Source organism: Pinus tabuliformis, chromosome 8, assembly GCF_031772625.1.
Source record: "Pinus tabuliformis cultivar Carrire ecotype Pingquan chromosome 8, CPIR1, whole genome shotgun sequence".
In the NCBI taxonomy this organism is placed as follows: domain Eukaryota; kingdom Viridiplantae; phylum Streptophyta; class Pinopsida; order Pinales; family Pinaceae; genus Pinus; species Pinus tabuliformis.
The window spans coordinates 1,308,010,890-1,308,082,978 of NC_142294.1; the positions used below are offsets into that span (position 1 = coordinate 1,308,010,890).

The window sequence follows — 72,089 nt, forward strand, 5'->3', positions numbered from 1 at the left end:
TAAATATGCATAACATATTATTATTATTATTATAGCAAACATTGCTTTTCTATTTAGAGAATATTTTATTTTTATTTTAATAGGGACACATGTCAACTCCAAGTTGAGCATGGACATACTTACACATTGTCTTCACACTGGGTTGTAGAATGAGCCTCTCAGCGCAATAATTTATGAGCAATTGCACCAAGAGGGGCAAAGGAAAACCAATGTAGAAGGAAATAATTCATACATTATTTTGTGTCATATTCTATGGTGAACGAAGTGCTATAGGTTGAATAATCACTAGCATGCCACAAGCATAAGATTTAACTACCAGGCCGCAGAGGAGAGAGAGGACATTTTTTTCTTCAGATAATAATCTAAAAAAAAATAAGGCGAGAGTGATCAAAGACCTTATTTAATGATCTAAAGTACCCCACATCAAACTCCATCTTAAGTGTACATATGCCCCTTACCTCTAACAATACCCATTTATGGATAGCATGAACATGCAATATGAAATCATGTTGTGGTTGACATGGTCATCCTAAATTAAGAAATACAATTCATTTTTTTTATGGTTCTCGTTAAATGACCAAACCAATTCATAAATAGTTCTTCTATTATATATACATTTAAGTTCCCCTTTGAGGTATGCATTTATTATATTGAGTGCTTGCAGGCAATATTTTCTGTCACTACCATGATGAAATGGAGTCTAGGTATATGCAACTCTATGAGACCTTCAGAAAATTGTTGAATTTGTATAGATTTAGACACATTCATAAATTCAACACTCTTCCCTTATTTACCACATACTTTTGTCAACACTTTCCATGTTACTTCTAGCTCAATTTGAAAGGTATGAATCTAAATTGGAGTAGCAGTCAACAATTCCTTGTTGGCGACCTTATTTGAAAATTTTCAACTTTAGAGGATACTTGAGTACAGATGGAAGAACATATTAATTATTGAACATACACATGTTGATCAAGGTTACAATTATAGGCTATGGTATTAGATCTCATCTTTTCACTTGTATTTCCACTTGACACATTCTTTCTTATGAGATCTCTATCAAAATTGGTTAAAAAGAATTTGTTTACAATTGAGGTCATAAAATCTATTGTATTATGCATAATGATCCACTATTTTATTTATAACCCTTTCATTTCCAACCAATACGCACAAATTGTCCAGTTATTGGATCTAATTCATAGTTCAAATAAGGCAAATTTGTTTTTCGAGCAACCTTAACTTCTTTATGAAGAAGAATTAGTTGAAAAATCCATCTTGATGTTGTTTGTAGAATTCCTCTCTCATTCTCTACTTATGGGACCTAAAAAAATTTCATAGTAACACATGGCTCCATGCAATTTGCATAAGTTTTGGCCTTTGAAAACATTTGTGGCCCTTCATTGTGGGCATTCGAATATATGACATTTGAAAAAAATTTGGGGCATATTCCACGCAATTTGCATAAGTTTTGGGCTTTGGAAAATTTGTGGCCCTTCATTGTGGGAATTCAAATACATGACATCTAAAGAAGATTTGGGGTGTATTATAGTGAGAAATTTTGGCCTCTCTTTTTTCCTCTTTTTTGTTATAATAAGTGTTAGAGGGAGAAAGAGAGAATAAATGTGTTGTAAAATAATTGGATTGAAATCATAAATTATGGAACCCAAAACTCATATAGAAAATCATCACAATATTTAGAAGTTTTTCATTCTTTTCTTTTAAATTTAAATTAGCTTCTCTGAACATAATACCAGTTCAAACTCCTACAATTTTGGTTAGGTAAAGAACAAATTCCTAGACTTATTTTTGAAAAATTTCAACAACAGCTTTATAAGAGGTTGTTAAAGTATTTCCTACCCATAAGGAGGTGATTGGTGCTTCTAGAGATTTAAGTAGCACCATGTAGGATTTCTTCTGCTAATATGAAATGATCCACTGGTAGCATCTCAAATGATCTTGACAACAATCTCCTTGTGGATTCATGCTACATAAGATGATAATAGGAACTTAGGTCACAACTTGACTATTATATCTACACAATGATAAGAATCACTGACTGGAAACATGGTAAGGAAAAAAATAAGAGACAAGGCACATGATCTAATTTGCAACTCTGTATCCATTTAGACTCCTTGCACTTTGTTCATCAATGCCACATAGTATTGACTCTTAACAGATATCAAAATCCTATATACACGACAATACAAAAATTGTAAATCAGAAATGAATTCCCCAATGAGGATCAAATGATACACAACTATAATTCTATCTGTGAGACCCTGAAAATAGGAGAAGGAATCTAAAAGATTGAACACAAATTACATTTCATTCATCTCTAGATATTCACTGTATGAAATGATGAAAAAAAATCAAGGGATAAATAAGAACCTGTGTCAATATCCTTTAACTCTTGCACTTGGCATTTTGACTCTAGACATGGGGTTTACTCAAAATTTAAACAATTAATTTATTGGCCACTTTAATTGTTTCTAGAAAGTCAATTTATGCCATGAATTTCCTAATTGAATTAAAGCATATGTTAGTAATAGGTTTCACAGAGATCATACAAACAATGTCATGAAAGATGTTCAGTAAACCAACAATGATATGGAACAATAATGTTTTGGCATCCACTTAACTAACAAGGAATTAAGGGAAATATCATCTTCATTGAGACAAATGAATGGTAGTGTTACAAGAACATAAAAATGGAGGAACAAAGCACAAAAAAATTAGCATTGTTATTTTCTAGGTAGAGATATTTATAAAATAAAGATATTTGCTTCCAAACAAGTTAAAATGAAATAAACATTAAGTAACGTATATTTAGTAAATAAAAATAGTAGATATGTTACTATGGGTGAATAAAAATAGGATAAGAATTTACTATGACAACCCCTTCTATGGTTGGAAAACAAGTGCATAATGTTGGGCAACAAAAGATATTAGAAGTGAAACTATTCATCAACAATTTTATCTATTGCCAAGAAATAAGGGAATCTACATACATAAAATTCAAATGAGATAAGCCATCAATAAACATGAAATCATTAAAGGATTTGAAAACCCCATGGAAAGTGAAACACAGGGATCCTCATAACATATTAAACATATAAAATTGTGCTTTGTGAGAACTACATGAGAGAAAAATTTACAATATAATCTAGAGAGAAATAATGGTTGTATCCTTCATAATTGCAAGCCACATTGGTCCACAAAAGGTCATGTCAAATCCATTTTCAATCAACAATGAAACAATTCCACTCGCAAAAAGATATAAGTTCAATTTTGGTTGAGGCGTTGCTTGCCCTAAGTGGGGAATCCTGCCAAAGTAAATGGGAATTCAATGTTGATTCAGTTTCCAGAAACACTTATATTCAACTCTTGTTGAGATTCTCTTTAATTCAGTGAGGAAAATTCCAAAATCAATGGGAAGAAAATGCCTCACTGAATATTCTGATTTGGTATTTTGGTTCATCTTGACAAGTACACTCACCTATGTTAACTACACATACAATTTGCATACAACTTCCATCTCATTCCAGAGTATAGAATAGGATAAGACATAATTTCCATTGGAAATCAAAGGTTCCAGAATTAGGTCTAAATGAAAGATAATTTAGTCCCGCAAAGGGTGGGATCACATATATATTCTTATTACACGAGAGTAAATTCTTTTTGAGTATGAGATTTAAATAAAAAACAAAGGACACATCAACCATAATAAATCTACAACCACATCTCAATTTCAATCATTACTAATATGTTGTGGTGATCAACTGAAAGATGATGAAAACTATAAAACTTGAATGAAAATTTTGTATCAATTCTCATTTCAAATATAAACATGTGTGGCTAGCTGATCAATGACTACATTTTCACTCCACCAAATGATGAAAGATAAAAATGTCAAAATGTGAACATAGAACAAAATGTTTACCCCTTACATATGTATTCCTTTTCCATATAAGGATCCAATTTTATTGGCATAATTATATTCCCATGGTGTATTCTCTTTTCTTGTAAGATTCCTAAATACTATCTTTTCCCAGTTTTGAAAAGATGTGTTTAGCTATGACCTTATTTTTTTCCTGAAAACATACATGATAAGGCATATCCACATCAACAACCTATAAGACATAGCCACATCAATAACCTATCTTTCTAAAAATATAACATGATCAGGCATAGCCACATCAGTAACCTTTTCTCTCGGAAAACATAGCATGATAAGGCATTTCCACATCGCCATTGGGGTCACAGCAAGAAATGTTTTTATGGTGAAAACAATGTATAACTACAAAATAGCTGTAGCATTTCATGTAAGTTATGGAAGTTAATTCTTACATATTTTATGTTTTTATATAACATTATCTTCCATATTAGTTAGTTGTTTCCAGACATACTAATTTAGAGAGAGCCTTTCACTAATTTCCTTTATTTATAGCAATTCAGAATTTATGGACATTCACTTCTCAGGATAATTCATAATTGTGTTGTAAGTATTCAAAATTAATTTCCTATATTATAGTGATTTAGAATTTATGGCCGTTCACTGAAAACCAATGCATTGGTTCCCAAAGCTCAAAACTAACCATTACTCCCTCAAAAGGGTTTTAATTAACCAGTCACAATGTGTTCACCCAACGAGTTTTTATTTTGCAGAGTTGCCAAAGGTAAGCCCCTATTCCAGCATAGGAAACACCACCATATTTTAATTCTCACGTTAAATTTGTGAGTTTGTGAGTATATGGATTATAAAGAATTTCTTTTCTTTACCAATTATATGTCTGAGGATCATGCATGAACAAACCAATATGTTTGTATATGTTCATTTCAATGAATTTGGAAGACAACCAATCTATACTTAATAATCTTTAGCTATGATAGCAAGTAATATAAAAATTTGACACGTTAGCCTAACTGGGGCTAAGGTGTTTTACACAACTCACCTCTAGATAAGTAGTAGTTCAAACTGTATCCATGATATGGGCACTGCATATTTACAACTTGTATCCAGGCTTTTGGTGTTATATTTGAGCTCCTATGTAGTTTTTTATTTCTTGAAGAAAATTTTATGAAAGTTTCATTATGGTTCTAAACCCATCCAAGGATTGAGCCTCTATTTTATATTTAAGTGAAATTAATATACATTTATAAACTACATTTTGTATAATTTGACCTTTGTGTATTAATCTTTTTGAGTTTTCCATAAAATTTGAATTCTTCAGAACAAATGCAAAATATTTTGTGAGGAAGAATAATGTTTTTTTAAGGCAATCTTGTTGTGCCCCGAAAATGAAATGTAGTTGTTGAAATTGGAAATGGAAGTATAAATATATATAAAGTTGTTTCCAAATCCTGTGATAATCCAAGAATTAATGTTTCATTTATATGGATAGGTTATTCCTGACATGACATCACACCTCATGAGTTAAATTTTCTCATCATAAGGCACATATTAGATGACATTATCATTCTATCTATGGACTTTTTAACTATATTATTGTTTATAATTTTCTCATGGTATTTAAGCGTAAAGAGAATTAGACAACCAAAACCTAAATAATTGTTCTATGCTATGCTATGGAGTATGGATTATCAACTGGAACTGAGCATAATGATTTTCTCATCATGGGGCATGAATTAGATGGTCGAATTATTCATAAGTGATTACATTGATACAATGAACTTATTTGATTGTTTTAAACCCTTATGGTGTTTGTTAACAGGAAAGGAAAACAAAGACACACATTCACATGAATTTTGTATGCTTTAGGATTAATATGATCATTTTCTATTGCCTTATGTTGGTAAGAATTTTGATTATCATTGACCAGTAATGGCAAGGAATATTTTCCAAACAATATTTCCAAGCCCCACAGATCAAACTCGTAGGGGGAACATACGGAGACCAGATCAAAATGGGATTTGGATTAAGCAAAGCATGAGGTTGGGAAACTTGTTTTCTATTTTAGGCACTCATATCCATTTCTCCATAATGCAACTTAGTTAGAACTAAAATCATAAAGCTAAATGCAAGACATTAAGAAATACTTATTACTTTGCAGAAATACGGCATCAAACATTGATGAATTTTCACACATTCTAGGAATAACCTTTATGGAGATTGTAATTGTTATCATCTATTTATAATATTTTCAAACCGTGACATTCACCATTTCTACTTATGGAAGAATATAAACTTGACAATAGTTCTCTTCATATTCAAAAGAGTCTCTAGCCAGTGTTGAGAAAAAAAACATATCATGGGAGAGACCAAGGGCTTGAATATGGATTAAAATGATCCAATATAAGAATACTTAACACTTTTCCTTATTTCCAATTAGGAACTGGCATACTAACATGTCCTACTCATAATTTCTTTATTTTTCCTAGGAATCAAACCTGGGCCAAAAATAGTAAATTCCCACATGTTTACCATGAGACCACAACTCAGCTGACATGGGACTAAACTTGTTACCAACTTATTATCAAATGGATCTCATGGAAAGCGAATAACTGGAAAATAAATGTGGTGCATATGACCAAAATGACCAAAATTAGGATTTCAGGGCAATGATCATTGACACCAGTATCTGCATGTGGAGGTTAAATTATGGTGGAAACTACATGAATTACCCTATGTTGATGGTATTAATGACAAATGGCATTAGAAAGTGCAAGTAACATGTGATAAGCTAGGAAATTGTTTTCATATTCAAAGTTGTAAAAAAGAGAAAGACAATTTGTGTGAACAAAGTCGTGAACAGATGAAAAAACCGTGAACAAATGGAAATTCTTGTAAAGTATTAAGGATTATTAACACCACTATGGAAAATAGATTTGAAAAATGGAAATTAATCCTTTGCTAAGCACCATACAACAATTCGTTGGTGTTTCGGATGATCTAGAAAAGCAAGAATGAATAGGAGGAAGAATGAGAGATGAAGAATTTAATAGTTTCAATTTGTTGGAATTTTTTTTTGAAAAAGAGACACCCAAAATTTTCCCCTAATTTGATATGTTGTGGCCATTGAAATCTTACACAAATGATCCTCAAGGAAAAAAAATTAGAAAATCATGTGACTACTCTAGATTCTAGGTATCGAAACTTGACAAATGAGGATTGAAGTGTGGTTTATGTTCTTTCATTTCTTAACACAAGTATTGTAATAACCTGACCATGAATGAATCAATTTTTTCATGTAATCTCATCATGTAATTGAATTATAAAAATTAAATGGGTTGAGTAGGGGACACAAATTCCAAGAGGTCTGGGCAGGTCAGTTTCTTGGGAATTTCATCTTACTTGGTGAAGGGAGAAAATTCTGAAGTATATGACAACCATTAAAGGATGGTTGTTGAGCATTGAAAGAAAAGGATGGTATATGGAATGGGACTTCTGTTGGAAATTAAATGGCTACAATGTGAGGGACAATCCCATGGTGTCTTGGAAAGCACAACAAGGAAAAACAAACAGTAAAATAGGAATATTAATGGGAGACAGAGTGCTCGCAGGGAACTACACTGCAACTAAAAACAGAAGGAGAGGAGACTCTTTAGGGATATTTTTAATCAAGTAACACACGATCCTCATGGGAAGAAAAAGAAAAAGAGTAGACATAGGAGAATATCAAATTCAGAAATAATGGGGATAGAGTTAGAGAAGGAAATGTAGAAGAAAGGAGAGGTAGAAAGCCTCTAGTTTTTCTCCGTGTATTGTGTGTCCTTTATTAGACAACTAGAGGGTAGAGGCAGTTGGACTCTGGAAATCCCTGTGTATTAGAGAGTTGATAATTAGTTGGTGGGTGGAGTAAGATGAACCTTTGGAGTCCCTATTTCAACTGGTAGATTAGTGTTTATTCCCTTGAGTAAGACCACCTTAAACCCTTGGAATTTGGCTCGAGGGTGACGACTACAAGTAGTTTGGATGAAACTTGTCTATGGTTGGGTGGAGAGTTGAAGTCCCAAACTTAGTTTCTCATCTTCTTTATAAATCCAAGATAAGTTATTTTGTGGGTTTCTCATGTTGAAATGTGAATGATTGATATGTTGATGGTTGCATGACAAGTTTTCTCACTTACATTTATCTACTCCATGGTTAGTTAAAATGTGTGAGAAAATATAAGTGTTTCATGTCCTTAATTCCCAGAGATATGTATTCATATTCTGTTGTGATTTGATGCTAACCCAATTTGAACCTTGCGTGGATATTCACTGCTTACATAGGCTAACTAATATATGCCACTTGGTATTGCTAAAGAGTCATTCTAATCTAGAAATTATGTTACGATTCATTAGTTGACACCATTTATGATGTTCAGTAGAAGCTTCTTGCAAATAATGTGTGTGTTAATCACTTCCTTGATAGTAAATAGCATGGAGACTCTTTCATGTTACAATGGTATAATTCCTATTTTTGTAGGTCTTACAACCACTAACATTGTACAAGGATTGATTCACAAGCTCAAATTACTTGGTCTGTGATTACTAGATTTAGTCTAACAATGCATATATATTAAGCACATGAAAGTCTAATATCTCTCATAGATAAACATTTTCTGAATTTTGCACTTACGCTCCTAAATGATATAAGATGCAATGTCTACACTCAATAAGCAAGAGTAGGTTACATTTCTGGGATAGAATGGTGTGCTAAGGAGGTCATGAAAGTACTGTATTATGAATGAATAAATAATATGTGTGTGTGTGTGTGTGTATATATATATATATATATATATATATATATATATATATGTGTATATGTATATATATATATATATATATATATATATATATATATATATATATATATATATATATATACCTATGAGAGCATAAAGAAAAGGATTTAAAAATATATGAACCAATAATATGAAAAAGTTTAGCATAAGAACCAATTTATTAATGAATAATGGTTACATAGAGGGCACCTCCTAATAGGGTCTGCATTTGTAGAGGTTATGAACATATAAAACTTATAATAGTTGCTAGACTATCCACCAACATGTGAGCTATGTGTTCATTTTGAGGGAAAAACCCTCTCGCAGCCTTAAAGACTGCTAGTCATGCATCAGAGGCATCTTAGCCTCGTATTTTCATTGGCCTCCATTCTTGCCTGAACGGGCTTGGTGATGAGGACTGTAAGTCCCTGTCAATAGCCAAATTCATTGGAAACCCTTAACAAGTGCTATAGACCTGTTTGGAGGCTTTCTTTGGAGCATGGAACCCCTAGTGTGTAGCTAGAGAGGTGAAGTACCTTCAAGAGTTCACTTCATGTCCTTAATAGAGGGAGAATGAAAGGTTTCTAACACCTACATGTGTGGAATTCCCTATCCTTAAACAAGGAATACCTGAAGGTCAAGAACTCATTGGAATGGATTTCACCCAAGCTTGTGAGGGGTAATGTTGTGGAATGCTTTAGATTGACATTGGTAGAGTGGCAAGGCCTGGAAGCATCTTTATATGTTTGCAAAACCTTTATGACAGAGCTAAAGTTGAGAATACTAGTTTTAGGAAGCCTAGGAAATGATGGAGATCATCTTTGGGGAGATTACAGATATATATGCCCAATACATTGCATGAGGGAGTGTCAAAGATCCTTGACCGGGCCATAGAAAGAAGCTATGGAAAAAGGAGTATTCGTGGCGCAAAGGAGTGAAGCCCCAACCTTATGGAAAAGGTTATATGACCTTATTCCCTTGGTTGATCATAACCCTAGGTGGGAAGGCTTCCTATTAGAGGGGCGAAGTTGTCTTTTCATGTGATTGGTTTGGAGAAGAACAATGTGGTTGGAGAAGTCTCAGGCGGGTTGAATCTCGGAAACTTAATTTAACTATTTCGCTAGGAAACCTGTGATTTGATGGACCCATGACTGTCATTATATAGATACTGTAATGGGAATGTGATACCAGAACCCCGGAGGTCAGAACCCTGGAATATCATAACCTATTACAAAGAGGAGAGTTGGGACTGAAGCACAAATATGACATGACAGAAAAATTATGACACGGAATATGACGTGTGTATGTTAGTGTTGTTATTGGTGGGAAGGTTGGCCCACAACTCACATAAGCTCGAACAAATAGCCCAAACACCTCTAAAGGTGCAGGTGAAGGGGAACTGGGATGACACCATCTTGGCGGTAGAACCTTGGTAGGTACACCAGGTTGTTTCAAATGGGGCACAAGTTGTACGCATTAGGAAGGAACAAGGTGGGTGGAGCCCACCTGCTTGTGATATCCTGGAGGTAGTCACTTAGTGTGACTAAAAGGGTCGCACTAAGAATCAGGATGTAAGTTTTTGGGCCACAAAGGAAACCACATGCTAATGAAAATGCACTGGGTGTACCCCACATGATACATCATCCTGCAAGATTCAACCCGAAGGATTAAAAAAGTGTTGCAAATCGGGAGTGTTGGAACATGGGCATTGGTCCATGCAAATACATTCCGAAAAGCCTCAATATGGTAACCTTGTTAGGTCTTGGGGACCTGAAAGTAGTTTCTTGTACCATTGATCGTGTCAATCAATGACGAAGAGTTGCTCTGGGGCATTCCTCCAAAATTGCTAACCGCTCAAGAGTGGTGCCAGAGCTGTATTATGGAATTCAGTGGTTTTGATTAACATAATGTAACTGATGCACAAAAAAGGGGTTAGAGGACTTTTCTCTCTCTTCCTGTAAGACACATGGTATCATTTGCTTGGCTCCTAGGAGCTGACAATGGAAGGTGACGTGAGCATTATGTCATCCCATTGGCCTGAGCCCACAAAAAATCAATGCAACTCTGGAAGGAGTTGTTGGTATGACTAACTATCTGATGACATGGGAATTGTCAGAGATAGCTCACCCCAGTATGAAATTTATTTTTAAGTGGATGTTGTGGGTGGTCTCACTTGATAGACTAGCCCAAAAAGAATACCTTGGTGGAGGTAATGAGGCACAATTAAGGGATATGCTAGGAGATGAAGAGTCGGGACATGGAGGACTGACAGGCACGCTCGTGGCAAGGCCATAACCAATGGAGGTAAGGTTGGGAGGTCCCCACGGGACATGTCGACCCAATGGTATGGCCTCGATGGGTGTGAATGAGGCCGAAGCTTATGGTGTCAGGATAGAGGGCTACGAGATAAGTGCTATCCCTCGATCATTTCGCGTAGGAGAAGATCAGGGGTGCAAGGAAGTAAGAAGCAGGTGGGGAGCTTGGGGCTTAGCACCTAGCATTTGGGCTTTTCACGGAGAAGTAAGACTAGTGGTGTTGAACCTGTCACAAGGGGAAATAAGTCCATGAAGTGCTTAAACATGACATGCACCTACAAGCTTATTGAGTGGTCACTCGATGATCCTGAGGAACCATTGGGATTGATCTTGATGGTGGTAGGAGGAATCAATTCGAAGGTAGTTTCATAAAGAGGAAGAAAGAAACTTTTTTATACCCCATTCATTCTCCTAGAAGAAGGGGTTGGATATGTTACATAATGTTATCAGAGCATTTAGGTTCAACACTTGGAATATATGGGCTCTATCTAGAATTCCTAAAATAAATAGGGGTTTCATAATAAACCTTTACTAAATTGTCAAAGAAAATGTTTAGGTGCTAAAAGCCGATATGTAAGTAAGCTTCTACTTCCATGGTAATGATGCATGGATCCCTAGTTTGGGGGGAAGCTAGAATGCCTTGATGTGAGTATGGTGGTATCCTACTCACACTGTCAATGAGAATTACATATTAATTACATGGATGTTTAGCATGCTAGTCTGATTAATGACTTGCTTATTTAAAGAATGAGGTTGATAATAGTTAAGGATGGGTTTAATTCATGTGAAGGCATGAATGTAAACAAACCGATATATATATCTATATATATATATATATATATATATATATATATATATATATATATATATATATATATATATATATATATAGCGAGAGAGAGAGAGAGAGAGATACATATGCATACTAGGTCAATAGTAGCAACCATGCCAAGCAACACAAGCAATTATAGGATCATGCAAGCATTCACATGCACACAAATTTCAATTTATATGTTAATCACATGTCTTCAATCCTAGGACCTACATTTGTGTATTTTACATGCATATATATATATATATATATATATATATATATATATATATATATATATATATATATATATATATATATATATATATATATATATATATATATATGTATGTATATATATATTATGACTTTGGACATTATGTTGCATGTAAAATACACACATGTAGGTGCTAGACTTCAAGACATGTGATTAACATATAAATTGAAATTTGTGTGCATGTGAATGCTTGCATGATCCTATAATTTCTTGTGTTGCTTGGCATGGTTGCTACTATTGACCTAGTATGCATATGTATGTATAGATACGCCAATTGGATGGGAGTATCAAATGACCAGTATGTGATATAGTGCCTCAAAATATTTGAGGTATGACATTGTATAACATTTAGAAAGAGGAGTGCATGGTAATTACTCGGATGCAGGCCCTATAATGCATCATTGTGAACATGACAAATATAAGCATGATGAGTGCTAGCATAATCTAAGATCTTTCTAATTGATCCTTGAAGTTGGAGATGCCATGGTTGCTAATGACCTTGAGAGGAAGGTCACACTCATCTTGTGTTTAGAAAGTTGATTAAAAACAGTGGTGTGGCCTCAGTAGAGAGGACGATTTTAAATAATATTGTTAGTATGGTCAAAGATTGAACTCTAATGGTTTCTCTGGCATAACAATATTCACGAATAATAGTAATACACGTGTTGCTAAGTTTTGAAAACAATATTATGTATGATAATTGGTGTTTTGGTATATGACATATGGTTGATGATGATCTTAATAATGTGTCACAGATGCAGGATTACATCATTAGCCTAACATGGTAAATATGAAAATTGACATATGTGTTATTAACTTATTTTATGAACTAACTGTTAAGTGTATGTGGCAAAACATAACAAGACTTAGTGGCAGCAAAAAGAAACATGTATCTTAGCATGGTGTAGTAGAATATGAACCAAACCCATAGATAACGAGAAAGAGTGAAATAAATTAAAAGGAAAATAACCTTTAGGGATTTGGAGGTCAAGCTTAAAGGCTTAGAGGCTAAGCTAAAAACATATAGGAAAGAACTTGGAAAACTCACCAAAAATCTGCAAGAATTAGATGAGTGGAATGCTAGGTTGGAAAATTAGTTGCGAGAGGTAAACTGTCAAGATGAATCCTCCAAAAGAAAGGATGGTAAAAGTAGAAAGATTCCTTATTAGACTGAGAAGGATGTGAAGATAATCTATTATTGGTGTTGTGGAGAAAAGCACTAGAGAAAGGATTGTCCCCATGATAAGAGAGAGAGAAAATGACCGTTGTGAGCCACAGAGACACCCAGCAATGGTGCAAGATACCAAGAAGGAAAAGGGGGCATTGCCTCAATTTTATAGATATTTTTGGGCCCTACAACCCCAAGCATAAATATCCATAATCTAAGGGCTCCTAAGTCCCTAAAAGTGTTGTTCCAACCCCTAAAGGAACAAGGTCAACTGATTACAGCTTCTCCCAGAAGTTCTCCATGAAAAACTGCTCAGAATGGGTCAAAACAGGATCAGTGCACTTGCTCCATGGCCAAGCTGCATTGCAGCTCACCTAACTATGGGGGTACGCTGAAATGCAAAAATCCCTTCTATGGGGTCCGCTGAGCGAGAAGAGACAAATGGCAGTGTCATTTTGCAAGGTGGAAAAGCATGGAATCTTCCAGAACTTTCTCCTGTGACACTTGCCTCTCTGAATTCAACCAAGGATGAGTAAGAGATGCTCAATCTCCAAGTGGAAGCAAGGACTATCAGTGGGAGGACACTAATAAAAAACACAAAGCTGACTCATCCCCCTTACAAATATCTATATATGGATCCCTCATCCCAGAGATCCAGAGGTTGGAATTGGGCATCTTGTAAGGAATTGCTGTTAGTTTCTTGAGGTGATATCAGTGTATGTTGGGTGATCTAAGCTTTGTATGAGGTGAAAAGAGGGCTTTTCTTGTCAAGAGGATGATGCTGGGTCGGAACAGCTAGTTGTAACTCTCTTGACTCTACTTTGATTATCAATAAAGCTATTCTTGTTTTCTTCCATATTCTTGTGTAATTCATGTTTATGCATTTGTATGGTTAATCTATATCTGACCCTAGATTATTTATGATATTGGATCCATGTTCTTGCATAGTTTTGTGCTGTTGTGATCTTGCAGGTACTCTGGGAAGCTGGGTGTACGAGAGAGCAAGCAGTGAAAGACTGTAAGAAGGGAGAAGAACCGAACAAGGAGTCAAGCGAAAGACAGAGGTTGGCCTCCTTATTCTTCTTTCATCTATCTATTATAAAAGAAACCAAAGTAGACTTTCTTCTGTTGTTTCTAAGGCAGCTACCACACCTTAGTGGGATAGAGCAGTTCTATATAGAAACTTTTCCCTATAACAAAATGGCGACTCCGTTGGGGAGCGAATAGATTGTTTGTTCATTTACATTTGTTTATTTTATAAACACACAGACGGAGTCTGAAGCTAAGCCAGCTAGCCTTCGAACTGCATTCATTTTACGAATGCAAAGTAGATCAACGCTGATTTAGTCAATCTCTGGGTTTGTTTATGACTTGAACATTTGATCTACAAACTCTCTAGTTGCCCTTTATGGTAGCCTTAGTAACCTCATTTAGATCTACCCCTGATTGTTAAGTTCCTGATCATCATATTCACGACCAAAAACCCTGAACTGAACTGCAAATTGTGACCCGGAACTTGTTCAAAGTCTCGTCTCTGGACCAATGCACTCTCTGTACTGAGAAACTGCATTTCAGCGCACCTCCCGAGTGGTGAACCTGCGCTGCAATCCAGTTTCCCTGTGTTACAGGTGCGCTGATCAGATTGAGCCTTTGCCACTGGATGTTGGTTTTTGAGTTCACTCCTTTCAGTTCTATTCTTGAATTTTGCAGCCTGTGATCAGTACACCTCTGTTTGAAACCCTTTTCCTTGCCAATATTCCGCCTCTAATGTGCAAAGAACTGTCAGTGTTTTGAGTGTATTTTAGTCATTTTCATTTCTCATTTGTAAAAAGTAACATAATCGAGCTGTCGTCATTTGATTTGAAAGTGTCGTAACTGTCGTTTTCAGCCATAGGAAACAATACTCCTGTTTGGTAGTCAATTACATGATTTTCTTTTGCATATGATTTGAATTGGTGTAATTTTTAAAGTGTCGAAAATCAATATTTCATTTAAAAATCGTTGAGTGTCTCTTTTACCCTCACTTCTTTTTGAAAGAAAGTTGTTAAATTACTGTCGCTTTAAAAATAATTCAAATTTGCGTATTAAACTTTCTTTTTATCATCTACATCTTAAGAAATTCGAAAAAATACAAGCATGTGCATTTGCATTTAGACAGTCTAATTGGTTTGATTTAGGAAAAGTGCATATAGTGTGTGCTCTTTGCTCTTTGTGAAAGAAATCTGTCTATCTTTCGTTAGTAGCTAGGATTTTCATGGCATAAAGAAGATAAAAGTTTGTTTATGATCTTAGATTGCATTTTAGGAATTATATCTATACATCATGCAGTGAACCAAAAAGGCAAATTTCATAAACATGATCAACTCTAAAATAAATTGAATGAATCTAACAACGCTTTGGAACTTAACGCAACATCTAGAGGTCTAGGATAGAGACGTGTTCCGGCGTCATAAAATGTGGTAACTATCGCTTTTACTGTTGGTTGGGTGATTCCTCCACTTTGAGATGACAAGTGCCAATACGGACTTGTGCTCCCACGTACCATCGAGTATATTTTGGGAGACCACTATAGGCTTTATCCTTTATCCATAGGAAGCCATGTCTGCCGCCCTATCGATCGCAATGCACCGAACACAGCATTCGGGAAGATTTACTGCCGTACCGTAAAACGTATTCTGCAGTTTTGCGATTGATTTGGTAAACCCTCTACCTAGATCTCCAGAGCAGTCCCTTTCATTCCTTTTCAGACTCTTTAACAGAAAAGGTCCATCTGAGCACTTGTCACTTCAGGCTCATTAAAAATAGAAGGAGACTAGAGTCATATTTTGTTTTTTCTCGACTCTTTAAAATTGAAAAAACAAGTAGTGTCAAAGTGTCCTAAAATTTATTTTAAAAGGAATAACTGCCACCTTTCCTACATTGATCTTGGGTTGAGAAAATAGAGTCCACCAACCAAGGAATTCCCCTTGGAGGGAATCCTAGTCCCTTCTCCTCTTGGGGAGATATGGGTGCACCCCACATGGCCACATTGTCACTTCCAGGTTTGACAATAGGCTTGCCGGTATGGCTCTTCTAAACCTCTGTTGTTATGAACACTGCAATTCCTGAACAATCAAGTCATCAGCTAAACGATCCAAAAGTTACCCCCCAAACCTCCACTTCATCCAATTCTTCCTCTCTTCCTTCCTCTTCACTTGATGGGGCTAGTGAAGCCAAGGATCAAGTACCTGAGAAGAAGAAAGAAAAGAAAAAGAGAGAGAAGAAGAAGAAGGAGCCAAAAATGAAAGGGGGCAACAAATCGTTATCTAGCAAAAATCCACACACTGCACCGACTAGGCCTAAATCACCATGTGTCATTTGCAAAGGAGACCACTATCAGAGAGATTGTCCCTGCATCCCTCGCATCCTAAGGGACTGGTCCCCTCATTTGCACAATCCGGTGTCGTCAACCTCTGATAATCATGTTGAAAGCACACCGTCGACTAGTGAGAGTGAAGCCCATGGACAAAAAGGAAAATATAGATTTCCTTGTAAATTGTGTGAAGGCGATCACGCCATCCACCATTGTCCCTTCTTAGACGAGGCTAAAAGAGTGCTGGAAGATCGTCCGGTTTCACCATTACGACTTCCACCTGGATATAAAAAACTCTTGCCGAGTCCATCACTAGTCGAAAATCCGGCTGGCCCGCTCAAGTGGTCAGCCGAAGCATCTATCATTGAAGATGAACCGTCTGAATCCACACCAGAAAAAAGTCAAAAGGTCTAGATGGCAGTTGACCCGGTCTTGCCTTCAGAGGTTCCATCTTCGGATGATACCGTCACCGAAGAGAATAAGGATGACACCGTCCAAATTCTTTTCGTGAACACAGACTCTGATGAACAAGGGAACAATTTACCCATTCCTTTACCGCAGGAAGGAAGTTCGTCAGAGTTGTATCTAGCCATCTATTAGGTCCCACCTCCAAGCAGCCTAGTTGTTTCCTTTGACTGGAATCAACTAGGCAGACCCCGTTTACTGTCTAGTATACCATTTCGAATTATTATTCAAATATATAAAATGGTTATGGCTGACACTATCATAGATGAAGGGGCTTCTGTGAGTATCCTTTCCTCGACTGCTTGGAAAGCGCTTGGTTCGCCATCGCTTTTGCCTGAAATGAGAAATCTAACAGGCTTTGACAAAGGAACCAGTCGACCTTTAGGAATCCTTCCCAATGTGCCAATAACATTGAAAAGGAAAACCGTTCAAATGAACATCATAGTAGTCCAAGGTCCCTTAGATTATAATCAACTCCTTGGGCGAGACTATATTTATTGCATGGGAGCAATTGTCTCCTCACTCTTTAGAGTAATGGGTTTTCCGCACGAAGGAAGAGTGGTCAAGCTCATAGACCAGCTTTCATTCCCCGGCTCACACATAGCAAATAGTCGTACACCATTCCTAAATGGTCTTTTCACACAAGGAATGTCTCAACACCCAGTCCGTCAGCCCGATGAGCACGAGTAATTCAGGGGCGTGACTGAAACCCAGGGGGCATGCACCTTGGTCTGCTTCGGCAAGAAAACTTCAGGTATAGGGTAGGTTTCCACGAGAGATATATGACCTCCGTACTCCCATCCGTAATTGGAAATGGGGGTTGTACTGGAACAAGATTCTCTTGTCAAAGCTATGTGAGTGAGTGAGCACCACCATTCACCTTTTTTTACTTCGGTAGACATCGCCGAAGAAATGTTTCATTTACACCGTGAATAAAACAATCTTTGGTAACCTGTAAGAGGTAGGCCTCTCTCGGTAAAACAAATGTTTTAACGGATAAAAGAAGGGGTAACCTTGAAACTATATTTTATACCTGGGGGCATGCAAACCTCTCGCAAACAAGTGAAAAGAGACCAGCGTAACACTAACCTCATTTGTTTTCTAACTATAACCACTCGAGTCGGGTGAATGGTCAAATCGACAATTCGTTTCGTGCAGAACTTTTCTCCGAAAGGCTCGGCGGATTAAAGGACAGATTTCCTACCTTGCTTTAGTGGCTAACTAGCTCCATAAACAGTAGTTGGTCGCTCCTAGCTTGCATGTAAGAGGCTCAAGGGCAAAGAATTGAAAATTTTCCATATCAAATGAGACATTCCTATTATATGACTAGATTTATTGAGTAGTTTTAATGCGGACTTCATGCTCGTTAAAAAATAAATATAAGCAATGAGCACATGTTCCTCCAGAGTTTATGCTCATTAAAATATGAACCAATTTCCGGTAAATAACCATCGTGAATGTAAGATTTCAGCCTTTTAAAGCCTTGGGCGTGTTTGCACCATCACCTCCACTTTTGCATTGGCCGATCATTCACCTCCATTTGATTGTTTACCCATTTTGAGGAACAACTGCGAAGAGTGATTATGTTAGACATCCTTGTAACACTGCCATGATTGGAAAATTCCAAACCTTACCTGGAATCTGCTGTTACCCATTTTATCACTCATTCCTCAAAAGACGAGTCTTCTTTGAGCTCTTTTCAACTGACTCGTAAAACATGAAAAGATTGCCGAGCTATTGGCCTCTCTAGCTCGTTAAAGTGACCGGAAGTGCTATCCCTCCTTTAGATTTTAATCTTTTTGGACTTGAGGGATCATTACACAAAAAGATCGAGCACTTGTTTTGTTCGGCTCGTTAAAAGGATCGAAACTCCATCCCTTTTGTATTGTTTTATACTTTTTCGGACTTAAGGGATTAGGTGACGAAAAAGGAATGTTGGAGATTTCTTTACGTCCCTTTTCAGACTCTCTAAAATTGAAAAGGAACGAGTTATCTTTGTCGTTAAACTTTTTAAAAGCTTAATAGCGACAAACTTGTCCGTGGCAGACAAGAACGAGTTTCACTATCGCTAAGCTCGGTAAAACAAAGCGATGGGTTTGCCCGAAGGGCAAATTATAGAACAAGCATATGTTATCCTCCTCAAGCTTGACAAAAATAAAGAGGTACTGGTCAGCAATAACTGGGGAAAAATTGGGAAGAAAAGTTGAAGAAACTTTGTTTGTAGCAAGTCGCTCTTGAACATGACACTTTCACTCTGCTTCGATGTCGGGTTGGGTTGTTTCGTTCACCGGTCAGATCACCATGGTCACATCACACCATCCACATTTTGGGTTAATGCTACCAATCCATCATGTCAGTGTCACTGATATGTTCAAGAGAAGTCATTCAGAGAATTCACCCGAGTCTCGCCCTCCACAATACACTTATACTCCATTCTTTCATGACCGCCATCCTAAACCTTATATCATCAGACAATTTTCACCTCCATAAAAATCATTTGCTCCATTCCGTGTCATTGATGTGGGATTCATCAAGGCCCTCCTATGACGGATCACTTCTTGTCGACATCAACTCATTATCCAATAAGTTGATCTAGGAATACCCCCCAGTACTTTGAAGCTTGCATGCCTTAATGGCAAGTTTCTCACTTCCGGCGAAAGGTTTACATCAATGACCTTCGACCGAAAGATTTTGCGTGGTGTTCGATGCCAAGTCCTTTATTCACACTACGTAGATTGTACTGCAGTACCTTGAGGGTCCTCATCATTATCAGTGATTCCTCTCGCGCCTGTTAACAACTTACATTATTGGCTGGTAATCAGGTGATGTCTTTCCATGTTCGACTCCAATATTTTTTTCACATGGATCGACTTGTACTTTGAGTGAAGATCGAATGAGATTGAAGACCCCGGATCTAGTTTCATCCATCCGGGCTGCGATATATATTTAGGAAAATAAAAACATCAAATGTATAGCATTACAGCACAAATAATCATCCAGTCAAAAAGATGACGGCTCTATCCGAATCATCAGTCTATACTCAGACGATTGTCTGTCCTATGTACATGAAAATGAATTTATAAAGATGAGCATGGGAATGCCCGCCTCATCTAGATCATGAAAATGTTATGAAGATAATGTGTTGTGTTGTATCTTATTACAAGTCTCCTCTTGGCTTGAAAGAACTCCGGATCTTCATTATAAAGCATTTCACCCGACATCTAAAAAAGAATTAACGACCTCATGCTTTAGGGGGAAACTGTTATAGATATTTTTGGGCCCTACAACCCCAAGCATAAATATCCATAATCTAAGGGCTCCTAAGTCCCTAAAAGTGTTGTTCCAACCCCTAAAGGAACAAGGTCAACTGATTACAGCTTCTCCCAGAAGTTCTCCATGAAAAACTGCTCAGAATGGGTCAAAACAGGATCAGTGCACTTGCTCCATGGCCAAGCTGCGCTGCAGCTCACCTAAATACACTATGGGGGTGCGCTGCAATGCAAAAAGCCCTTCTATGGGGTGCGTTGAGCGAGAAGAGACAAATGGCAGTGTTATTTTGCAAGGTGGAAAAGCATGGAATCTTCCAGAACTTTCTCCTGTGACACTTGCCTCTCTGAATTCGACCAAGGATGAGTAAGAGATCCTCAATCTCCAAGCGGAAGAAAGGACTATCAGTGGGAGGACACTAATCAAAAACACAAAGCTGACTCATCCCCCTTACAGATATCTATATATGGATCCCTCATCCCAGAGATCCAGAGGTTGGAATTGGGCATCTTGTAAGGAATTGCTATTAGTTTCTTGAGGTGATATCAATGTATGTTGGGTGATATAAGCTTTGTATGAGGTGAAAAGAGGGCTTTTCTTGTCAAGAGGATGATGCTGGGTCGGAACAACTGGTTGTAACTCTCTTGACTCTACTTTGATTATCAATAAAGATATTCTTGTTTTCTTCCATATTCTTGTGTAATTCATGTTTTATGCATTTGTATGGTTAATTTGTATCTGACCCTAGATTATTTATGATAGTGGATCCATGTTCTTGCATAGTTTTGTGCTGCTGTGATCTTGCAGGTACTCTGGGAAGTTGGGTGTACGAGAGAGCAAGCAGTGAAAGACTGCAAGAAGGGAGAAGAACCGAACAAGGAGTCAAGCGAAAGACAGAGGTTGGCCTCCTTATTCTTCTTTTATCTATCTATTATAAAAGAAACCAAAAGTAGACTTTCTTCTGTTGTTTCTAAGGTAGCTACCACACCTTAGTGGGATAGAGCAGTTCTATATAAACACTTTTCCCTATAACACTCAAACCACTTGACTTGTAGATATATATACATGTATGAGGTTGGAGATTCCCTGTGAAATTTTTGGGAATATAATATTTCAAGGCTGTGTGAGACTTGTGAAGAAGACTTGAACATATCTAATTGATAAGCATGTCTAATAGCTGAAAGTGCCATGAATATTGAAATCATGGAGATTGAGTTGAGTTTGGGGAATTTTTTTTTTATAGTTACGTGTTATGGCTTAAATTATTAATTTCTTGATTTGATATGAATTTGTTTTAGACTTGTGTATGGTAATGTTGGTTTTGGTTTTGGTTATCATGTTGGTTTTTAGTTTTGGTTATCATACTGGTTTGGTTTTATTTATGATGATGCTTTACTTGTTTTTTTGGATGACTGTTGTTGTGAATTTTATGCCCTTTCGAAATATTTTCCTTATTTTCCTCTTGCATTGGTTTTCAATCTTTAAATTTCGAATTGCATGCTTGGGGATCTTGGAATGAGAAGGTTGGAGTGGCTGGAAGGAAAAAAAAACCTCGAAAATGGGTAGGTGCTTGATAGGCATGAAGGGGAAAATGTCGAGTAAAGTTCCATGTGAGATAGAATGTTATTGGGCAATGAACATGAAAATAATGACAAGGATGAAGACAATCCCTGTGCGAAGAGATTGTCTAATGCATGATTGGCTCTATGAATAGATTGTATAACACATGCTTGGCCTCAATCAGGGAGTCATATAAACCATGGATCTATTTGGGAACAAGTTAATGGTTTTTGTGGCCATGATTAAGTAATGTAACAACCTAATGGGCTAGTTAGGTCCACGAGAATAATGGACAGAGACATGTGCAACTAGGAAAGTGACAAGAAGGGAGTTATCTTAACCCCTCACTATACCTACACGTGTACTTATATACTGCATACATGATTATGTTGATGGATCCTTATATCTTGCATACTTGATTATGCTCGAAAAGTAACTATGTTGATGAATACTTATATAATGCATATGTGACTATGTTGATGGATACTTGTATGATGCATCCATCATTATATTGATATAGGGTTGTATATTATATACATGCTCATGTTGATTGATGTATATGTTTATACCTATGAAAATACCATTGCTACTGACAGGGCTATCAGAGGTCATTTGAATGAAAGGATGATTGCTAAAAAATTCAACTGGTGATATGGATAGCATGAAAATATTACTGCAAAAATGGGAACCTTGTTGGTCATAAAGGTGAATTCTGCTAATTTATAATTATGTGAACATGTATTTTATATTATGCCCATTCCAAGTTTAAGAACATGGGAAAAATAAATTATTCATTATGGCCTGGGTCACATGCATGGGACGAGATGGTCTCTAAATGAAAGACAATATGGTGATATGCCATGAGAGATAAAGTGGTCTTTGGATTATTGTGATGTTGTGTAATGTGATATTTGTTGTGTATATGTGTTTCTTTTGTACATGTACATGTGTTGTGCATGGGAATGGGGTAAAATTGTATTATGTGAATTGTGTCGTACCATATGTATTTGTGTTGTGCAAATGTGTTCAGGATAGGTAGGTATGGGACTTTCTAGGCTTGTGTCTCAAGATAGGTAGGTATGGGACTGTATAGGTCTATGTATTGTGTTTGTGAGTTAGGACTGTTGGAAATAATACTGAGAGGGAGGGGGTGAATCAATATTAGCAAATTAATAACTTTTTCATTTCCATACTCAGATTTATATATGCTACTTTAGTTAAGGGAACCCACGTGTACACGCAACTGTGTCTAATACAACTAGCATATATCCAGTAAACTTATGATTCAGTTAATCCAATAAATTTTGATCTTTAGTTAGTGCATTAGAACTTCATTAACCATATGAATAGTAAACAGGTGCAGTAAAATAGAACAGATCATCACACACAAGAAGCACACATTAACACCATGATGTAAGGTGGAAACCCAATGTGGGTGAAAACCACCTGCTACAATTTGTCTCTATCTTCCTTTAACAAGAAACTTATTTTTACAATATTTCTGTACTGGAGCAGTCTTATACCAGTACACAGGCTTCTACCTACAGAAGGCTACAACCTTGTCTCATTCTCCAGCTTCTCCCGGAAGGGAGCTACAACCCCCTTAGCTCTTGTACTAGTTGATGTACTAGTACGTAGGTGCTGACCTATAGAAGGCTACAACCTTCTCTTTCTTCCTCCAGGTACCACGTTTCATAAATTTTCAGACTGGATACTCTTGAAGCACAACACCATAATCTGAAGGCCACATTTCATCCAATTTTCATACTAGACCCATCAATATAATTGAAGCACAAAATCAATCACCACTTGCATCATCAATCTTTGAATCACCCAATACTGAATCACTGAAACCCTGTCAATAAAATGCAGTCACCAAAACATAGAGCAGAACTCAGAACTCTGCAACAATATTCAGAACCAATTGTATTATCATAAATCATGCATCAGAGTGCATACGCTACTTGGAAGAGCCGAACCAGCATGTATACGCAACTTCACCAAAGCGAACCAACATATATGTCATCAATTACTTACTTATAAATTCGCTGCACTTCCTGACTTCAGACATACCCAAATCATTACATATAAAAGGATAATACATATGTTAGCAACTAGATCTAGTCCTTCAGATCACATAAAGATAATTCATTATGATCCTGATCCATTATAGATCTCATCCATCAACACTAAAGCTAAACACAATCAACCAATGAATATGCAGAACACTGACACCAGTAAACAGTCACCAGAACTCGGACTTTGCATCAACAACCAGAACCACCTGTAACTTCAAACATCATAATTTATATGGTATACACTATTCAGATGTATCTAACCTACGTATGTACGCACTTTTATCAATGTCAACCAGTGTATACATCTGTAAATATTCATTCATGATTTGCAGCTATTCCAAACTTGAGTTATACCCAAATCATAATATTCACAAAACATTACATGTGTTAGTATACAGATCTAGAATAAGCGCAATCAAGCCGTATAGAGATGATTCATTCCAAGCCATTAGATCTAGATCTATCCTTAGATCTTTTTCTCCATCAACTGCTGAGATTCCTCCTTGGCTCAGATCAAGCAAAGCATCATGAACCCATAACTTGCTTACTAGATCTCATACTTCATCAGATATTCAGGACTTTATATGTGTCTTTGCCTAATGATCTTCTCCTCCTTTTATAGTATTAGGCCTTACTCAATGCCATGGTCCAAAACCACTTAGAACCAATACCTTGGACCAAATACCTGGGGTCAATACTTTGGACGAGATACCATGGTCCAAAACCATAGGTCCAAATACCATGGACTAAAAATAAGTTTTCCCACATGTACGTGCTTTTCCGTGCATGAAAGTGCGTGCATATGCATACGCGACTTTTTATCGGCTATCCCGCGTGTATACATGACCTTGTTAAGAGGAACCTACGTATATCTCTTTTTCTTCATTCTGTGAGCCTGAGCTGTGATCTGTCATCTTAGTAAGTTTCCGTCAAGGACAACACCTGTATCATAATGCCAACAATCTCCCCCTTTGGACTTGATGGCAAAGTTAACTTGCCATACTGAGAATTGTCATCTTAATGAGTTGTCATTGTATATTATATCTGAACTGATTCCTTTGAGCTGTCATGTATTCTGTCACATCTGATATCTCTTTTGTAGATTCATCTAGTTATATATATAAGTGAGTTGTTCTGCTAAAAGTGGGTTGCCATCAAGTACAACACATTCATCATAATGCCAACAAGGACATGCATGGGACTATCTGGGCCTATGTGTTGTGTATATGTTAAAGTGTTTGAAAGATACAAGTATAGGGTTGTCTAGGGCCTTATATTGTGTAGTGCCACACAAAAAGGCATGAGACTGCCTAGGCCTACACAACATTCATATCGATAGAATACTACCTAGGTGGTAGTGCCCATAATTGTTAGATTGAAATTGGGCTTAAGTGCTCATTTGAGGTCGATGAGTCACTTAATAAATTTTAGGTCAAAGAGAAGAGAAGTGAAGAGAAGAAACTGGATACTTGCCGACAGGAAACTGATCTAGTGTGTGTATGGGATAAAAGTGAAGAGAAGCCATTGAATGATTGAGGATAAGTAACCGATCTGGTGTGTTTACGTGACAATAATGAAGAGAAGGCATTGGATACTTGCCAATGGGAAACTGTTCTGGTGTATGTATGTGATCAAAGTGAGGAGAATCATTGGATACTTATCGACAGGCAATCGATCTAGTGTGTGTACGTGGTCAAAGTGAAGATAAGACACTAGGTGCTTTCCTGATAGACTACGAATTCAATGTATGCAAAGAAAACATCAATAAGTAAACCAAGATAAGTATCAATATTTCATGATTTCATGATTTTGTTAGGAATTTAAATTCAATAATTTGAATTATAATTGTTGCTACATGAGCTAACCTAATTTGGCTATAATAGGAATTAAAGGAAAAAATCCAAGTTCACCTCATGAGAAAACTATTGATGAGGTATGGCTTAAAAGTTTTGAATTTTCTTAATGATGGAACTTATGGATTCATTTGTCCTATGATGCAGGAAAGCATGAAATCACCCAGATGGGTGGAGGGACTTAGATGCAAGATAATTAGCGTTCTTGAAATACGTCAAATGTGTAGTGGCACAGTGATTAAATATTTCAAGGATGGGGCCACTACGATACACTAACACCAATGATTTCAATTGATTACCATGAAGAATGCTATGATTGTATGGTAGATTTGAAGGCAAGGACGTGCCTTGAGTTTGAACTCCTTTTGACACGAGGAAGCCTTTCCAAATGATGGATCACCGAAGGGATTGCAAAGCAGAAAAGGGGATGCCTAAACTTAGAAGGTGAGTGACTACATAGAGAAGGGTAACCAGATTTCCCAAGGGACTGAGAAGCAGAGAAGGCAAGGCTGGAAAATGAGTTGGGATTCTTGGTCATGATATGGCTTATTAGAATCATAAGCACATTGGGGTTGTATCAAGAATCAATGAGTTAGGAACTATTTTCTAATGGAACATGAGTACAAGGAACAACAATGCTGAATATTGGAGGAATACTTCCCTCTAGAACGAAGAAAAGAATCTAAGTCGAATTTGGTGTGGCAAAAGCACTAGGAAATTGCAAAGAACTACATGAAGTGGTTGATCTGATTAACGTTTTCTTTATAATATGTTAGTTACTGGGCACACAACTGTGAATAATAAAGATGTAAATATAATTAAATGTTGTAAAGAGCTATAAATATAAAGCTCCAAGGACAATATGTAGTTGTTTTCATTATTTAGCATGTTTATCTATGTAATGGACAGAGAGCATCGAGGATGGTGTTCCCCAAGAGAGAGGGGTCTGTAAAAACCCAGCCAGGAATGGATCATTATGTAACTGAATTATAAAAAAATAAATGGGTTGAGTAAGGGACACAAATTCCAAGAGGTCTGTGGAGGTCAATTTCTTGGGAATTTCACCTTACTTGTTGAAGGAAGAAAAGTCTGAAGTATATGACAACCATTAAAGGATGGTTGTTGAGAATTGAAGGACAAGGATGGTACTTGGAATGGGACTTCAGTTGGAAATGAATTAGCTTCAATATGAGGGACAAGCCCATGTTGTCTTGGAAACCACAACAAGGAAAAACAAACAACAAAAGAATAGGAAAATTAATGAGAGACAGAGTGTTGGTAGGAAACTGTGAAGCTGCAGAAAGTAGAAGGAGAGGAGACTCATTAGGGTGATTTTTAATCGAGGAACACATGAGAGTCATGTGTAGAAAAATAAGAATAGTAGACAAAGAAGAAGATTGAATTCAGAAAGAAACGAGATAGTGTTGCAGGAGGTAGCGCAAAAGAAAGGAGAGGCAACAAGACTCTAGTTTTTATTCGAGTATTTTGTGTCCTTCATTAGACAGCTAGAGGGTAGAGGCAGTTGGCCTTTAGAACTCCATCTACATTAGAGAGTTTTTGATCAGCTGGTGGGCAGAGGAAGATGTACCTCTGGAGTCCCTTTTTTAGCTGGTAGATTGACATGAATTCTCTTGAGAAAGACCACCTCAGACCCTTGGAATTTAGCTCTCGGGTGACAGCTGCAAGTAGCTTGGTTGCAACTTATCTATGGTTTTGTGGAGAGTTGAAGTCTAAAATTCAATTTTTCATCTTCATTATAAATCCAAGATAAGTTCTTTTGTGTGGTTTTCATGTTGAAATGTGAATGATTGATATGCTGATGGTTGCCTGACAAGTTTGCTCACTTGCATTTATCTACCGCATGGGTAGTTAAAATGTGTGAAAAAATATAAGTGCTTCATGTCCTTAATGGCCAAAGATAATTATTCTTATTTTTGTGTGAGTTGATTGTAGGTTTCAACCCTATTCATAAATTACTTGCATATGAATTCTAAAAATAGAAAATAAAAAATTGCGAGAGAATAACACATAAAACAAATATACACAGATATTTTTCCCTGGATCCCAAAACCGAGACTACTAGATCGATTTTTCATTATGTTACTTTCAATGTTAAAATACATATATATACATGTATAAGCATCCATAAACCCCAATCCATTAACATTGGATTAGAACACAATCGTAGTTCCCTTGACTGGATGTACGAAATACCATGGACCAAAAACCATCATGCCCAAAACCATGTGCGAAATCCATGCGCAAAACCATAGGTAGGTTCACCACAGGTTCGCCCACCTAATATATGGTCCAAAAAAAATTCCCCAGGGTGTTGCCCCAGACCTCATAGAGGGGGGCTACTGCCCCCCCGCTGTGCCCGACACAACGAAGGGGGAACTCAACCCCGTCCCTAACCCCCATTTTAACTACTAGGGCTAGTCATGGAAAGAATATAACACAAACCAACATTGATTCTAAGCTAATTTCAACCTTTAGTGGAGTTTCAATTCTTACATAGGTTAACTGATATATGCAGCTTGGTAACATTGAAGAGTCATTGTAATCTAGAAATGAAGTTACAATTCATGAGATGATACCATTTATGATGTTCAGCATAAGCTTCTTGCAAATAATATGTGTGTCTTAATCACTTCCTTGCTAATAAGTAGCAAAGAGAATCTTTCATGTTACAATGGTATAATTACTATTGTTGTAGGTCTTACAACCACTAACATTGTACAAGGGATTGATTCACAAGCTCGAATGACTTAGTATGTGATTCCTCGATTTAAGCACATGTAAAGCGCATAACTCTCATAGATAAATGTTGACTTCCTTTCACCCTTAAGCTCCTATATGATATAAGATGTAATGTCTACACTTAAGAAGAAAGATTAGGTTATATTTATGGGATAGAATGGTGTGTTAAGGAAGTCCTGAGCATACTTTGTTGTGATTGAATAAATCATATATATATATATATATATATATATATATATATATATATATATATATATATATAGTACATCCTTGAAGGAACAAAGAAAAGGATCTAAAAAGATATGAACCAATAATATGACAAAGATTAGCATAAGAACCACTTTTATTAATGAATAATGGTTACATAGAGGATTCATGCTGACATGGTCTGCATCTGTAGAGGTTATGCGCATATACAAACTATAATAGTTGCTTGACTATGCACTAGCATGTGAGCTATGTGTTGATTCCAAGGGAAACACCCCTCGCAACCTTAAAGACTCTTAGCCATGTATCAGAGGAATCTCAACCTTGTAATTTCAATAGCCTCCATTCTTGCCCCAAGGGCCTTGGTCATGAGGATTGTAAGTCCCTACCAATAGCCAAATTCCTTGGAAACCCTTGACAGGTGCTATAGAGCCACTTTCAGGCTTTCTTTGGAGCATGGAACCCCTAGCATGTGGTTGGAGAGGTGAAGTCCTTTCAGGAGTTCACTTCATGTGCTTAACAGAGCACAAATAGAAGTTTTCCAACGCTGGTATGCATCAAATTCCCTGTCCTTAAACAAGGAATACATAAAGGTTGGGAACTCATTGTAGTGGATTCACCCAAGCTCATGAGGGGTAACATCGTGGAATGATTTAGATTTACATTGGTATAGTGTGAAGGCCTTGAAGTAGCTCTAGATGTTTGCAAAAACTTTGAGCTAGAGCCACAATCGAGAATAATCGCTTGAGGAAGCTTTTTCAATGATGGAGCTCATCTTCAAGAAGATTATAGAGTTTTATGTTGAAGACATTGCCTGAGGGAGAGTCAAATCTCCTCGACTAGGCCATAATAGGAAGCTAAGGAAAAAGGAGTCCTCGTGGCTCAAAGGAGTGAAGCCCTAACCTTATGGAAAATGTTGGATGACCTTATTCCCTTCATTTTCATAACCCTAGGTGGGAAGGATTCCTATTTGAGGGGAAAAATAATCCTTTACATGATTGGTCGGGAGAAGAACAACATGGATAGAGAAGTCTCGGGCGGGTTGATTCTCGAAAACTTAATTTAACTAAGTCACTGGGAAGATTTTAATTTGATGAACTCGGGACCATCATTAGACAAATCCCATAATGGAAATTTCATACCAGTAGCCCAGAGGTCAGAACCCCAAAATCTTGTAACCTATTTCAAAGAGGAGAGTTAGGACATAAGCACAAGGATGACATGACAGATGACATGTGCCCAATGATGTTTCTATTGGTTGGTGGGTTACACCACAACCCATGTAAGCCTAGACACATAACCCATAACATTTCTAAAGGCACAGGCATTGGGGAATTGGGATGATGCCATCTCGGCACTATAACCCCGGCAAGTACACCTAGTGGTTTCAAATGGGGCACAAGTTGTAAGCATCAGAAAGAAATAGAACAAGTGGAGCCCACTCGACTATGATAGCTTGGAGGTAATCACTTTGCGTGATTAAAAGAGTCATGATAAGAATTGGGATGTAAGTTACCGATCCACAAAGGAAAGCATGCATCAATGAAAATGCATCAGGTGGACCCCACACAACACATCATCCCACAAGATTCACCCCAGAGGATACGAAGAGGGAAGAAAATCAGGCACCAGAATATGGGTGCTGGCCCACATGGCAGCATTTCAGTGGGCCTCAAGATGGTAACCTTGTTAGGCCTTGGGAACCCGGAATAAGTTTCTTGCACTGTTGATCACACAGACTGACGGAAGAGAGTTTCTCTGGGGGCACACCTCCAAAACTGCTAATCGCTCAGGAGTGGTGTCGGAGCCAGATTGTGGAACCTGATGGTTTTGATTAACAGAAGATAATTGACACAAAATGAAGGGGCTGGAGGACTTTTCTCTCTCTTCTAGAAGGACACATGGTATAATTTTCTTGGATCCTAGGCATGGTTTGAATTTCAAAACACACCCACTTGTATAATTTGACTGTTTTCACACTTCCCCGGCCAGTTTCCACAATTTGAACAAAGAAATTTGAAGGTATTGTAAAATTTCAAGTTGTATTTGATGGGAAAATCACCCCGTGATGGGAAAATTTCCTTTCAAATTCCATCCCTTCTCCGAGTACCCAATAATGGTAGGTGATGTCAGCATGATGTCATCCCGCTAGCCTGAGCCCCGAAGAAATCAACACTGCTCTGGAAGGATTTGTCGAGCTGACTAAGCATCTGATGACATGGGAACTGTGAGAGACTACTCACCCTGATAGGAAGTTGATTGGCCGATGGACATTATGAGTGTTCCCACTTGATAGCTTGGCCTGAAAATAATATCGTGGTGGAGGTAAGTAGGCACAGGTAAGGAATTCTCTGGGAGATGAAGCATCGGGACATAGAGGAATGACAGGAAACCTCATGGAAAAGACGCAACCAATGGAGGTAAGGCCGGGTGATCCCCATGGGACATGTCAACCCGACGTTATGGTCTCGGTAGGTGTGAATGAGGCCTGAGATTATTGCGTTGGAATAGATGGCTATGGGATAAGCGCTATCCCTTGGTCACTTCGCATAGATGCAGACCAGGGGCACAAGGGAGTAAGAAGAGGCTAGGGATCTTGGGGCTTAGCACTCGACCTTTGGTCATTTCACGGAGAAACAAGACTAGTGGTGTCAAAACCATCACAAGGGTAACTCAGCCCACGAAGGGCTTTAACATGCTAAGCACGTACAATCTTATCTAATGGTCACTCGATGATCTTGAGGAACCACTGGGATTGATCCCGACGGTGGAAGGAGGCATCAACTTGAAGGTAGTTGCAGAAGGAGGTCAAAATAAAACTTGTTATACCCCATTCCTTTTCCTAGAAGAAGGGTTTGGGTACGTTACAAAAATTCTCTACATTGGGAAAACATAACCATTTCATAAATAGCCCATTCCCTCATCATCAATTTCCTAAAGCGATTTCCTAATTGGTGTTTTTCTATATTAACATGTGGTAGGTGCAAGTAAATTCTACATGACTGAATCATGTGCTCTTAAATTCCATGAGATTTTCCATTTAAATTTCCCTTGGAATTTTTAGTTGGATTTTTCGTGTTTTTCAACCATGTCATCCCATCCCAAATGATATTTTCCTAATTTTATTTTTCAACTCACACTAGTAAATCTAGTTCCATTTTGAATAATGAAATTTGCAATTCACACTAGTTTATAGTGTGTGTTATATTTGGCCATGTTTAGTCCTTTAAAAGTTGGAAGGATTTCATAAATTTTCCTTGCGAGGTTTTTTGTGGGAGAAAAAAACTCACCATATTTCCATATCTAGAAAAATTATGTGCTTTGTATCTAGTTTACATTTATTAAAGAAGGGATTATTTGTGCACTCTTACATAAATGCATCTTCTGAATACCAACTGATCATCTAATGAGTTCAATGGGAAGATTCAAAAAAATACTTGCATCATGATTCAGTATAGACAAGTTACCTGTTTCAGAGAAACCCATTGAAATCCTTCAAATTAGATGAAGTTCGATGTCTTTCAACTTTGATTTTCTTAAATTTACCTGTTGAAACAATAGTAGTTAAGAACACACCACTCTTTAATATATATTAGTTCCTCGAATTCCACCCAAAACAACGCACACAACAAGAAAAATTGAATGAAGTCCTTGCCTCTATGCCTATTCAATGCAGAAGCAGGAAGCCTATGCATACATGAAGTGAAAATTGATTACATGGAGATTGTGGAAGTCCACCCAAAACACCAAATGCAGCAAGAAAAATTGAATGGAGATATTGAATGAAGTCCTTACCTCCATGCCTATTCAATTCAATTCAATACCGAAACAAACAAACAACCTAGGCATACGTGAAGTGAAAATTGATTGTTGGGAGACTATGGAGGTATAGGCAGTGTTGACTGTCTAGGTGCTAGTCCCAAATGGCAATTTCTAGTTGGTCCTAGGAAGAATGAGCGATTGGATTGGCTAGGGTCCCACTGCAAGCTCACAAAAAAATTCCTATCGGCATAAATATTATTATAAAGTTTATTTTTATATTATATATAGGTACATAGTCTAACTTATAGATGAAATAGACCTTTTCATTAGAATTTGGAAAAGAATTTCAAGAAAGAATTTTATTTTTTGTTGTTTAGAATACATTTTTGAATGCATAAATGGATTGAGTATCCGATAAACCCTTGGACACTTGAGTTTTACATATTAAAAAACTTAAACTCAAGTTTTTAAAAATATTTAGCAATTTTTAGTTAAAATTAACAAGAAAAAATGTTGTGAAAAAGCTCATTTTGTCTATATATATATATATATATATATATATATCTATAGATACAAACTACTATAACACTATCTATAAATAGAATTCATTTAATTATGCCGAATGCATTTTCTCTATGGGATTTCTATGTCCAAACACTGTTCATGCGAGCCAATCTGAACGACCCATTTTCGTCCTCCTCTGGCAGATAAAAAACATAAGTGTGGAAAGGTTTTTGTTGTGGTCGTTGTTTTTTTTATCATTGACAGCGAGAAACTTCTGCGGTTTTTCATCTTCACTGTCCATCTCATGGACCTCAAGCAGCTTGGGCAATATCTGAGCCTAATATTTCACTGTGGTTTCTTGCGCTTCAGTGGTGTCATTTTGAGGACAAGAAAAATGAAGGGAAGGTCAAGGGCGAGTAGAAGTTGGTTGTATGGTTGGGTACTCAAGCAAATGAAATAGTTTTCAAAGGCATGGAACTCAAATGTAGTAATAATTCACTTCATGTCAAGATACAACAAGTGAACCATGTGCATCTCCATGATGCAGATCAAGGAACTTTGACATTTTAGGTAAAAACAATAATAGATGTTGTAGTAACAGTGCCCAAAAACCAATTGCTAGGGATAAGGTGGTCAAGCTCCATTGCAACTAGTTGTGTGAACATGAATGTGGAATCCTACCTTCCAGACACCAACTTCAAAGGAATCTGTGTAGGTGGCGAGGTTCTTACTACTATTCCCAATGTTGCCTTAGATCTATTGTCTACCGTGAAGTTCTTGCATTCTACTCTCGTTGCAGCCAATCTGGACAGGCAGGTCAAGGTTTCCAGTCCTCATTTTTCTAACATCATCTTAGATTCCTTTCCACCCTCTCAGGCCTTCTTCAATGGGAGCTTTAAGTCGATTCTTGTGCTCATGCTCGATTTTATATAGAAAAATGATTATTTTATCATGCTTAACATATATCCCTATTATGTGTATATGCAAAGAAATGGATTGGTGGGATTGGACTACACCCTTTTTTAGCCCCTCCCCACTAACAAAGAGGCAGTGGATGCCTATACAACGCTATATTACACTAATGTTTTCAATGCCACGATTAATGTTGGATACTTTGCCATGGCCGACTTGAATTTCACAAACATTGCAATAGTTGTGTTTGAGACAAGATGGACCTCAAAGTGTGTCTAGATTGAACCTCCTACCATAGATGACAATGTCGACACTTATCATAGTAATCAAGTTAGACATGTCCTCAACAACAAAGTAACTCCTAGGGATCCTGACATACTAGTCAATACATACATTTATGAATTATTCAACGAGGATATGAGATCAAGTCCTATTTATGAGCAGGATTGGGGACTCTAAATGCCGATAAATATCTAGTGTACACATTACATTTAATAGATGTTGGTACAATTCTTTCTAATGACATTGCCATTCAGACTTCTGAATATCAGTGAAAGTGGTTGACCCTAAACTTGTCCAAGTTTCTTTGGATTGGGCATGCAGTCTTGGACAAGTTGATTTCTCCTCTTTTCTGTAAGGTCAACCTTGCTACGATCCTAATAATGTTAAACAACATGCTTCCTATTCCTCTGATAGTTACTACCACAAGATAGGCATGGAAATTATATCTTGTTGCTACCATAACCACTACTGACCTAAGGAAGTTGGATTTTCCAATCCTTGAAAATATAGTGTAGACCCTAGTGTTGTTCAATAGAGAAACATTCCTAGTTAAGTCTGCTAGTCATATGCTCTTGTTTTCACTAAGAGAAGCTAGGTGCTCTCTCAGTGCAAACAAAACTAATTATATATACAAGATTGATGATAAAAGAAGATTGATTAGATACACATACTAGATCCTTTAAGTGCAAAGAATTTCATATTGATTTTTTTTCCTCGAGGTAGTTAATAGTGGAAGATAGGAAAAATTAAATTGATAATATATATACATTGGATCTTTTATGCATGGAGAGATTTGTACTCAATTATTTAATTTTGTTAGGAATTTCATAAATTAAGGGAATATATAGGTTTTCACTCAATTATTTATTTTGATCCACTTAGACACTTAATAGATCCAGGGTTCCTATGAATCTGTGTTAATAATTTCATTAGTTGAACATAGGTGGCTTTTAAGTATGCTATGGAGTTATCCAATGAGTTCATTTCTTTAATTTATTTAACTTTATGTGTAATGGCATATTTGAGTCTTTTTTTCCACAATTTACTTTCCTTTGAAGCAAATTTATTTCCATGTATTGTTTATATTTGTTTGATATAATACATATCAGATAGTTTCAAAACAAAATGAACTACCTATCTGCAGAGAATTTTTTGTGATCTCTTTTCTTTCTCAAGCCAAGCCGTCAAAGAAATCAATAAAAGATTAATTGATATAATTTGTTTGTATGTTTTGTCAGTCATGGCTCATGTATTTATCCTGCAAGGCATGAACTTTTATGAGATTAAAGTTGATTGAATGTTTTGGTATTGATCATTTCTGGGTCTTTTTCTAATCAACATTTGTCTAGTATGGGAGAGCTTTACTACTTTCATAGTTGTTGTTCTTCATTTATCTAGTTTTCATAAAATAAGATCTAAAATGAATATTAATCTTGCTTTTATGATTTTATTTATAGTGGAAACTCAGCTTTTTGTTTGAAAAATTGGTTACAATATTGGTGCAAATGGGACTTTGGCAAAGGACACCCCACCAACACCATTATGTTTAAGCAGTGGTGCAGTGCAACTTCACTTTCACATGGTGGCCTATATTTATTTCCCTTCTTATTTGGACTACATTATCTTTCCAATGAAAATTCAATAGTGCAATGGATTGGAATCATTGTTTCCCTTAGGACCAACAGGGCTAATGGAATTCAATTAGAACCTGATACACGTGGGTTCAACATGGCTCCCAGCTCCATCGAATTAAGGTGTGATCAAGTGTCAACTAATAAGAAACCAACTTAAAGGACGAAATTTCCATTGAATTAAAGAACGAAAATAGCATCGACGACCGCATCTACACTGTGGGAGACAACATCGTGGCTCCTAGCTTCGACGTTAGCTGCACCGAAGCATACGATCCCGCCATTGACGAGTGGCGCTCCATTTCCACACTTCAGGAAGGCTTAATGGTAGGAATTTCATCAGGAGGTACTGTAGCCACAATAATTAAAGTGGAAAAATGATCAAGAACTCAGGGAAATTGATTGTAGTTGTATTTCCAAGTTTTGGTGAGTGATATCCATCAATTGTTTTGTTCGAGGCCATATGGGAGGAATGCGAGAAGATGCAACCAGAAGCATGATGTTTCCAAGAAGTAATTCTTAAGTGTGTCAAAATTCATTCCTTGGGTTAATTATATGTTAGTAATGGTTGCATATTTATAGGGAAAAATGAGCTGCAGGAAGGAAAACCATTCTAAGAACAATGGACATTACTAGGAGTTCAGAATAGAAAAATTAGTTGGGATTTTTTTTTTCATTGTTTTTCAAGACAGTAATTTCAAGCATACATTATGATAAGTTATTGGGAATCCTCGACATTGGGCATTACATTATGATAAGTTATTGTGAATCCTCGCCATTGGGCATGTGAAATATTCCTTAAGCCATGAAAAAAAAACAAAGTTTGTAGGAAGCATTATCACCCACCGCACCACATCACTAACTACAATTTTTTTCAAATCAAAATTAATTTAAAGTGTAAACATAAATTTATCTTATATTGTCTATTAACCTATGACGCATTGGGTTCATGGTTTGGTACAGTGGAATACACAAGCGAAATCTGAGAGAATATCATTGATGCATGGGAAGCATAGGTAGTATGTGGAACAAACTATTTCAACATCTTAGATATTTTATATTTATATGGGTTTTTAAATATGTAAAACATGAAACCAAAACATTGCAGGGAACTATAAAACTATCATCATCAATCCAGTGTTTTCCAAACTCATAATAGATATTACAAATGAAAAATACATTTAATGAGGAGAGAAAAATGACTAAAAAATTGAAAGGAAAAGTTTGTCGTTACCAAAGCTCTCCAATCACCTCACACTTGGGCAAGCAAGCACACACACATAGAAAGAATTATGACACTGAAGCTAAAGAATTCTGGGGTTTTTTTGTCAAGTTGAAAGCAACTTTTAATGCCTAGAAAAGAACTATGAGGGATTTTTTTCAAGCTCAAAGAAACTTTCAATGCCATCTTGAGAGAGAAACTACAATAGACATTGATTAAAATGGTGTTCCCAAATGGTTGGAAGGTAGTTGTAATAACTTTCCTATATGAACATGAAAAGCATAAAATTATAACCACTTAGAGCTATTTTAAGGAACTTCAATAATATTATCTAAAGCATCCCTTTGCATTCCGCATTATTCTCACTCCCTCCTATTGGTGTTCCTTTTCACCTCTCGGTGCAATTGCTAATTTATCGTTATATTAGAATGAAATAATAAAAGAAGTTTTTAATTATGTTAAATTGAAGTAATATAAAAAAATGATTTTTTTCCTTTATTAAAATCTAATCACACAATTCTCAATAAAATACCAATATTTATAAAAATAACCAATATCCTTACCACATACCACTATACAATATTTTTATTATTATTATCCAATTTTAAGGTAGCAGCCAAGCCAAACACCTAATTGGTGTATGAGAACCCCTTGTTTGTGGGACAATGGACCCACCTTCGCGCAACGATTTGACTGCTAAGTCTACGAAGGCATACATACTCTACCCCCCTCTGGTTTTTGAACCTATGACCTCTTAGGAGGAAACATGTGCTCTTAACCATTAGGCCCACTCAAGCTCTATTGAATATTAAATATTATAAAACATATTATATAAACCAAAGATTCTACTTATTTAATATCCGATGGCCTTGTCCCATAATGTCGTCGAGCATGCAGACCAGAACAACGAAAATGCTCGGAAAGGGGACAATAACAAAAAATATTAGCATGCTATCACATTTAGCTTATAGAAATCAATGTCACGAAACCACCATCTATCATTAAAGCGGTGAGTTGGTGTGGTTATGTTCGCCTCGGGTCATTGAGATGGAAAGGTGACGACCAATGTCGGTTCTCCATCCTATTGCATATCTACCAAATCGTTTTATCCGTTTTGTTATTGTTGTACCTTTGTAGATAATTCTAGGTTAGGAATTATGCTAGAGAATATAAAATGTTTTGTTGGTTTTTAAATTTTTTTGGATGACCAATCTCTAAACTGTTTGAATAGGTGTAATTCTTAATTACTTATGAATAAATATAAGGGTTGATTCTTCACCTCTAAATAGTAATTTATCTTTGATTTAGATGTGCAAGGTTGAAACTTTAGAAACTATATGTTTGTTAAACATCAAAAAGATTATCTAATCATCGTATACAATGTATGTGTGTAAAATGTTGTTACAACCAAACAATATATGTTTAAGAAAATTTAAGGGAAGATGAAAATTTATTGATGTAGAGGATTTAAATCAAACAAACGATTTAATCAACTAATCTCTGTAATAGATTATAACTTCATGGGGGATTTTATACAAATTTAAACTCAATATTATCTTACCCAGAACTCCCATAAACTTCAAAACATATGCAGATAAAACATAGTGAAAATAATAACAAAGAAAGACATACAAGAACACAATTTAAGAAAAATATTACATCTGAGATCGGATTCCAAACTAAATAAATTTATAAAATAATATCTATTTTGAAAACACAAATATTTCTAAATATAGAGGAAAAAATAGGAAAATAAAATTGCTTAAGCTGTTTGGCACTAAATTCGAGGCTGTTGTTGATGACTAGGCCTAAAAAGATGCTCTTTTATTTTTCTTTTTTTCCTAATTATGTGTCCAATTCTTCCTCTAAACTTGCCCGTTGTTGCTGAAAGCTTCAAAATTACTCCTATAAAATGTATTTGCTAATGAAATCAATGAGTAAACATATTTTCTCCTATCTTTCCTCATATGGAATGGTGGCTTTGATTAACTTTATGTAAGTCTCATCTACTTCAGTGTAGTTCTGAAAAGTGGGTTTGACTACAAACAAATGTTTGATTTCATGCTTAATAAACAAGTCAAAAGTCAAACCCTCAATGAAAGTGTTCCTTGTAATAGTCCCTCTGATGTTGGAAACTATTGCTTTGTCTGTGGCTATTGAATACAACCTTCACTAGTATTATTCAAAAGTAATCATCTTATCTCCAATTACCCTTAAACCTAGCAGTCCCTTTTGATGCAACACATTAAACTTTCTGTGAAACTTTTGGAGGTTGGATTCTAAATTGTGGCATTTGTTTTCAAGTTGCAGCATTAAATTCCTTTTGATGTGAATCTTTCTAACCTCCGGAATTGTTTCAGTTCTGTCATCTATGTGATATTGTTCGAGCTATTTTTTCTTTTTGAATTCAAAATCCTGATTAATGTTGTTGAATCTCCTGTCTTTTTACCCAATTATTTCTTAAATTATGCGATTAATTCCTTTGATTTTCTAGTAATGTTTCTTCTTCAAATATGTTGGACACCTAATCCTCTAAGGTTTGGTGTGGAAGCTGAACAGCCAAAAGGAGTCGAAGAGACCACTTGGAATATGAATCCAAGGGTCACACCATGTACTATAAATGTATACCATTTGTTAATAATAAACGTACTCTCTTGTTTATCATTCACATTCTGTTACGGCCATGTGTGTGTTTAACATGGTATCGGAGCAGGTTATCTCCTACCTTGCTCAATTGTGAGCCACTTGTTTTCTGTGGCCTTTTTATACATCTCAGTATCGTACCTCTATTCTAGACTGCCATCTCTGTCAAACCTCTATTGTTGAATGAGTTGGTCAAGAATTAAACGTTATAACATACCTTGAATTTTTTGAACTGCCTTAATACGCTGCTCTCTGTACCTGTCAGTTTTTCCTATTTGCCGCCTCTCAAAGATCTGAATGTCCATTATTCTTCATATGTTCATTCGTGCCTGAACTTGAGTGTTTTCAATGTACACCTGAGCTAACACTCCATTAATTTGGCCTTTGTCAGAAATCTATTTTCTTATTGTTGTCAGGGATGGTTTCTATTATAGATTTTGCCTTGAACAACAATACGTCTGACCTTGTGCTCGTTGGCCTTCTCTTAGTGCTATCGATGTTACTCTCTATCTGCCCTCTACTCATCAAACATGCTACCATACCCTGTCTATTTGTCAGCACTGATGCCCTCCATCGTTTCTCTGTTTGAGAGCCAATACCTAATTCTTCCTTAAAGAATGCTCTTCCTAACATCTGTGCACTTGATTGTTTCTCTATGCATACACTGTATGAGGTCAATTAGGGGTTCATCTACATGTCATTCTAACCTATCATTCCAGAATTCTCCATCTTCCTACTACAAATCATTTGTGTGCTTTTCTGTTAGCGCTGCAGAATTTTGGTGTTACATTGAATCATAGCCTGATCACTACGTTCCATGCGTAGAGTTGAAAGGATGCATTGCATGTTATGTAAATTTTATGTTGGGAAATATGCATTAAGGCTGGTTTGAATGGTTTGTGGTATACCTTACCATTGTAAAATCTATTTCGGTTACCATATTTTTACTGTTGCAGCATCCGGCTTAGCACCATACCACATCGTATATCATCATCCCACCAAACCACCGTTTCTCTCTGTCTCATGTGTTTTTTAATATATCTAACATTGTATTACATCGACTCCTCCTCTCTCTAGTTTTACAGTCTATCCAAGGCAGTATCATTGCAGTTACATCATACCATCAGTCATAATCTATTCATTTAACATTGTCACAACATTAAGTTGAATGTTTTCGTTGTCCCAGCATTAAGTTGAAAGTTGTCTGATACGTTGTGCCTCCCTGCAGCTCTCATTCAACTTTATTCATTTAACATCATGTATAAACGTTGTGTATGCATAGTTTCATGCCACCATTGGTAAATCTGCCTCCCATTGTGGTATGATGAACTAAATTATTTTACAAAAACGGCTACCTGAGTTTGGAGAATCAGAAGCACCGCAGAACAGCTTCGCAGCGGCATGGAAAGTAGAGAGACTCTACATTACGTCCAAGGTGGAATCGATTGAATTGAGTTGGAATGCATAGTTACAAAGATACTCTATGGAAGCTGAAGCGATTGAGTTGAGTTGGAATGCATAACTACAAACATGCTCTTTGTATTCCACAAAGCCCAACCTATTGAAGATTTGATGTGGATGAGGAAGGAGGCACTGTTGATTAATCCCGTGGTTCTCTTACGTTACAACTATTGATTCCCATTTTCAAACAATTCTTGGACCTGCATATAACATCTTTGGTGGTGGAAGGCGTATTCATGTTTTAGGCAAGAATTGATTCTTTTGCATAGGAAATGGTTATATTCATATGATATTCATGTCACTGTACGTGGAGCAAAAGAACTGTTGGGGACCTCCTCCGCGTGTTGGGCTGAGCGATTTACTGAATGGGCACATTGGCTACTGTCCTTCCACATTGATTGTAGAACTTGTTCACACTTGTTGATGGTCTTCGTGATTTGTTGATGACACATTTATGATTTGTTGTATTTTCCTCCAAATCTAATAAGCAATTATATATAGTCATGTTTCTAAAGGATTTGTGGTCTTTGGAAGAAGCTAATAATTGATATCTAGATTCACGCTGTTGCAAAAATCATATGATTTTTTTCTTTTTAGGAATTGTAGGATGTATGCTTTGATTGAGGGGCTGCCAGATGCATTTTCACTTCAGTGCCTAGCGCGTGTGCCATTCACATTTCATCCTCAATAAACCAACTGGAGTTTACAAATGTTGGATTGATAGTCTGCGTAGAGTGAGTATTGGTTTGACAAAATTGGTACATTGGTATGTAAATCAATGTTAACGTCATTCACTGGACCCATGGAATGTGCAGTACTGTAAACTTCTGGTGGTGCAATATATGGTGAAGGTCAAGTTATTGTCTTGGATGCCCACTTGTTTCATTTGGTGAAGCAATGACAATGCCTCCTCAGGAAAGCCATGCCTTGCATAGGCTGCCATCATAAGAGTCCATGAGCACCCATCTCGTTGAATCATTCGATTGAAAAATCTGTGAGCGTCTGCCAAATTTTCGCACTTAACATACATTTTAACTAGTGCATTACGTAAAAGATTGTCTGCTTTAATTTCGATCTGATTAATGTGAGCATGTAGTATTTTGGCTTCTAGTAAATCTTTGTCCCGAATGCAAGCCTCCAACATAGAAACATATGTAGAAGAATCCATAGAGTTGTTATTAAAGTGTAAAATATTTAGGGTTTCATTCAAGCAACCTTGTTTACACAATATTCTGACATCGATCAAAGGAAAACTATTGCCATTGGCATTGTATTAGAGTTTGGAGTGCATTGAGGTCCTCACTGTTTTACTATTTTTTTTGGGGTTAAAAAAAAAGGCTCCAAATGGTGCAATATTAGAGTTACTGGACAATCTAATACTCTCTACTATGGATAATACTCTCACCTATATTCACAGTTGTTTACAAGATGTACATGACAAGATTGAATTTTTGTAGCTTGAATCTCAGCTACAACAAGCAGAATTACAAAAATGCAGTCGTCATTCTAAACCTGTTTCTATTCATAACAATGAAACAAACTCCCATAAACAACAAGTCAATAATGTTGCAAATTCAGATTCAGTGCCTAATGCAACAACATATTTGCATGCAAAAGAAGAAATTTAGCCTGCACTTCCCAAGTCGGTCATCAGACCTTGGGAAGAGCTTGTCCACAACAATCATAGAACTGGTCTTGGATATGACAAGGACGTGTCCTTTCATATTCTAGACTACTCCAAACCAATCCAATTTCAAAGTGTTGGATTTCTTCAGGACAGTTCATCTTCAGTTGCTCCTCATGACAGTTCACCTCCAGCTGTTCCAGATTCTTTCCCTCTTCCACAGCAATAGATTGTGAAATGCCAACATTGTGACTGAGTTGGCCATCTGAAAGATCACTGTTTTGATCTTCATCCATGTAAGCACTGTCATAAAACGATTCATTCTTCAAATAGATTCTTCAAAAAAAAACCTGCTGCAAGAACACAGATTCATATTGGATGGATTGTTTCTTGGCAATGGGCATCAACAACCAAGAAGATATTTCAGTCATATTTCTGAACTTGTTCTAGAGTATTGAATAGTCTAGAAGTTGAGTTTTCTCCATCATCTCACCTTGTATCTGACAGGGGTAGAAATGATGGTCATCTACAAGCTTCAAAGTCACATCAAGCGAGCCTAAGCCACAACCTGCCATACCAGATTCAGAGTCGTTGCTAGAGAGAAATGTGCCCCTAATCATGCCTTCAATTTGTGACACCTCTTCAAAGAATTGGGGACACTTCCTCTAGCAGAAGACTTCATCTTCTTGCCAATTTTGGAAGAGTTCCAGGAATTGCATTAAGCATTCCAGAGTTGTTGGTCATCCTTAAACCATCACAGGTTGAGACTTCCCTTTTCAGGTTGAAGTTCTCCCTTTTATGCAGGGTGATACCTCCCTTTCATGGTTGAAGGTTTCCCTCTTCAAAACATCAGAAGCACTTCCTCTAGTAGAAGACTTGAGCTTCATGCCAAACTTGGAAGAGTTCTGGGAATTGCACTAAGCATTCCAGTGTTGATGGTCATCCTTAAACCACCACCCTTCATAGCAACATTTCAGAGAGCACATTCAACCTAGTGTTGCCATGCATTTTTGCACGTTTTGTATTACAACTCTCTTCTTGGACTCATACATAACCCTTCAGATTAAAGGTGGAATGTTGGACACCTAATCCTCTAAGGGTTGGTGTGGAAGTTGAATAGCCAAAAGGAGTCCAAGAGACCACTTGGAATATGAATCCAAGGGTCACACCATGTACTATAAATGTATATCATTTGTTAATAATAAATTTACTCTCCTGTTTATCATTCATATTCTGTTGTTGCCATGTGTGTGTTTAACAAAATAGAATTTCAATTGATGGCCACAAATATGTCATGGATTCATCTATGTCTTTCCATATATTTTCTTTGGCCTATGTAAGTGTTTGAGCAATTGATGATTCATTTTCCAAAGTGTCTATTCTTTGAGTCAACTTGTAACTCTTTTGATTTCTACCACATATGCATTTTCAATCATAATTTTCTGTTCTTGGAGGTTGTGAAGATGTGCTTTCAATTTCTCAATTTCCTATCCCCTTAATGATATATCCCCCATGGCCTTGGCTAGATCAGTTACTGGATCAATGGACTGTATCTCTTCTACTATAGTAATTGTTGAAGTGGAAGCCCCTGCTGTTGAAATACATGTAATTGGAATTGTTGCTAAAGGAATAACTACTGCTTGAGTTGCTTGATGTTCTTTCTCCTTTAACAAAGTTTCTAATTCTGTATCAATCTTTTGTATCTCTGTATTTTGTTTAATTATAATTTTGAAAATGTTCTCTTTTTCCTTCTTTAGTTCACCAATGTCTTTAGTCTAAGGATATTCAGTAGTAAGAAGTTTTAATTGTTTTCTTAATACCTGAATGTTAGCATTTTTCCTCTTAATGATTTCCTCAACAACTTTAACATTTCTGGGATCATATCCCAATTTAATTACTAGATCCTCCAAAGATTTTATCTTAGTATCCTTTGCTAGAGAAGAAATATTTTCCATCTTTAACTAGGACTTCATATTACTCAATGAAACCTGCAACTTAGATTTTTCCATGGTTGAACTGGTTAAAGTTGAATAGATCATTTCCACATCTTGTTTATGTAAATCAATATGGTAAATAGGATGAATATCCTTTGAGTGAAAGGAAAATATTGTTTTATTATAGTCTTTAACAGTCTTGGGGAATGGGATTTTAGGTTTAGGGAATGCCATTTTCATTAGCCCTTTTTCAGTGTCGAAGGCAGAAAGTAATCTGTGCTCAGAAGCTAAAGTTTGTTTCCAGAATCCTGTATAAGTGGTAGGCTTCAATGCTTCATTTTTCCTTTTGATTTCCTCGTACCTAGAAAAAAATCTTGGTTTAGTATGAGCATGGGGAAATTCTCTTGTTTGGGATGTTTCCAATGGATCTTGAGAAGCTAAAGATGTTGGTGACCCTCTAAAAATTTCTTCAATTCGAGGAAATCTAGTAGCATGAGGACCTGTCAAGACTAGCGTAGTATTTGTGCTTTATTCCGAAGAGGAGTCCTCAAGAGGATTCTTTTTCTTCTTCTTGTACATCACAAACTTTGTTTGTTGGATTTTTGTAAATGAAGGGGAAATAGTTTCCCTTACTCTCTTTGCATGTTTTTCTTGGGGAGCTTGAGTCTCATGTGTTGTAGGAGTAAAACTTTGCTCTTCTGCTTCCTACAATGTGTTCTCTTGCCACTCCTCCTGATTCATATACTGCTCAATTTGTAGTCTAGGAGTATGAGCATAAGGAATAGTTTTATGTTCTACCCTTAGCTTGGAAATGATCCCCAAGGGATCATAAGACCAGGAAAAACTAATTTTATATTTCATTTCCTTTAAGAGAAGAATTTCCTCCTTTGTTGTTGTTATGGCATTACAGATGAAAGGTCCAACTTGATTTTTTATTTTAAATTGGGACTTTCTCTTAGCTGACGCAAAGTGCAGCTCATTCATATTTATCATATGTCTGATGTATTCCAGTGAAAAAATTTGGATAGGTACAAACTTTGGCAACCTATATGGAGGAAGCTCACAATTATACACTCTAATCTTTGTATAGTTTTGGTATAGATACCAATCTCTTGTCTTTGTTTGTTCACTAAGATGAAGAATCCTTTTAATTTCAACAGAAATTGTAAGGATTAAATAACTATTAAGTAAATAGGAAACTGTGTATCGAAATTGATTTGGGTAGTCACTGAAAGAGAATTCATTTGTATTTTCCCTAACCAGTGAGGTCCAATGAATCACAGATTACAGTTTCCTTGTTCATATAACTTTTGTAGTGGAATTGAAAATGTGTCTGACTGATAGAATACAAACAAATATACAAGCATTGATGCATGTGAAGGCCCCTTCTGTAGAAAACTTCATGAATTGATCACGGATAGTATGTGCTAAGAACTCACTGTAATTGAAGATAATAGAAGGTTTCTCATCTTTAGAAAATACTGAAAAAAACCCTAGGATGATGTCATCAACCCATTGGTCAGATTGATAACCTAGAAAACAAGAAATTATTGAAATGATTTGTGTGGTCATCTATGGAAACATTGAAGCTAGTTAAGTTAGATTAATTCTAAGAAATTCAACATTTTCAGGTAGAAAAATATCAAAACTCTTAGCTCGTTGAGCGAAGGTATGATTTTTGTAGAGATCCATGAGGGATACTATAGAAAAAGGATGTGGTGGAGTTGAGGATTCAATCTGTAACATTTGAAAAATGGATTGGGATGTAACTGTAAACAGAAAGTCGTTATTCTGTGGAAAAACAACCCTTTGTCTGGGAATATGAATTGAGGTAGGAAAAAATTCCACAGGCTCAATTCATCATTGAGGTCAACGAATTTTTGTTTCATCCAGTTGTGTAACTCATACAAATCAAATTCACACTGTGTCTCTTAAATCTTGTACTCTCGGTCCACTAATGGAAAATGGTCCAGGTTTATCATAGGCGGGAGCATGGGGTTTTCCTCAGTCATTCTGGATTTTCCATTTGAAGAAGACATTGGAAACAATACAAGGACATGAACTGATGTTTACTAGGTAATTAGCTGGCTTGCAGGTGTTGAATGCTAGGTTGTTTTGTTGAGGTTGTACTGGAGCTTAGTACACAACTTTCCTTAACATAATGTGTAAAAGGGATAAAGGAAAACTATCAGTTTATTATATAAAGAGGGGAACTAACCATTTCTGAAATTTGATATGGGCGCGGGGTATTTATGGCGACAACGAATACGGTTGGGTAACGATTTTAAAATTATGTAGTGGGCAATGGACAGGTGGCAGCAGCGGAGTGGATATGGCGGGATCAAAAACAGTAAAAAAAGGTGTGGGTGTTTTTGACAATGGTCGGTGGTGGATTTTAGGGGGGGGTGGTGTTAAGTGGTGTTCAAAGGGGGGGTCTGAACTTCCTCAGCGATTGACATGTTGCTATAATTGTTTGACTTAAAATTTCTCTTTGCCCCCCCTGTTAAATGTCAGAGAGGTGGGGGGGGTGGGAATTGCTTTCTCCAATGTTGGTCGGGCGGAGAAGATCGATATCACAACATGATAAGGATGTCATTTCAATTTAAAACTTTATTACAACTTGCTAACCATGGTCTAATTGTGATTAAACTAATTAAAAACAATTAATTAACTACCTAATGCGGAATTTAGTCCGGCGCACATATTTTGATTTTTCTTAGAGATTTATTTCTTTTTTTTATCAATAATTTTCATTTTCTATCCCTTTTTATTTTTTCTTTCTTTCTTTTTCTTTGTTTTTTATTTTTTTGACATATAAATGTAAAATGCAGAATATTGTTACAACATTGGGTGCAACTGGGGACTGTGTTTCCCTGTAAGATGCATAGAACATGCAAATCCATGTGCCTTCTCTTCGGGTTATGGAGTCTTTTCCGTGCAAATCACACTTGCCATGAAAATGTACATAAAATCAGAAATGTACAATGAATTATGGCTGTAACATTTTTTAGTACCCAATATAGTGCTTGAGATACTATCCATTGATAGGCAATGAATAATGTCTCCCTTCCATGTTCTGCAGAATGAAAGTATTGTTTCCTTTAACCTTTGCAATGTTGAATGGCCCCAGCCAAAGGTTATCAAACTTTCCATGTTTCCATTTTTCTTATCTTCGGGCATCCCATTTCAAAACTAGATCTCCTTCCCTGAAATCTCTTTCTCTAGCTTTCCTATCAAACAAAGTTTTCATATTGTTTTGATATTGACAAAGTTTGTACTGAACTTTCTCTCTATCTTCATTTAATTCTATAATCTGATTAATTCTCCTAGAAAAATCATCAAGTTCTTCATTTGACTCTTGTAAAAACTTCATGATAGGGAAAGCTAACTATGTAGGAAGAATAGCCTTAGTTCCATAGACAAGTGGAAAAGGGGATTTACCTATTGCTCTTTGGGTGAAATTATGTTGGCCCAAACTACATACTTGAGATGTCTGTCCCAGTTTCTCTTATGATTTTCAAGTACCTTTTTGATGAATTTTACCAAAATCTTATTACATGACTCTTCCAATCCATTCCCTTGAGAATAGTATGGAGTAGAATGATGCAATAAAATCTGATATTTCTCGCAAAATTCTATCATTTTAACATTACTAAATGCCCGTGCATTATTTGTGACTCTCTATTGAGGACATCCAAATCGAGATAATATATTTTCCTCAATAAATTTAATGATAACAACATATGTAGCATTTTTTATTGGGATAGCTTCTACCCATTTTATAAAATAATATGTGGCATTTAAGATCCATCTGTGTTGATTGTTGGATGCTGGATGTATCTCTCCAATGAAATCTAGTCCCCACTATAACAAGGGTGCATGAATCAAAACTAGAACAAGGGGGAGTTCTGCTAATCTTTGTCTACTAGCAAAAATCTGACATGGAATGTAGCTTCTGACCTTTTATCCAACCTATGAAAACAACTTTGGCTAATAGAAACTTACTCTCAAAATCTTGTGTGTTATTACTCTCCAAGCATAATGACCCCCACATATTCCTTCATGAAATGAATCTATAACTCCTTCTATTTCACTCTTAGTCAGACATAGAAGTAAGATGTTTAATGGATCTTTACAACAAATGTTAGCATTGATAATACAATACTTCATAGCCTTTAATCTAAGAGTTCTGCATTGATTTTTTTCGAAATCAAGAGGGTATTCAAAATCACGAAGAAAGTGTACAATATCAACATACCATTCAAATAACATAATTTTTTTCCTCAATATGAAGTGGAAAAGGAGCTAAGTCTTTAGAAGAATAATGTTCTTGTGGATTCTTCTCTCCTGAACTAGCGGAAGGTTCTTGTGGATTCTTCTCTCCTGATATTTGCATGTTGGTGTTTATTCCCAGAACTTTACAATTAGATTCAGCCAATAACTTGGCTAAACCCTTTCCTTTTACCAGCTTAGTGGATTTGATGTCTAGATCAAATTCAAGAATTTTAGCTATCCGTATCCCATCTATATCAGGTTGGGTCAAAATAGTTTTGACAACATTGTTTGGGACATAGGAAGTAATAGGGGAATGAAGGACATAAGTTCTGAAATCTTTTAGAGCTTGTACAAGATCATAGGCTTGTTTTTCAATGATGTCATATTTTAGCTCTGAATCTCTCATAACTTTACTAAATAAAGAAATTCGCTGGTCATCTTGGTTATCAATCTTTTTCTATAAAACAACAATGAAAGTGGTGTTAGAGGAAAAAGAGAAAATGCCGAAGGGTTTTGTAAAATCAGGGCTAGCTAGTACTGGGGCTTTAGAAATGGCCTTTTTGATTTGTGTAAATGCATATCTTGCCTACACTATACATTTAATCGCATGATATTTATTTAACATGTCAGTAATATCTTTAATAATTTCAACATAGTTTGGTATAAATCTCCTTAGAAAAAGCTTGAATTTCCTTTTTATTTCTGGGGAGACCAATTACCTCAATAACTGAGACTCATTTTGGATCAATTAACACTACTTGTTTTGAGATGATTTGGCCAAGTAACTTTCCTTTCTTTATGGAAAACAAAGATTTTTTTGGATGAGCGAGATTTCGGGCTTTTTGCACATGTCAAAAACTTTTCTCAAGTGCTTTAAGTGCTTTTCATCAGAATTTGAAAACACAGTTAGATCATCCAGATAAATAACAATAAAATTATTGATTTTACGAACAAAAGATAAATCCGTTACCCTTTGAAATGTTGCTCCTGCATTGGTTAAGACAAATGGCATCCTAGAATACATGAATGTACATGAGGGAGTTGTGAATGTTGTTTTCTCTCTGTCTTCTGGACTTACCAAAATTTGGTTGTATCTAGAGAAACCATCTAGCATGGAAATTCTATTAGAACTTGAAAATATTTGCATTAATTGATCCATTTTAGGGAATGGCTAATTGTATTTTAAGGATGATTTGTTTAGATTCATAAAATCCACGCACAGCCTAAGTTCACCATTCTTTTTTCTTATAGGAACTAAATTTGCAATCCACTCAGAAAAGCTAAGAGGAACAATAGTCTTAGCATCCAACAATTTCTTTAGTTATTTTTCTATGGTCGAAATCAAAATTGGATTAATTCTTCTTAATTTCTATTGGAATGGTTTGTCTTCTGGTCTTAAAGGGATCTTATGCTCTATAAGATTTGTATCATAAGTTTTGAGCTCATCATAGGACTAGACAAATACATCTTTATATTTGTTTAATAGATTGATATACTTGTCTTTCATATCCTTGGGTAAGGATGTTGAAATTTCCACATTCTTAACTTCTTCATCGGTTCCAAGGTTATAGCCTTCTACATCCTCTTGTGATGTGTTTAATAATGAAGTTTTTAAAACATCATTATGATAAAAAAGCCTTTCAAGAGGGATTAGACCCTTGGGAATGTAATTTTTTAGCAATTGGAGGTTATTATGATCAATTATTTTGTTATGAAATTGTGAGGATTCATTTTCATGAGTTGATTTATGATCAATAATTTTTTCTTTCTCAATTTCCAAAGCTGAAAAATCATCAATTGCCTTCAGGAAACTCTTCAATTGTTCATCACCTTCAAACACTTTCGAGTGTTTAAGATTCTGAGGATTGAAGGCCTATATTTTACCTGAATGTGATATTGGAGTTGCATTGGATCAGGTGTTTTAAAGGAGCTTGCAGAAACTGCTAGAGAGTCTACATAAATGTTCTCATCTCTTGGGATTGTTGTGATGTTAAAAGCTTGGAAATAGTTTTCTACAGAATCCCATACATCATTTCAGTAAGATATAAGCCTAGGATGTTTTACTTGGCATAGTTTTCTTACTTGTTTGACAATTAATTTCGAGTCGCTGAAAACACTTAAGTTTTGAACTTTCAGACTTTTAACCAAATCAAGGCCTAAAATTAGGGCTTCATATTCTGCTACATTATTAGTAACATTGAAGTCTAAATTAAATGATTGGGTTATGTTTTCTCTATCTGGATAAATTAATAGAATCCCCGCTCCAACCCCATCTTTAGAAAAAGTGCCATCAAAGTATAACTTCCACACATCAATTTTTATACGTTTAGGTTTGTTCACAATCTGTTCAATGCTAAGCTAGGAATTTTGGAGATCATTAGATGACAATGTGAAGCATCCAAAATCTTGATCAAAAACATAATTCAGATGATTTATTTCTTGATCAGCGCTACAAATGGTGTTAATGAATCTTACCTCTCTGTATAACCTAAGATGTTCACCCCCATATACAGGGATAGTAGCATAGGACATGTCCATCTACATATTCCCCCCTATTTTTACACAACATGATCTTGATAACAACATTCCAAAATTGGGAGGGATATTTGTGACTACAATGTCTAGTACTACAAATTTTACAGGGATTTGTGCTAAAGTTACAACTAGGTCTTTAATCAGTTCGAGACAAGGAACTTTCTTGGAGTCAAAGGTGTACAAATCATGGTAAGGTCTGGTAATTTGTAATTGCAATTGATCCATGATTAATTTGGGCATGAAATTATGAGAGGTCCCAAAGTCTAACATACAGTTGTATAGAAGAAAATCATGAACTTTGAGAGTGACATAAAAGGGGGTAATGTTCTCATCAATCATGTCAGGACTAGGACGAAAAAGCACTCATGGTTTTTCATCTTGCAAACTATTCATGTCACTATTAGCATCTATTATCGAGGATTGGATCCACTTTGATACTTGGTTTTTTTACCCTGGGTTTTTAGAGAGTTTAGACAGTGGAACAGGGATTTTGACTCTCTCTAAATCTTTTTCTACATTGAAAATTGTTGGAACAAATTTTTCAAAAATATTATGTTCATTGGGTTGAGTTAATGGTTGAATTACAGTTGTTTGGGTTTCAGTAGTTTTTACTGGAGGCTCATTGATTGTAAAATTCTTGGATGGCCTACCAGGGCCTGGTATAGGCATAAAATCATACCTTCTATTTAATTCATCTATTATAAACTCTAAGAAGGATTGATATTTAGAAACCCGTGAACATTCTTGATTTTAAATTAAAGCTTGATCATTGGAAAATGGAATTATAACATTCTGTTATGATTTATTATCTAAATAATTTATGTCATTAGTAACTAATCATCCAGTTTCTTTGGTTTCTTGATCACTAATGATCAATGGTGGTTGAATTTGTTGATCAGGATTGGGTTTTTGTAATATCTGGGGTTGGAAAGGTCTTTTGTATCGATCCTAAGGTCTATCTGATGCTTGTTAAACAATTCTAGGTTATGTTTCAATCTTTGAAATCCTATTTGAAATTTCTAAGTAAGGAAGTGATTTCATCAATTTTTCGATCCTCAGTTTTTCCTTTAGAAGAAGAACATCCTTCTTCCCTAGCTTTCATTTTCCTTTCAGCTTTTCTAGCCTTTGCTTTGAGTTTGGTTGAGGTTGATCTATTTTCCTCAACCTCAATACCATTAGTCTGCATGTCTGCTAGTGTTACAGAAGTTCTTTCTCTGAGCATAAATGCAAATTCATCATCAAATCCTTTAGAGAACTTGACCTTAGCAGCAACTAATGTGGCTTACAATCAGGTGGAATTTTATTGTAAATTTTGTTAAATCGCTTTATAAAATCAGCCACGAGTTCACCAGGGTTTCTTTTTAGGTCATCAAATTAAGTTAGATAGTAAACTGGATCCTTTTAAACACCCCATAGGTTTTTAAAAATAGCAACTAGTTCATTCCAAGAAGGGATTGAATTAGCTCGTAATTATCTAAACCAAATCCTAACATTTCCTTCAAGAGATTGAACAAACAATCTCATGTGGACATCTTCATTCTATATTCATATTGTCAGTAAAGTCTAAGAAAGCTGTGAGATGATCTTCAGTAGACAAACCAATTTCACCATTGAATCTAGGTAAGTTCTTTAGATATACATCTGGGAAATTATTTAGATGATTGGGAAGAACTAAGGCTGCATAACAAGCTTGAATGATGGGTTGAATACCGACCATTTGATTATATGAAGGTGAGGAAGATGAGGATGAGATTTGAGAATATGAAGATGATGAAGGGGATGAGGATGAAATTTTGGGAGTTGTAGGGAGTGAAGGTAAGTTGGAAGAATTTATGGAATTTTTTTATTTTTCTTGGTGTTTGTATTATTAATTTCTATTCTCCAAGACCAAAATTTCCTTCACTATCAAACAAAGGATTTGTGTAAACATAAAAATTGTCCTCAAAGTTAACAAAAGTAGATGGGTAAGTGTGAATTATTGAAGAAATAAAATCACTAGGTTTTAATTCTGGTAATTCTAGACCTAATTATTTTTTTGATCTAGGAGATTTTGAAAGAGGTTCAAGAATCTGATAAGATTCTAGTTGATAAATAAGGAGAGTTGACTGCAAATCAAATCCTTTAGATAATATTTCTAACACTTTTGGTGGTAGATATGATAGTTCAAGAGGAATTGGAATAGGTATAAAAGGATCAGTTTCATAAACAATTTTAAATGGATGTATTACAGAAGCAGAAGTAGAGGCTTCTAGTCTTTGTCTTGTAGAGGCAATTCTTACTAGTCTCTCGGGATTTAATAGTGGAGAATAAAGTTTTGGATATGAGAGAGACCTAGTGTGTCTACGTGAAGCCATTTTATTTTTGTGGAATCACCAAGTGAATGATTTGAGCCTACTAACATCTTATTCACTATTAAACGGTAAACTTTAATCATTGTCACAGGGACAATAATTCAAGAATTTCATTCCCCGGCAACAACGCCAGTCTGATGTTGTACCGCCATAGATAATTCTAGGTTAGGAATTACGCCAAAACATCTAAAATGTTTTTTTGGTTTTTAAAGTTTTTTGGATGACCAAATCTCTAAATTGTTTGAATAGGTGAAATTATTAATTACTTATGATTAAATAGAAGGGTTTATTCTTCACCTCTAAACTGTAATTTAGCTTTGAATTAGATGTGCAAGATTGAAACTTTGGAAATTATATGATTTGTTAAACATCAAATAGATTATCTAACCATAATATATAGTGGATGCATGTAAAATACTTTTACAGCCAAATAATATATGGTTAACAAAATTTAAGGGAAGATGGCAATTTGTTGATGTAGAGGAGTTAAATCAAATAGACAATTTAATCAGCTAATCTCTGTAATAGATTATAACTTCATGGGAGATTTCAGACAAATTGAAACTAAATATTATCTTACCTAGAACTCCCATAAACTTCAAAACATATGCAAATAAAACAGAGTGAAAATAATAACAAACAAAGACTTACAGGAACACAATGTGTTTTGAAATGAATCTAGAATCCTTTTATTATTATAGAAATAACTTCGAAGGATACAAGTTTGCTCAAAAGTCTATCATAATGGTTCAACGATTTCTAAGTCTTATTTCTAATTACTTATAGAAAAATATTACATCTGAGATCGAATTCCAAATAAAATACATTTACAAAATAATATTTGTTTTGAAAACACAAATATTTCTAAATATAGAGGAAAAAATAGGAAAATAAAATTGCTTAAGTTTTTTGGCACTGAACTCGAGGCTGCTATTGATGAGTTGGCCTAAAAATCTATTGTTTTGTTTTTTTTTTCTGATTATTTGTTTACCTCATCCTCTAAACCTACATGTTGTTGTTGTAACCTTCAAAATTACTGTTGTAAAACCTGTTTGCTAATGAAGTCAATGAGTAGGCATATTTTCTCCCATCTTTCCTCATCTCGAATGGTGGCTTTGATTACCTTTTTGTAAGTCTCATCGACTTCAGTGTACTTCTAAAAATTTGGTTTGACTGCAAACAATTTTTTTATTTCATACTGAATCAACAAGTCAAAAGTCAAACCCTCAATGAAATCCTTCCTTGTAATAGTCCCTCTGATCTTGGCAAAGTTTTCTTTGTGTGTGGCTATTGAATACAAACTTTTTTGGTATTATTCAAGTGTAATCAGCTTATATCCAATTCCCCTTAAACCTGGAAGTCCCTTTCGATGCAACACATTAAAATTTCTATGAATATTTTGAAGGCTCGCTTCTAAATTGTGGCATTTGTTTTCAAGTTGCAACATTAAATTCCTTTTGATATGAATCTTTCTAACCTCTAGAATTGTTTCAGTTTCATCATATATGTCATATTCTTCAAGCTCTTCTTTTGTTTTTGAATTCAAAATCCTCACTAATGATGTTGCATCTCCTGGTTTGTTACCCAATTCTTTCTTAACTTTTGCTATTAATTCCTTTGGTTTTTCTAGGAATGCTTCCTGTTCAAATAGAATTTCAATTGATGGGCACACATATGTCATGGATTCATTTATGTATTTCCATATATTTTCTTTGGCCTATGCAAGTGTTTGAGCAATCATTGATTCATTTTCGAAAGTTTCTATTCTTTGAGTCAACCTGTGACTCTTTTGGATTTCTGCCACATATGCATTTTCAATCTTAATTTTCTGTTCTTGGAGTTGTGAAATTGTTCTTTCATTTTCTTAATTTCCTATCCCCTCAATGATAGATCTCTCATGGCCCTGGCTAGATCAGTTGCAGGTTCAGTGGATTGTATCTCTTCTGCTATAGTAATTGCTGAAGTGGAAGCCCCTGTGGTTGAAATACCTGTAATTGGAATTGCTCCTAAATTAATAATTGTTGTTTGAGTTGACTCTTGTTCTTTATCCTTTAACAAAGTTTCTAATTATGTCTCCATATTTTGTATCTATGTATTTTGTTCAATTATAATTGTGAACATGTTCTCTTTTTCCTTCTCTAGTTCACCAATGTCGTTAGTCTAAGGATCTTTAGTAGTAAGGAGTTTTAATTGTTTTCCCAATGCCTGAATGCCAGCATTTTTCCTGTTAATCATTTCCTCAACAACTTTAACATTGGTATGATCATATCCCAATTTAATTACTAGATCCTCCAAAGATTTTATCTTAGTATCCCTTGCTATAGAATAAATATTTTCCATCTTGAGTTGGGACTTAATATTACTCAATGAAACCTGCAACTTAGATTTTTCCATGGTTGAACTGGTTAAAGTTGAATAGATAATTTTCCCAACTTGTTTATGTAAATCAATCTGGTCAATAGGATGAATCTCCTTTGAGTCAAAGGAAAAGATTGATTTCTATTAGTCTTCAACAGCTTTGGGAAATGGGATTTTAGGTTCAAGGAATGCCATTTGCATCAACCCTTTTCAATGTCAAAGGCAGAAAATAATCTTTGCTGGGAAGCTAAAGTTTGTTTCTAGAATGCTGTATAAGTGGTAGCCTTCAATGCTTCATTTTTCCTTTTTATTTCCTCGTACCTAGAAAAAATGGTTGGTTCAGTCTGACCATGGGCTAATTCTAATGTTTGGGATGTTTCCAATAGCTCTTTAGAAGCTCAAGATGTTGGTGACCTTGTAAAATTTCCTCAATTCGAGGAAAGGTAGTAGCATGAGGGCCTATCAAGAATAGTGTAGTCTATGTGATTTCTTCTTGAAAAGAGTCCTCAAGAGGATTAATTTTCTTCTTCTTGTACATCACAAAAATTGTTTGCTCGATTTCTGTAACTAAAGGGGAATTGGTTTCCCTTACTCTCTTTGCGTTTTTTTCTTGGGGAACTAGATTCTGAGATGTCATAGGAGTAAAAATCTTCGCTTCTACTTTCTACAATGTGTTCTCTTGCCCCTCCTCCTGATTCATATACTGCTCAATCTCTGGTCTAGGAGTATGAGCATAAGGAGTAGTCTTTTGTTATACCCTTAGCTTGGAAGTGATCCCTAAGGGGTCATAAGACCAGGAAAGACTAAGTTTATATTTCATTTCCTTTAAGAGAATATCTTCCTTCTTTGTTGTTTTTCTAGAATTACAGATTGAAGGTCCAACTTGAGTTTTGATTTTAAATTGGGACTTTCTCTTAGCTGACACAAAGTGCATCTCATCCATATTTATCATCTTCCTGATGTATTCCAATGCAAAAATTATGATAGGTACACACTTTCATAACCTTTATGGAGGAAGCTCACAACAATACACTGTAATATGTATATAGTTTGGTATAGATACCAATCTCCTATCTTTGTTTGTTCACTAAGATGAAGAATCCTTTTAATTTCAGGAGAAATTCTAGGGATTAAATCACTATTAAGTAAACAGGAAACTGTGTATAAAAAATGATCTATGTAGTCATTGAAAGAGAATGCATTTATATTTTTCCTAACTAGTAAGGTCCAATGAATCACAGATTGTGGGTTTCCCAATTCATCTATCTTTTGTAGTGGAATTGAAAACATGTGTGACTGATAGAACAAAAACAAATATACAAGGATTGATGATATAGGTGGATATTGGTGGCCACCTGCCAAGTCCACTTGGACCCCCACCATTGTTTCTTTCAGATTTTTAGTTTCCTTAATTGTAACACAGTTTACTATTTTTAGCAGTTTTTGGGGTCCTGAACTTCCGGAGCCGTTTTGAGGCCCTAAACGACGTTTTTTGGGAAAACTAGGAGCAACATGGGTCCATGGACCGATGTTTCTCTTCCCAAAGTTGTAGTTTTTGGATAGATCTTTCTAATGAGATATTGTGTGCGTCAAACGGAGATCATATGCCAAAGTTATGACCCCGGGAAGTTGATGTACCAATTTACCCAAATGGGGCCCACAGTTTGGCATTTCATCTTCTAAGGTTAGGTTTTTGAATGTTTAGGGTTTTCCATTGTTTCTCAACAATAAATAGGCCTTCGAGCCTCATTGTAACATAGTTCAGAGGCATGTGGCCACCACATCTCTTCTCAGAGATAAGCTACCATTGCCCTAGTTGGTTTATTTCCATTTCTGTTTGTAAGCATATTTCAGTATTTTACATTAATGAAATGAAGTATTATTTCAACTACATCTTTGTGTTTATGGTTATCTCTGTAATTTGTTGCATTCCTGTTTAAATCCGGATCAGTGGTATTATAGCGGTTTGCTTTTTTCTCTGTTTTTCTTTGCATGTCCCCCACAAGGTTGGGATATAAGGAGTTAGGGCTTGAACTGGTCGAACCTTTGCAAGAACAGCCTCGCAAATCCCGATGGCCTTCCATGGCAGATGAAAAGAAAGATGAGGGGGTAGGAGATGCTATCAAAATCTTTCTCGAAGAAGCCCTCAAGTGACAAAGGAATGCAATGATGGACAACTTTGCGTAGATCCTTCAGCGGCTACCCAGAGGCGACGCATCAGCTTCTAGTAGCTACTCTAGAAATGCCACGCTCTTTAAGGTACAAGTTAATTTTGAAATCCCCATCTTCGAGCGTCAAATAGATGCAGATGCTGTAGATAAATGGTTAAATCTACTAGATGGGTATTTTTCTGTTCATGAATTTTCGAGTCGAGAAAAGATTGTTTTCGCTCTTCTAAAAGCAGCCCCCCACGTCAAGGACTGGTGGGAAATCTACTGCGAGCATAAGGATGAAAGTACAAACTCGCTGTTTTTAGCCACACCCACTTGGGATTGATTCCGAGATGCCATCAAGGAGTAGTACTACCCTGTCAGAAGCTATGAGGATCAATACATAAAGTGGACCATGTTGCGACAGGGAAGGGACCAAGACGTGCCGGAGTTTACCAATATTTTCCATACCCTTCACACAAAGTTGGGTATCAAGGATTCAGAGTAGCATTTGGTACTCAAATACCGTGGCTACCTGCATAAGTACATCCAGGAAAAAATAGAATTCCTGAACATCCCCTCGCTCGGCACGACATACCGATATGCCGTCAAGGTCGAGAAAAAGTTTAAACAGAGGAAGAGAGACTTTGGATCTACGAATCTGAAGTAAGGGAAAGGTGCTCCCAAACCACAGAACAAAGGACAAAGCTAAGGCGGGGCAGCCCAAGATAGCCCGCCAAAGTTGCAAGCAAAGAAAAACGTCGTGAAGCCAAAAAAGGACACTGGAAAGTGGTGCAAGTTGCATAAGAGCTCCACTCACAACACAAGTGAGTGTCGGGCCAAGTAGTCATTGGTGACTGAGCTGAAGGTTTTAGAATAAGATGCATGTTCCGACTCTGAGTCAGAACCTGACAAGGGGAATGACAAAGGGAAGTAGATTATCGATGTGGAGCCCAACGCCACTGTTGCCACCATGAAGATCCAGAAGGTGGAACTCGAAGATCCAGAGGAGGATGAGCATCTCTTCCACTCCCAGATGTGGGTAAAGGGTTCCCTGCTATAGTTCATTGTCGATAGCAGGAGCCAAAAGAACTTCATTTCGGCAGAGGTCGTGAAGCGGCTGGGCTTACCGACCACAACACATCCACAATCGTACACTATCGGGTGGCTTTACCAAGGATGGGATCTTCATGTGAGCCAGCAGTGTCGCCTTCCATACAACATCAAGCCCTTCATGGATGAGGTATTATGTGACATTGCTCCCCTTGATGTTTGTGAGGTATTATTAGGACAACCATACTTGTGGAAGCGATATGCTGTGTATGAATCAAGACCCTGTGCTGTTATTGTTACTTTGGGAAATAAGTTGTACAGGATACCGGAGGTAGCACCGCCTACTACCATCTCTTTGATTATTTCATAACAATGAAGTAAGATTGTTTCCAAAACCGCGAATTTTTTTTTCCTGATGATACGCCCTCAAGGAAAGAAGAAGACAGTGGCCACGACCTCCAGACTGGGCCCCTTCGCACGACAACTATGGATGGACAAGGTTGTGGAGGAGTACGAGGACATCTTCACCTCCCTTGCAAGGGTACCTCTGCACTGTTAGGTCAAGCACTCCATCAATCTGACCCCAGGTGCGCCACTGCCCAATGGACCAATCTATCGGCGCTCCATTCTAGAGAATGATGAAATCAAGAGGCAGATTCAGGAGTTGCTGCAGAAAGGTCATATCCATCCAACTTCATCGCCTTGTGGGAGCCCGATTGTGTTGGTATAGAAGAAGGATGGGGCTTGGAGACTCTGTATTGACTATCGAGCACTAAATAAGATCACTATCTGTAATAGGTACCTGATCCCACGGATTGATGACCTCTTGGACCAACTAAAGGGGGAAAAATATTTCAGCAAGATCGATTTGAAGTCAGGATATTAGCAAGTGCCAATCGAGCCCTCCGATGTATGGAAGACTGCCTTCAAAGCCAAGGAGGGCCTTTTTGAATGGTTGGTTATTCCTTTCGGATTGACAAGTGCTCCTGCAACCTTCATGAAGCTAATGGATGACATCTTGCGGCCATTCACCAACTCATTTGTAGTGGTATACTTGGATGACATCCTGATCTTCAGCCAGAGTTGGGAAGAGCACCTACACCACATCCGATAGGTTCTCCAAATGCTGTGGCAACACAAGTTATGTGCTAATTTGGAGAAATGTACTTTTGGCATGACCCAGGTTTAGTATCTGGGATACATTATTGATGAATAGGGGGTGTATGTGGATCCATCCAAGATCCAAGTAATTCGAGATTGGCCATCTCCAACCACTCTGACAGAGCTCTACAACTTTCTAGGTCTCGCCAACTTCTACCATAGGTTCATGTTGGGGTTTTCTCATATCACTTGGCCCTTGAGTCAAGTCACCAAGGGAGGAGCGAAAGTGAAATTATTTTGGTCTGAATCTCAACAAAAGGCATTCACGGAGTTGAAAGATTGCCTCTGCATGGCACCAGTTCTCGCATTACCAGACTTGCAACAACCATTTGAGGTCGAGACAGATGCCTCTGACTATGCTATTGGGGTAGTCCTTACTCAACACGGGCATCTAGTGGCATATCATAGTGAGACACTTTCAGACATAGTCCAGAAGTATCCCACTTATGACAAAGATATGTATTCCATTGTGCAAGCTTGCCAACAATGGAAGCATTACATTTTGGGGAAGGAAACAATCATCCACACAGACCACCGACTCCTGCAGTTCATACAGACCCAAGGGAAATTGCAGAATGATCACCATTAGAAGTGGTCCACATACTTGCGACAGTTCCATTTGAATATCAAGTATAAAAAAGGTAGCACCAATAATGTTTCAGATTGCCTCAGTCGACCACCAGTCATGGCATTAACCACTGTGCTCAACTCTTGTGGGCATGAGACTTCTGATTGGAAACTTCTCTACAAAAGCAACCTAGAATTCGGCCACACATACCAGACACTCTTGAAGGGCCAGCATGTTCTAGATTTTCACCTCCAGGATGCCCTGTTATGCCACCTGGGTCACCTTTGTGTTCCGTCAAGCGAGCGTGCCAAGATGATTTGGGAAGCACACTACAGTCGGGTTGCGGGACATTTTGGGGTCGAGAAAATGATGGCAGTACTGCAGAAGTATTTCTATTGGCCAAATCTTTGACAGGATGTCAGGAAGTACATTAGATCATGCACTGCCTGAGCCATTTCCAAACCAACCATTAAGAAGCAAGGCATATATACCCCGCTGCCTACCCCTAGTCGACCTTGGGAATCCATCTCCATGGATTACATGTCAGGCCTCCCTTCCACTAAGCATGGAAATGACTGTGTTTTTGTGGTCATCGACAGGTTCTCGAATATGGCCATTATGGCTGCTTGCAAGAAGAATATCACAGCAGAAGCCACTGCTAAACTCTTCTTTGAACGAGTGTGGGTACACTTTGGGATCCCATAGTCTATCATCTCCGATCGGGACAACAGGTTCCTCAGTACATTTTGGTCCAGTCTCTGGTCGATGCTCGACACCAAACTCACTAAGTCCACAGCCTTCCATCCTCAAACTGATGGCTAGACAGAGGTTGTCAACAGGATGATCGTACACATTCTGCGCATGTACAACTCAAAGCATCCATGCACATGGGACGAGAGCCTCCCCTATGTTCAGCACAGCTACAACCGGGCTCTCCACAGCTCGACTGGCCACATCCCTTTTCAAGTGGGCTTGGGATTCCAACCACTATGTCCCATTGATGTGGCCATGCCATTTGCAACTACTCATGCAGATTGGGCTCAAGTCCAATCCGAAACAGATAAGGCAACCAGCTTCATTGAGCACATCCAACATATTCACCAGCAGGTCCATGACATTTTGGAGAAATCAAATGCCAAGTACAAGCAAGCAACATGATCAACATTGGGTGCCACATCAGTTTCAGGTGGGCGACAAAGTCTGGTTACATTTGCAAAAGGAACTCCTTACGGAGCCTATCGGAAACTCAGACCACTCTGATATGGTCCTTACACCATTACCAAGGCTGTGGGAGACAATGCATTTGAGCTCAGCATTCCCCATTCCTTGGCCTACACCCAGTGTTCAATGTGGACCGCCTTCGGCCATACTTTCCACCATTACTAGACACATCCAACATTGCAGAACAACTCACACCCACAGAGTTAAATCCAGATTGCATGGAACAAGCTGCAACTGATCGGATCATGGACACATAGATCAAGCACACTCACCAATAGAATATCCAATTGTATCGAGTTGTCAAAGCAGGCCAACTCCTTCACAAGGGCAAGTGGCTCACCAGGGACCAAGTTCAGCAGAAGTTTCCTCATCTCATGGAGGAACTCAATGCAATGGGGACCATTGCTTCCTAAGGGGGGAGGAATGATCTAGGTGGATATTGGTGGCCACCTACCAAGTCCACTTGGACCCCCACCATTTTTTCTTTCAGCTTTTCATTTTCCTTAATTGTAACACAGTTTACTATTTTTAGCAGTTTTTGGGGTCCTGAACTTCCGGAGCTGTTTTGAGGCCCTAAACGACGTTTTTTGGGAAAAATGGGAGCAACATGGGTCCATGGACTGATGTTGCTCTTGCCAAAGTTGTAGTTCTCGGATAGATATTTCTAACGAGATATTGTGTGTGTCAAACGAAGATCGTATGCCAAAGTTACGACCCCAGGAAGTTGATGTACCAATTTACCCAAACGGGGCCCAAAGTTTGGCATTTCATCTTCTAGGGTTAGGTTTTGGATGTTTAGGGTTTTCCATTGTTTCTAAACAATAAATAGGCCTTCGAGCCTCATTGTAACACAGTTCAGAGGCATGTAGCCGCCACATCTCTTCTCAGAGATAAGCTACCATCGCCCTAGCTGGTTTATTTCCATTTCTATTTGTAAGCATATTTCAGTATTTTACATTAATGAAATGAAGTATTATTTCCACTGCATCTTTGTGTTTATGGTTATCTCTGTAATTTGTTGTGTTCCTATTTAAATCTGGATCAATTGATGCATGTTTGAAGGCCCCTTCTCTAGAAAACTTCATGAACCGATCATGGATAGCTTGTGCTAAGAACTCACTGTAATTGAAGATAATAGAAGGTTTCTCATCTTTAGAAAATACTGAAAAAAAACCTAGGATGATGTCATCAACCCATTGGTCAAATTGATAACCTATCAAATAGGAAATTATTGAAACTATTTGTTTGGTCATCTCTAGAAACATTGAAGCTAGGTAAGGCAGATTAGTTCTAGGAAATTAAGCATTTTTAGGTAGAAAAACCTCAAAAATCTTAGCTCGTCGATGGAAGGTAATATTTTTGTAGAGATCCATGAGGGATTCTATAGAAAAAGGATATGGTGGACTTGAGGATTCAATCTGTAACATTTGACAAATCGATTGAGTTGTAACTGTAAACATAATGTCGTTATTTTGTGCAACAACAACCCTTTGGCTAGGAATATACCTAAAATGATATCATGACACACATTCAGGGAAGGGGTGTGTGTGTGGGAATATGAATTGAGGTAGGAAAGAATCTGACATGCTCTATTCATAGCCGAGGTCAACAAATTTATGTCTCAACCAGTTATTTAACTCATACAAATCAAATTCACATTGTGTCTTTGAAATCTTGTGTTCTTTGTCCACTAATGGAAAATGGTCCAGGTCTATCACAGGTGGGAGCATGGGGTTTTCCTGAGTCATTCTAGATTTTTGCTTCGAATAAGACATTGGAAAGAATACAAGGACATGAAATTATGGTTACGAGGTAATTGGTCGACTTGCACGTGTTGTATGCTGGGTCATTCTGCTGAGGTTGTACTAGATCTTGGTACACATCTTTCCTTAACAAAATTTATAAAAGGGATAATAGGAAAACTATGGGTTTATTATATAAAGAGGGGAATTAACAATTTATGAGACTTGATATGGGCACAGGGTATTTATGGTGGAAATGTCTACGATTGGGTAAAATTTTAAAATTATATAACGGGTAGTGGGTAGGTGGCAACAACGGAGTGGATATGGCGGGAGTAGAAACGATCAAAATAGGCATGGGCATTTTCGACAACGATCACTGGCACATTTCGGGGGTGGGTCTGAACTACCTCTGCGCTCGACACGTTGCAATAATGGTTTGACATAAAACAACATTTAGGACCCCACCCCTTTGTTAATTGTCGAAGAGGTGGGGGGGGGGGGTGAACTTCCTTCTACACCGTTGATCGGGGGGAGAAGATCATGGCGGTCAGTTGCCATGCCTGCGATATCACAAGATGACAAAGATGTCATTTCAATTTAATACTTTATTACAACTTTCTATCCATGGTCTAATTGCGTTTAAAATAATTAAAAACCATTAATTAACTATGTAATGCGGTATTTATCCCGGCATGCATATTTTGATTTTTCTTACGGATTTTTTTGTTTTTAATCAATAATTATTTTTTTCAATTTCACTTTTTATTTTTTCTTTCTTTCCTTTTCTTTCTTTTTCATTTTTTCGACATATAAATGTATAATGCACAATAATGTTACAACAATTACTCTATTCTGTATGATCGATGTCATGCTTTGGGTTAAAAGTTGCAGGCACAAGTAGCATCGTGACCGGTATGTTTTTAGTACAAACAACTCAATGTAGAGTGTGCGAATGTAAAGTAAGTGTATTATTTTTGTTTTATGATGTTTTTGATAAACCAATATTAATCATTATTTCATGAGTGAATGATTAGTTTATTGTTGGAGGCCCTCTTTAGCTCAGTTTGTGTAAGTGTTGTTGTTTTGTTGTTTGATGTTATACAAATATTTTGATTTAGATAAATTATATAAATATTAAAATTAAAATACAAAAAATAATAATTATAATTATTAACTAAAACATTTTAACTCTATCCAATTATATAAAAATTAAATTAAATTGAAAAAATAAAATAGCAAAACAAAATTATAATTAATAATTAAATAATCAAACATCTATCTTAATTCTAGATTTACCAAATGCTCAGATATATCAAATATTTTAAGATGCAAACTTCTTTTATAATGAAAAAGATTTGATCTTTCTCAGCCCTTGTAGATCCAAAATTAAGTTAAATTTAAAGTGGTTATTTTTTATGCTTTTCATAAAAATTGAAAAGCACTAGAATTATTTGTGATAGACATATACTAAGCACTATTTTATAAATTAATAATTAACTTATTTCTTTTATATGCTTTAGATATAAATTGAAAAACACTAGATTAGTAATTAACTTACTAAATGGTTTAGTGGAAAAAAAAATAAAACACAATTAAAAAGAAAATGAAAAAAAACAATTGAAAGAAAAATAAAAATTTATATGATATGTAAACTAGAATTAATGTTAATATGAACTTATCACCCAAGTCATATAGATGTATATTAAGTCTCTTCCAAACATTTTTGTAAAACTTTAAGAGTGATGACCTTTATCATATTAAAGCTTCTCTATGTATTTGTCCAAAATTAATTAATTGATTGAATATTTTAATTGATATGAATTTTAATTTTCATTCCATAATAGTTTTTGTGACATCTAATTTTGAATAATAATTTTTGTAATATTATATTTTCCAGTTCATATTTTATAAAACAATTTAAATTTCAGAAATAAAATTGATATTAAATCAAATAAAATCCTAAAACTATCTAAAAAAACATACTATACAATCTCATCATTGTTTTCTCTACCTCTTTCACATGGTATTCATAATTATCATAGATTCATTAACGATCATCATAATAATTACCATCTACTATAACATATCACTAATTAGACTGATATACCTTTCTTTTGAATCAGTTCACCTCAAAATTTTGTCGACTTTTTACCTCTACTTTTACCTCTACACATAACATGTGTGCATCATATGACCACATTTATACCTGACATCATCTATGTGCCACAATGTCTTGCTCTTATATGAAATTCGTTTCGTTACACATAACGTGTGATAATGACCACATTTGTACCTGACATCATCTATGTGCCACAATGTCTTGCTCTTATATGAAATTCATTGGTTCGTTGAATGCACGTCCTCCGGTAGAGAAAGTTTGCTAACCACAAATGGTTCTAATAATGAACACCAGTGTACACCAACGTACACAAATAATTATCTAATAAGTCATAATGAATTCCATCTGTCTATGTAAGAGACGGAGGCCCGAGTGGACAATAGAAGTGGATTTTTTTTTTAATGGTTGTATTTTGAGATATATATATATATATATATATATATATATATATATATATATATATTATATATATATATTCCATTTTTGAATGATAAAACAAGTTGGTAGAGAAATTTTTAGTTATGAAGCTTTGTGGTTTTTGATTATGGATGAAGTAACCATGTTAAATATTGGATTGATAAAAAATCTACTACACTGTTCTTTTATGGAAATATCTAACAAAAAATCAAATAAATTCAATATTTTTGTGTTATTTCTATGTTTAAAGATAAGAAACAATGGATACATGATGTGAAGCAAACAATTTTTTATTTTTTTTTGTATACAGTGAAATCGGCAATAGGGGCAGCCTCGCAACTCGCGTTACATGGGGTCGATTATGACTGCTACCTCTATAACCACTGGGAGCTGTGCCCACCCCTCTCCACAGCGCTGGGTTAGTCCGAGGGAATTGAACTCGTGACCTTCAGTATGGAGCCCACTTTTCTAATGAACTTCACTGCAGTGTGATTACCAACTCGCCTACCCTTGTGGGGCTGTGAAGCAAACAACTTAACTTGAATTTAAATATAGATTTGAATAAAAATATAAAAAATGATGATAATTAATGACAATTATAACTATTAAATTTTTTTATGATATTAATTAATTTATTTTTATTAATATTAAATATAAAATTTTTATAGTTATAATTAATTATTTTTATTTTTTAAAATAAAAATGGAAATAAAGTATTTCGCTTAAAAAGATTAAATAATTTTAAATTAAATTTTTAATAATTGGTAAAAACTTAATACCTTATCTAGGAGTGTGGAAATAAAGAAATGTTTTTTTTTTGTGTGTGTGGGGTATCGAGTGGCAAGAGCAGGGATGAGGAAATGCTAAAATGCTGAAATAAATAATTGGTGGTGTAGTGGTTTTTCCTTTGGTATGGGCTTATTAGTCACTAACGCGGGGCTCCTTTTTCAATAATTGAAGTGTATACATTACTTCAAGGTTTAAAAAGATATGAATATTTTCTTCTTGATTTTGATGTTAAGAATTAAAGATCAAATTTTAATATATTACAAATAACCTTTCCCATAACAACATGCTTGAACAAGATCTGCAGTCTTTTCTCATGTTTCACATTTCTTTAGCTTTTTCATATATTCTAATAATTAAACTTTTATCTTATGTCTCACATTTTTCTTTATTTTTTTTCATATATTCTAATAATTAATAATAAAAATAGGGAGATGTTATGGCTAATCAAAATTTATTTGAATCTTAATGAAATGGTTAATCGTTCATTTGAAACTTGATAAAAGGTTTGTCAATAGTAAAGTTTTATTTGGTGTACTATGGTTAATGTGACATATTAATTTTGAAAATTCACTCTTGTAAAATTAGTAAATATTTCTTATAATTATTTAGCCACATTTAACTCGCTGAGAGAAAGGGACATATTTTAGAGCTTGGGGAAGGAGATTGCTTGAGAAACCTAGTTATTATAAATTCTAGTCAGGGAAACTGAATGTCGTCTTGAATGGATCTGGTTATGTTATTTATTCAATTAAAAACAAGGATGTGTCCATGTTTCTGTTGGGAAAAACTACAAGCAGCGAAAAAAAATTAAAAGGGAGGATGGGCTATGGTGTCCAAGGAAAAGGGTCCAAGCAAACCATGAAGGAAGAGATGGTTTTGTCTATTGAAATGAAAAACTAGAAAATATCCTCAATCAATTAGAACCACGATGAGAAGGCGAGACTAGAGAGGTCCATGAAAAATAGAGAGGATTCATTCGTTCAAGGGGAGATGAGAAGTAAGAAGTAGAGCATCACATGATTGAGAGGACTGACTATGAAAATATTATTCAAAGGAGAACACTTCGTTTATATCAAGCTGAGGAACCCAAGCGAGCTTACTCGGTGAATATTATAGAGCAGTGGCTTGCCTAAAGCTAAGGAAACCACTAAGAAGCTTACAAATTGATGAAGCTACTCGCCATGAGATTGAGACGCTCAGGTATTTGTGAGGTCTGATGAAACATTACATTCACTCTCACTTTATCATGAAAATTCTTAATAGCATGGTTTGTTTATACCAGATTGGTGTATGAGATCCCCTCCAACAATTCTTAATACCATAGTTTATTTATACCAGATTGATGTATGAGATCCCTTCCAATAATTTGGCTACTAAAGTCTACAAGGACATACATAATCTACCCCCTCTATATATATTCCACCACACTCTTAGCTTTAGTTACATAAATGAACTAGGGTTTGTAAAGAAAGATTCTAAGCATCTCATTCTACTCTCTTGGTAATTATCATTGTCGAGTCTTTCTTGTTTACAGAAAATGCTACTGCATTTCTTCAAAGATCTGTTGCTCAGGTTATTTGATAACCCTCTAACTTGTTCATGGTGTTTTTATTTATTTATCTGTAACATGTACATGTATTCACCAAAAAGATACCAAGCAAAAACAAAGACATTTACTAAAATAGTTACATGACATTTAGCATGTCGTATGTTTGGCAATAGTGTATGGGTAATTTAACTATACGTGTCATGTAAGTATGAAATATTTACCCTTAGTCGATAGTTTCATAACCCCCACTCTTGCTCTAATGGGTTAGTATTACATATTAGATGGAGTGGAACATATGTATGGTTTATACATTATCTGTCATTCTTAATTTGTTCCTACTAGACTAAGGTCAAGTTAAACACTTGATCACAACCTTAGGTTATATGTATGCTAAGATTTGACTTGATGATGTTTCTTTGAGAGACATTTGTGTTACGGATGACCATGGATTTTCCAATGCCTCATTTGATGGTTTAGGTAAGAGAAGTGGTTTCTTGGGTAACTACCCATCTCACACTCTTGTTGTTCACTCTGTCATTCTACAATTTTGTTGTGGAGTTCCTGGTCTGCAACTCATTTTCCGGTGATGTAGGGTTCTCGCTATTCAGCAAAGATGCAGGTATTATCTTTCCCTTTTTCAGTGTTCCCAATAAGTTTACAAAAATGGCATAATTTTCTCATGCTCAATTACCCTCTCGCCTCGTCGGTCTTAACTATCATAGGCAGGTTAGGGTTTATTCCAGTTATTTTGTAGTTGGTCCAGCGAAGCTACCACTTCTCAGGTCTCATTAGGTAAGTGTAGTCTCATTATAGGCTTCATATTTTGTTTACCTCAGCCTACCTTTTATATATATGTTTTATCTGTAATTTTTCTTTTAATTTTGGCTACAAAGTGGGTACCCCATGACTGAACACATTTCTCCTTAGCATTATCAAATAAATTGAGTCCTTTGCACTGAATAGTTAATGTAATTAAACGGTTAAATTTTATTGTCGTCTTATAAAAAAAACCCTATGCTGGTTAACAATGAATACTCCTTTTGTAGTAGCATCTGACTAAAGACATGATCTCTTTCTTATTCTAGGGTGCTATCTGATGTTTTGTACCAGAAGAAATATCTAAGGTAATTAATACTTCTTTGTTCCCAATTACTGTGCTTCATTCTTACAACAACCAAAAATATGTATACATAACCTAACCACTGGCATTTTCCTTCTAGGTGTACAATGTTCCTATTGTGCAAATGGATTTACCTTCAATTTCAACATTTATCCAACTCACAATAGGTTTCTCCATTCTTGTTATGTCTGATTCTTGTATTGGAGATCTGGCACAAGGGATTCGAGATTTAGAGTTCACTAGGGTTTTGTTGTTCAACCGAGTGTCTTTGTCACTTTGAACTATTTACATTATTGTTTATCAATTGGATTCCTTCAAAGTGGAATTAGATTTCATGACAAAATTTCTATGTTCTACGCACAGAGGGCTCCCACCCGACTCTATATTAACACGAATATATTTTTTTCTTTTGTTTTGGGAAAGGATTTTTTTTTCATTTTATATAGGTCGAAATACCACTTTATTTTAGCTACAATATCTTCCTTGTAAAACATAATATCTTCCTGTTTTGGTAGGGTTCACTTGTTTGGGCAGCCTAGCTCTGCATAACTGATTGTTATATGTATAACTTGCAGTGTATAAATAGTTACATATTTAATTTGTGCCAAGATAGGTTCTTAGTTTTTTTTTAACATCCTTAGAAGTTTCATAATACATATACATTTTTGGGCATTTATCGCTGTTATAAACTCGCGTTGAAATATGTCTTTTAATAATTTTATTAATAGAGAATTAATTTGAAAGTTTAGGACAACATTCATTGACTTGTCATGGGTCTCAAGTTGTAAAGAACGTCACAAAAAGATTCCCAACTATTGATATCCACCGCCTAGGATGAAATATTAATCAAATACTTCCTTCTAAAGACATGGATACATACATATGTAGGAACATGTACTCTTCCAGTGACAAACTTCTGCCTGTTCAATTTGGAACTAACATGTTCCTTATAATTATAGAGATATGTCTAACATAAAACATTTTCGGTAATACTTCACGTTATGTATGACCAATGATTACATGTTCATTATGTCAATTTCTTAGAATTTATTTGCAAATAAATTCAAACAATTTATTACAAACAATCATTACATTAATTCATCACAGGAGCTAGTCTATATCATAACAATTACATAAAACAACTCAAGTTCTGGAGATACACAATTAAATACTTATCTTCTTAGGTTCAGACTGCCAAGGAAAATCAACAGAGGATTAAGATCACACTTCATGACCATGAGAATGGTACCTTTACCAGTTCTCCCCCCATGCCATCTTCCACTTCCAAAACAATTTTTAAATAAAGAACCTTCACAGGTTCACCCAAGACCACCTGGTCCCAACCAGCTACATCTTAGGGAATTTAACCAAAGAACTTAGGCTTCAGATGGAGTTTCGTTGACCAACCAACTTAGGAACTCTATATGTTAGTAGTGTCCTGCCTCCCTCTAGAATCCTCCTGTCTCCCTCTGGCAGCGTCCTGCCAAATGGTTTGGCCTCTTTTTCTCTCCCCTTTTAGACTCTCTTCCCCTTTCACTAAAGTTGAGATGATTTATCTCTAGGAATGGGAGTAACTGTCTCTAATTTTATGGTAAGTGAAACTTTCACTTAGTGACATTTCCTCATAATTTTCTTGGCTTCCTTAACCAACTTATTAATTTTTTAAATAAATTTAAACATTAAAATTTCTCACTATACCTTCCACATAGTCGATAGTCTTCCAAGTTACTTGTAGTAAAAGTAAAGAAAATAATTACTTTTCATTGAGGGGTGTTACATTATCTTGGATATTTTATTGCTAATTCTTCTATTGCAGGATGAGGCTCTGGAGCATATTGTTGCCCTTTGCAGTGGTCATATTTCT

General features: G+C 36.2%; 1 pseudogene; it reads left to right on the forward strand.

The window, feature by feature from the left end:
* Positions 1-33,576: 33,576 nt before the first annotated feature.
* Positions 33,577-34,814, forward strand: LOC149240285 (glucan endo-1,3-beta-glucosidase 3 pseudogene; annotated as a pseudogene).
* The last annotated feature ends 37,275 nt before the right edge of the window (positions 34,815-72,089 follow it).